The sequence below is a fragment of the Ananas comosus genome, linkage group 6 (genome assembly GCF_001540865.1).
Source record: "Ananas comosus cultivar F153 linkage group 6, ASM154086v1, whole genome shotgun sequence".
Classification (NCBI taxonomy): Eukaryota; Viridiplantae; Streptophyta; class Magnoliopsida; order Poales; family Bromeliaceae; genus Ananas; species Ananas comosus.
In genome coordinates, this window is record NC_033626.1 from 5,862,539 (window position 1) to 5,934,627 (window position 72,089).

Here is a 72,089-nt window from a genome sequence, read left to right on the forward strand (position 1 = left end):
TTCGCCATTTCATCTCCACCACGAGTGTCATTTCTGGCCCAAGAACCACTACTAGCAATTTGCTAGTGCCGTCTAACTCTCTTCCTGCTCAAGCAGACGCTACCTTCTAATTGCATGAGCATGCCGAGGCATCTACACTTACCCGTCACCGTGTCCCTACTATACTGATGCATAATGTCACGCCCCGGGGACGGCAGAGGCCCTCCCGGTAGCGCGCTCAAACCCGCCATATGTCTACACATATAAGGCGTCTACAACAACAGCGAAAAATAAAATAAGAGATAATCTACAACTAGAGATATCAGAACAAGAGTAACAACTAAAATACTAACAACGAGAGGAGAAAAGTAAAGTAATCCAGTAAAAGTAAGCATGAAGTAGTACAATAATCATCTTCAAAAAGGTACAAAAAGAGGTGGTCTCTATACATGGGTGCAACTCTCAACCTCTCCAAAAAGAAAACAACGAGAGGTAGACCACCTACCGACGCTTCCCTCTAAGCAGCTAGCTCGAGGCAATCCCTTTCCGCGGTCCCTAGCCTCTCTCGGCGTGGAAGGCTCTGAAATAAAACATAAGACAGAGGGCGTGAGAACTATAATTTATAGTTCCCAGTGGGCAATTACTGACCTCAGCTCAATGCACCACTAGGCCCCAAAAGAAAAAGGTAAGTACGGTAAGCAACAATAATAATAATGATAACTGCGGTATGAAAGCATATATGTTTACTAAGCTTACTATACCATAAGCACTACGATGTCAATGTGTTGTACTTTTACTCTTTCATAATGAAGAATGTCCAATGCATAAGTAATATGTCCCAACATGGCGACAAGTAAGTATCATGACCCGTTCTATCAATATATGATGATTATGCTCTATAATGGCAACCAAGTATACTATGATTGTCACGCCTCGGGACCGGCAGAGGCCCTCCCGGTAGCGTGTCCAGACCCGCCATATGTCTACACATATAAGGCGGCTAGAGTAAAAGCGGAAGTAAAAGAAACGAACGAGCAACGACTAGTGATATCAGAGCAGTATGATTCTATAACAATAGGAAAAGAGCATAACTAAACCATAAAAGTGAAACATAAGTAGTACAATATCTGCTTCTAGTACAAAAATGGTGGTCTCTATACATATACGGGTACAACTCTCAACCTCTCACAAAAGAAAACACGAGAGGTAGACCACCTATCGAACGATCCCTCGGTAAGCACGCTAGCCCGAGGCGATACCCTTTCCGCGATCCCTGGCCTCTCCCTGCGTGGAAGGCTCTGAAAAACATCGAGAGAAAGAGGGCGTGAGAACTATAATTTATAATTCCCAGTGGGCAATTACTGACCTCAGCTCATGCTCCACTAGGCCCCAAGAATAAGGGTAAGCAATGCAATAGCAATAAGCGATAAAAAGAAGCATGTAAATATACTGCTGAAAGAGAGAGCATAAGTAAAACGCTATACTACAATGTCTCACATAAGCATGATGTCAAAAATGTTGTACATCTATCCTATCATTACCATTAAGTCCAATTGCACTAGTTTAATGTTGTTAACCTTTGTCAATACACGACGTAGAAGTTCTATCATGGCAACCAAGTATACTATAATCTCAACCCTATGCATATGCATGTAAATGAATTCCAAGCTATAACCTATCTAGTAAGTGATGTTCATTCTCAAACCGTTCGATTTCATTTCAAGTCAGGGACCTACCCAAGGTATACCAGCTGTGCTCCGCCTAAGGGCCTGGATAGCCGACATTCTAACATGAATAGTGTCGTCCCACTCGCCGAGCTTCTCGGTATCCGCACGACGAACCAATCGTCAGAAGGCTAACCCGGAGTGCCGCTTTGTAGGAACGACCCTCAAAAGCATGTGCGATAGAGCACAAATGGCAACAAGCAGAGCCCGTCTCAAGCACCCAATCCTCATTCTATAACAGTATAGAGCTAGCATCCGAAGGTCATCAAAGATTAATGAAGTCCCCAACACCACACTTGCTTATGCCTCTTTATGACACTTGACTCCACCACACTAACCATTCCAATTAAGACGTTAACAATTAATATCATCATGCGCCCGCCCCCAACGCCTCCAGGACATTGGCCCAATCTCACTATCACATAAGTCCTAAGCCTCTCTAGCGTTCCAAAAACCCTTAATCACATCTGTATAGTTTCTAAAGCATGAAGCAAGGTTCTTTATCATAATAGGGATTACATAGATTAAGTCTCAACTGTAATGGCGAGCCCAGATCATACTACTCTACTAATTAGAGGTCCAAAATTTCACTACACATAACTTCAATGTTAAGCATTCTAAAATTCATAATAAATACATTTAACATCGAACTGCAAGCAATTTCAACTACTACGAAAATTTAACACCAAATATGAGCATTTCCTCATATTGTAACTAGCCAACCCACCGAACCGCGCGTAGGGCCTCGTTTCGTAGAACCAAGTGTCCCGTCTCAAATACGCTAAATAATGAGCGACAAATACACGGCATTACGATCATCGCATAAACAAACATTAACTAGCAGCAAAAATGGGCAAAACTCAACCTCAAGTAGAATCCTCTCCAAAGCTCTAAAATGAGCAGAACCCTTCCAATCCAAGCCCTAGAAGGTTCTACGCGATCATTTACGCCAAAAGCCTAGCACCAAAAAATCCAAAACCAAACCAAGTCTCATTTCTAGGTTCACAACAAGCAAAAAAAGCTCAAAAACTAGATCTAGAGGGAGGAACCTTGCCAAATACCTCTAGGATGCTCCAATCCAAGCTCAAAATCTTCTAGGGTGAAATTGATCCCACAAAGCTCCAAAAGCAAGCTCAAGCCTCCAAAGTGGGAAATGAGGAAGAAATGGTGCTCCAAGCAAGCCCTTCTCCTCCTTCTCTCCTTCTTCTTCCTTCTCACCTCTCTTTCTTCCTCTCTAGAATGCAAAGGGTTGAGATGAAAATGAGAGAAGGGGAGAGATGGCTTGCCTAATAGCCTCTAAGTAAAAATCCAGTTTAGGCCCCTCAATAAACCAAAATTAATCAGCCGGACTGGCATTTTTCCGCCCAGAGGAGTCCGTCCCCCAGAGGGACGGTCCTCTTCGCTCGAACCCGAAAACCAGCGTTCAGGAACGTCACACGGGCGTCTCTCACTGCGCGGGACCGGTCTCTCACTGCGAAGACGCGTTCGGGGACCGGTCTCGCCTGCCAGGGACCGGTTGCCTCAGGGCTGACGCAACACTGTTCACTGGGGGACCGGTCTCTCCTTCCAGGGACCGGTCCCCGAGAGTAAAAACTCTCAGCACTTGTCCAGAATTCCAGTTTTCGAACTTTTCAGGTCGGAAAACATTCTACAACCCTCCACCAAGTGTGGAAAAGCTCGAAATACATCCAAACACTCGAACCTCGCAATTTGCAAAGGTCCAGTGTGTTACAATGATGCAATAAGTAAACTATCAAGTATACTACATGTCTCAACACTATGCTATAAGCATGTCAATGTAATCCAACTACTAAGCCTATCTAGTAGTGATTATCATTTCCCGGTTCAATGTCACTGTTTCCATCATGTTCTAGGACCTACATAAATGTAGTGCAGCTTGTGCCGCCTAAGTGTCGGTGGTAGCTCCAGCATTCCCACTTTAGGAATGACTCTATCCTTCCCGACCCTGTAGGTTTCTCGATACCGCACGAGCGAACATAAGTCGCGTAGGCCAACCCCGGAGTGCCGACTTGTAGGGAGCGACCCTCACAAGTATGTGCGAATGAGCACAAATGGCAAGCAAGCATAGTCATCGTCTCAAGTACCGAATCATCATGTCTCTAACATGGCAATAGTCACTAACATCTCAATGATCTAGTTCTATGTCACAATGTGAAGTTCCAACTCTCACTATGCTTAGTGCCTCTTTATGATACTTAAGCATTGCTATAGGTTAAGCACACCACCTATTCAATATTCCATTAATGACCTTAACACTAAGTTCATACATGACCCGAACTCAATGCCGCTTAATGACATTAGCCCAATTATTCTCAAGTAGTACAAGTCCCCAAGCCTTTTTAATGGCCTACTAAGATCCTTTAAGTCTCAAATAGGCATAGCTTTAAATGAATGAAAGTAATGCTTATTTTCATAATAAGAATTATGATTCCAAGTCTTAATAGGATGCCAATCATGTACAAGTTCCACATGCTAGTTCTCTACTACATAGAAGTCTGAAAATTCATCACACATAACATAGGCATGTTAAGCATCCTAAAATTCACAATAATTACATTTATCATGAAAAGACATGAATTTCTACTTTACAAATTATAAAATATAGGATATGAGAATGTCTCATATGCTAGGCTAGGTCAAACCCACCGAACAGTCTCGAAACCCTTCGTAAGCTCAAACGAAGGTGTCCTCTAGCCTCCTAGCACCCTATATATGTAGGAATAAGGGTTAAACGAACCTTACGATCAACCCTAAACTCAAACATTAACCAACTCAAACTAAGGTGGAGAGAACTCACTTCTAGAGTAAAATCTCTTCTCAAGCTTCAAAAGAAAGCTAGAATCCTTCCAATCTAACCTAGAGGAAGGTTCTAATCTAAGAAATTGAGCTTCAAAAGCCCTAAATCCAAAATGTCCAAAATCAACCCTAAAATCTCATTCTAGGGTTTTATCACAAAGAAACCATCAAAACAAGAATCTAAATGAAAGAAACTTGTTACCAACCTCTTGGAAGCTTCAATCCAAGCTCAAAGTCCTCAAACTTCAAAGATCTTCCCTCTACCAAGCTTCAAATCTAAGCTACGAGCTTCAACTATGGTGGAGATGCACAAAAAGGGAAAAGAGAGAGATTAAACCTTAAATCACAAGCTAAAAAGGAGTATAAATCCAAAGAGGAGAAAAAAGGAGGAGCCCTACCTTGCTCTCCACTGGTTTCAGCTCAGGGGAGGCCCTAAGGGGCGTGGGGATACAAATAGAAGCGCTACAATCGCAAAAACACCCCTGCAGTTCACCCAGATCAGATTCTGCCACTGCGTACCGGTACACGGGACCGCGTACCGGTACACATCCTACGAAAATGCCAAACCTGAGCCTCGGGTTGGCTGAGAAGCTGCCTGTGTACCGGTACACGACGCCGTACCGATACAGCAATCAACCCCATACCGGTACAGCCACCAACCCTGTACCGGTACACAGCTTGCTGAAGGCTACCCGAGAGTTGACCAAAAATCTGTCTTTTCGGGTTTTGGTGCAAAGCTTCAAACCTCACTTCTCGGGATTCGAACCATAGGTCGGAACACTGTCTACGCCCCTCCACAAAGTATGGAAAAACTCGAAAAACAAATCAAACACTCGAACCTCATAATTTGCAAAGATCCAGTGTGTTACATTCACCCCTCCTAAAAGGGAGTTTCGTCCGCGAAACTCAAAAGACAAAGTACCTCAAGCCTCCATCTGAAAAAGATGAGATAGCGCTCCCACAACGCGCTCTACAACTCCCAAGTGTCCTCGCGTTCATCATGGTTGCTCCAAAGCACCTTCACATAGGGAATGTCCCGATTCCGCAGCCTCTTCACCTTGCAAGCCAAAATCCTCAAAGGCTGCTCCTCAAAACTCAAATCTTCCCTCAGCTCCAATGGTGTAGCATCCAATACATGAGCCGGATCATGGATATACTTTCGAAGGACCGATACATGAAAGACATTGTGTATGCCCGATAGGTTCGGCGGTAGAGCAAGTCGATATGCTACCGGGCCTACACGCTCCAAAACCTCAAATGGTCCAATGTATCGGGGGCTCAACTTGTCCCGGATTCCAAATCTTCTAATCCCTCTGGTCGGCGAGACTTTCAAGAAGACATGATCTCCAATCTGAAACTTCAAGTCTCGTCGACGCCTATCAGCATAACTCCTCTGCCTACTCTAGGCTGTCAACAGTTGCTCCCGAGCAATGCGAACCTTGTTCTCTGCTTCCTGGAGCACATCTGGGCCTTAAGCTAATCTCTCGCCAACTTCACTCCAATGAAGTGGCGATCTACACTTTCGTCCATAGAGTGTCTCAAAAGGTGCCATCTTGATGCTTGCTTGATAACTGTTGTTATAAGCAAACTCCGCCATCGGTAGATGCTGCGACCATCCTCCCTGGAAGTCAATCACACAGGCTCGAATCATGTCCTCGAGAGTCTGTATAGTACGCTCTGATTGCCCGTCATTCTGAGGGTGGAATGCTGTACTAAAATCCAAGCGCGTGCCCAAAGCATCCTGTAGGCTCTTCCAGAAGTGAGATACAAAACGGGGGTCTCGATCCGATACTACAGAAGTAGGTACCCCGTGTAATCGCACAATCTCATCCAAGTATACCTGTGCGAGTCTCTCACCCGTCCAAGTGGTGTGGATAGGTACGAAATGTGCCGATTTCGTCAACCTATCCACGATCACCCAAATAGCATCATACTCAGCCTGCGAGCGGGGAAAACCCATCACAAAGTCCATGGTGATCTTCTTCCATTTCCACACCGGAATCGGTAAGCTCTGCAATTTTTCCGCCGGAACTCGGTGCTCAGCTTTTACCTGTTGGCAAGTTAAACATTTAACAACAAACTCACCAACGTCCTTTTTCATCCCTGGCCACCAATAAAGCAACTTTAAGTTCTTGTACATCTTGGTGCCTCCCGGATGTATAGCATAGGGTGCACGGTGTGTCTCTTGAAGAATTTCTTCTCTAAGTGCCGATTCCGCCGGTACACAGATCCGTCCACGGAAACGCATCAATTTAACACCGTCCACAGAAAAGTCACCGGTGCAACCATGAATCATCTTAGCTCGAATCCTTTGCAACTCCACATCGGAGACTTGCTTTTCTTTAATTTTTTTCACAAGTGTAGGTTGCACCACCAAAGTCATCAGTCTCAAAGGTGTATCAAGAGCCACCACCTCCAACTCCAACCGCTTCATCTACTCGATCAACGGCGATTGAGTAACCACAAGCATCGCTAAGTTCTCCGTTGATCTCCTACTTAGCGCATCCGCCACCACATTAGCCTTGCCCGGGTGGTAAAGAATAGTCAAGTCATAATCCTTGAGTAGCTCCAATCATCTGCGCTGCCTCAAGTTTAACTCCTTCTGAGTGAATAGATACTTTAAACTCTTGTGATCCGTATATACCTCGCATCGCTCGCCGTACAAGTAATGGCGCCATAGCTTCAATGCAAAGACCACGGCCGCCAACTCCAAATCATGAGTAGGGTAGTTTTTTTCATAATCCTTCAACTAGCGAGATGCATACGCGATCACTTTCCCGTCCTGCATCAAGACACAGCCCAATCCATTAAAGGAAGCATCACTATAAATCACATACCCTGCTCCAGCAATTGGCAAGGTTAGGATTGGGGCGGTTGTCAATCTCTGCTTCAACTCTTGGAAGCTCCTTTCACACGCATCATTCCAAACAAACTTGGTGCCCTTATGCGTGAGTCTCGTGAGGGGAGTGGATAACTTTGCAAACCCCTCAACAAATCGTCGGTAGTAGCCGGCAAAGCGAAGAAAACTACGAATCTCGGTGACACTCGTCGGCCTCGGCCAATCCTTGATGGCTTCAATCTTCCACAGCTATATTCTGAGATCAAATGGCCCAAAAACGCCACCTCTCTAAGCCAAAACTCACACTTCTTCAATTTGGCATAGAGCTCTTTTTTCCGAAACACTTAAAGTACAAGTTTCAAGTGTTCCTCGTGATCCGCACCACTTCGGGAATAAACCAAAATATCGTCGATGAACACCACGACGAACCTGTTTGAATAAGGCTTGAAAACACAGTTCATTAGATCCATAAAAGCTGCCGGGGCATTAGTAAGCCCAAATAGTATAACTGTAAACTCATAATGTTCATACCGTATTCTAAAAGCCGTCTTCGACACATCCTCAGGTTTGATCTTCAACTGGTGGTATCCCGACTGCAAGTCGATCTTGGAATACACACTAGATCCCTGGAGCTGATCAAATAAATCATCAATCCTCGGTAATGGATACTTATTCTTGATCTTGACTTTATTGAGTTCACGATAATCCACGCACAAGCGAAGTGATCCATCCTTCTTCTTGACAAATAGGACCGGTGCTCCCCAAGGTGACACACTCGGTAGCACAAAATCCTTGTCGAGAAGATCTTACAACTGTGCCTTTAGCTCTTTCAGTTCCGCTGGTGCCATCCTATAAGGCGCCTTCGAGATTGGAGTAGTCCCGGGAACGAGATCTACCACAAACTCAACCTCCCTATCGGGTGGCATGCCTTGAAGCTCTGCTGGAAATACATCTCCAAACTCCCGCACTACGGGGATATCCTTAATCCTAGGGGCGTCTGCATCGTCCCCAACACAACAGTATCCAAATAGGCTACGCAGTCTCTGCTGATCAACTGTCTAGCTCGAAAGGAGCTAATCGTCATTGCAAACAGCGAACTCTGGCATCCTCGGTACACAACCTCGGCCTGCCCCGGTTCTCTAAGCGTCACAGTTCGATTTTTGCAATCGATAGTGGCGTAGTACTTGGTCAACCAATCCATGCCCAAAACTACATCAAACTGTCCGAGTTTGCGCAACGCGAACAAATCCGCGGGCATGATCCAATCTCCAATCCGAATAGGGCAATTGGGACAAAACTCTTGAATATCCAAAGAGTGATCGGGTACTACAACTCGTCCCGGATGCAACAAAGATGTCAGTGGGATGCCATGCAACTCGGCAAACAGCCGGTCTATGAATGAATGCGATGCACCGGTATCAAATAATGCTCGTACTCGAATACCATAAAGTAAAATGATACCTGCGATCACATTCTCGGCTGCTGCCGCCTCTTCAGTCTGGGCCGCATACATGCACCCACTCGGGGCCTGTCGTGACCCCTCCGCCTGCCGCTGAACTGGCGGTCGCCCAGCCTGGTGATGCGCAGAAAGTGTCCCCTAGCTGGGACCCGGTAAAGCTGGTGTAGATGCTGAAGATGGCGCTGGTGTTGGACCCCTCGGGCAGTCCGATGGAAATGGCCCTCCTGGCCACACAAGTAGCACCTGCCCCGACTGCGTGAACACTACCGTGAAAAATGGGGACCACCGCAGATCACGCAGCGCGGAGCCTGGCGTCGATCAGGTCCTCCTCGTTGAGTGGACTGGCCACGTCCTCGCGACTGGCTCCGGTGTCTCGGATGTCTCGGCGGCCTCCCCAAGTGCGCCTGGCTCGTACCCTCAGCCGCGGGCCTCTTGCCCTTGCCTTTGTCCAAGGCCTCTCGCCGCTCCTGCAGATCTGCTGCTCCACTCTCCACTATGAGCGCGCGGTTCACAACCTTCCGGTAGGTTTGGAGGTTGGAAGACTGAACAAACCGAAAGACTGAAGGCCGCAGTCCCCGCTCGAAGATGCGTGCCTTGTCCTCGTCATCCCGGACAACAAAGGGCACACAATGAAGAAGCCGGGAGAACTCTCTCTCATACTCGGCTACCGTCCTGTCCCCCAGGCACTTACTATGCAGATCCTGCTCCATCTTCCTCTTGACACTGTCGGGGAAGTAATGCTCTAGTAGGAGTTTCTTGAACCTCCTCCATGAAATCGCCGTCAGATCCGTGCTGGGGTTATCCTGGATGTCCAACCACCATCTGTAGGCCTCGCCGTCCAAATGATGTGTGGCGAGCCACACTCGATCCCTCTCCTTGACAAAGGTGTCCCGAAACAGCTTCTCCATTTGCATCAGCCATTTCTCTACTATCCAATGGTCCACGTTCTCCCCGTCGAAGGTCCGTGGACTGCATCGCCTGAACTCACTAAGGTGCTCCATGAGCCGATCCCGCTCTGCTCCCTCAACCATCACGGGAAAAACTGCCCCCGCCACAGGTGTTCGCGCTGGTGGTGCCGCGATGTCTTCCTCCCGAGGTGCCGCCGCTGGTCTCGTCCTAGAAGCGTCGAGCGCAAGGGACGACACCCTGGGCGCAACCACCTCCACTGGTAGGGGTGGTGTAGGGATCTGAGTCTCCCTGGCAGCTGCCTGCTGCAGCAAAAGGTCCTCCAGGCGCTTCATCCGCACCTCTTGCCAGCGCGCCACGTCCGCCTGCTGGGTCACTAAGTCAGTGAGGGCCGCAAGCTGGCTCCTCAACTCACGGACCTCGCCGGATCCGGAGGTAGCGGAGGTCTCGGCCTCCTCAAGATGTGCCGCATTATCCGCTCCTGCAGATTGAGAGCGTGTGATCGGCATCGTCACTACAATATCATGAAAGCGTAAGTTAGTAAACCCACGCTGTCGAATCCCCGTTCAAATAACAATACCCAAATCATGCGAAAGTAAGGAAGGGTTATCCGCAACTAACTCCCGATGTTATGTTGTCGGCCGCCAACGTAACCCTCCGCGAAGTTAGAAGCCATACACTCCGATCCAACTCCAACTTTTTAGAGTTATCATAAAACCGAATTGAAATACTTTCGCTTGCAAGTCGAATAAACCTCGTCTCTCACGAGCCTATATCCTATAGTCCAACCGGCCTAAGGTTTGCTAGGTCCACTAAGACTCAACCCTAGGCTCTGATACCAAATTAATCTGTCACGTCCCGGTGACGGCAGAGGCCCTCTCGGTAGCGCGCCCAGACCCGCCATATGTCTACACATATAAGGCGTCTACAACAATAGCGAAAAATAAAGCAAGAGATGATCTACAACTAGAGATATCAGAGCAAGAGTAACAACTAAAATACTAGCAACGAGAGGAGAAAAGTAAAGTAATCCACTAAAAGTAAGCATAAAGTAGTACAATAATCATCTCCAAAAAGGTACAAAAAGGGGTGGTCTCTATACATGGGTGCAACTCTCAACCTCTCCAAAAAGAAAACAACGAGAGGTAGACCACCTATTGATGCGTCCCTCTAAGAAGCTAGCTCGAAAGCAATTCCCTTTCTGTGGTCCCTATCCTCTCCCGGCGAGGAAGGCTCTGAAATAAAACATAAGGTAGAGGGCGTGAGAACTATAATTTATAGTTCCCAGTGGGCAATTACTGACCTCAGCTCAATGCACCACTAGGCCCCAAAAGAAAAGGGTAAGTACGGTAAGCAACAATAATAATAATGATAACTGCGGTATGAAAGCATATATATTTACTAAGCTTACTATACCATAAGCACTACGATGTAAATGTGTTGTACTTTTACTGTTTCATAATGAAGAATGTCCAATGCATAAGTAATATGTCCCAACATAGCAACAAGTAAGTATCATGACCCGTTCTATCAATATATGATGATTATGCTCTATCATGGCAACCAAGTATATTATGATGCAATAAGTAAACTATCAAGTATACTATATGTCTCAACACTATGCTATAAGCATGTCAAAGTAATCCAACTACTAAGTCTATCTAGTAGTGATTATCATTTTCTGATTCAATGTCAATGTTTCGATCATATTCTAGGACCTACATAAATGTAGTCCAGCTTGTGCCACCTAAGTGTCGGTGGTAGCTCGAGTATTCCCACTCTAGGAATGAGTCTATCCCTCTCGACCCCGTAGGTTTCTCGATACCGCACGTGCGAACATAAGTCGTGTAGGCCAACTCCGGAGTGCCGACTTGGAGGGACAGACCCTCAAAAGCATGTGCGAATGAGTACAAATGGCAAGCAAGCGTAGTCATCGTCTCAAGTACCTAATCATCATGTCTCTAACATGGCAATAGTCACTAGCATCTCAATGATCTAGTTCTATGTCACAATGTGAAATTCTAACTCTCACTATGCTTAGTGCCTTTTTATGACACTTAAGCATTGCTATAGGTTAAGCACACCACCTATTCAATATTCCATTAATGACCTTAACACTAGGTTCATACATGACCCGAGCTCTATGCCGCTTAATGACATTAGCCCAATTATTCTTAAGTAGTACAAGTCCCCAAGCCTCTTAATGGCCTACAAAGATCCTTTAAGTCTCAAATAGGCATAGCTTTAAATGCATGAAAATAATGCTCATTTTCACAATAGGAATTATGATTCCAAGTCTCAATAGGATGCCAATCATGTACAAGTTCCACATGCTAGTTCTCTACTACATAGAGGTTCGAAAATTCATCACACATAACATAGGCATATTAAGCATCCTAAAATTCACAATAATTACATTTATCATGGAAATGCATGAATTTCCACATTACGAAGCATAAAATATAGGATATGAGAATTTCTCATATGCTAGGCTAGGTCAAACCCACCGAACCGTCTCGAAACCCTTCGTAAGCTCAAACGAAGGTGTGTCCTCTAGACTCCTAGCATCCTATAGATGTAGGAATAAGAGTTAAACGAACCTTACGATCAATCCTAAACTCAAACATTAACCAACTCAAACTAAGGTGGAGAGAACTCACCTTTAGAGTAAAATCTCTTCTCAAGCTTCAAAAGAAAGCTAGAATCCATCCAATCTAACCTAGAGAAAGGTTCTAATCCAAGAGATTGAGCTCCAAAAGCCCTAAATCCAAAGTGCCCAAAATCAACCCTAAAATCTCATTTTAGGGTTTCATCACAAAGAAACCATCAAAACAAGAATCTAAATGAAAGAAACTTGTTACCAACCTCTTGGAAGCTTCAATCCAAGCTCAAAGTCCTCAAACTTCAAAGATCTTCCCTCTACCGAGCTTCAAATCCAAGCTTCGAGCTTCAACCATGGTGGAGATGCACAAAGAGGGAAAAGAGAGAGATCAAACCTTAAATCCCAAGCTAAAAAGGAGTATAAATCCAAAGAGGAGAAAAAGGGGGAGCCCTACCTTGTTCTCCACTGGTTTTAGCTCAGGGGAGGCCCTAAGGGGCGTGGGGATACAAATAGAAGGGCTACAATCGCAAAAACACCCCTGCAGTTCACCCAGATCAGATTCTGCCACTGCGTACTGGTACGCGGGCCGGCGTATCGATACATATCACACGAAAATGCCAAACCCGAGCCTCGGGTTGGCTGAGAAGCTGCCTGTGTACCGGTACACGACGCCGTACCGGTACAGCAATCAACCCCGTACCGGTACAACCACCAACCCTGTATCGGTACACAGCCTGCTGAAGGCTACCCGAGAGATGACCAAAAATCCGTCTTTTCGGGTTTTGGTGCAAAGCTTCAAACCTCACTTCTCGGGATTCGAACCATAGGTCGGAACACTGTCTACAACCCTCCACAAAGTGTGAAAAAACTCGGAACACAAATCAAACACTCGAACCTCGCAATTTGCAAAGGTCCAGTGTGTTACACATAAATAGTAGCAACTGACCCCACGACAAACGCATGCAATGCATCAACCTCACATTGTGCAGAAGCACAAGTCTACTCTAATGAAATCATACCTGCCATGACGTTGTCAGTAGCAGTAGGTTCCACAACCTCGGTCGCGTATCCACGGTCACTTGGCGCCCGCCACGAACCCTCTGGTCAACATACTCTCTTCGCTCGCTCTCCAGACCATGCCGCAGGTGGCACACGCACAGGCTGTCCAGGAGTGGAGAAGGCCGCCGCTAACGCCAAGGTCTAGCCATCCCCCAGCGGCGCTCTTATCGCACACGGCCAGGCCATCCACAACGAATGCACATCTCATGACGCAGCGTACATTGCCCGCCTAATGAGAACTTCTACAGTCTCACATCCCGAAGAAGTTTAACAGAAGACACTTCTGGGGTTCGTGATTACGTCTGCGACCCAAGAAGGTGCACTGCCCAAACTGGGCAATTTCATGTGCGGGGACCGGTCCCTCTAGGGACAGACCGATCCCCGAGAGCAGCCTCTCAGGCAGAGCCCTCTGCTCTGCCCCTCTGCGCGCACAGGGTCCGGTCCCTTGCCGAGGGACCGGTCCTGGAGAGCACAGATCTGCGCAGAGCCCTTAGCTCAGCCCTACTCGCATACGGGGACCGGTCTCTCCCGCCAGGGACTGGTCCCCGAGAGCAATACTTGTGCGCAGAGATTTCTCTGGGCACCCCAGGCCTACGAAAACCGGTCTCTCACACCAGGGACCGGTCCCCGAGAGCAAACCTGCGCAAGTGCAGATTTTGCACAACTTGCTCTCGCGGGTCCGTTGCAATGCAGTTTTTGGGTTTCTGACTTCTTCGGCTTTTTCGAAGCATACCCCCTCGACGATTAGTCAATTCTTAATGAAGTTCAACTCTCGGATCTCGAGAATTCACTTCCTTACATGCACAACCTTGAAAATGTCCGGCCGAAGTCTCCGCACAAACGAATCGGCCATATCCTGGTCATCCTGCATCACATTCGGGACGCAACTCACGATACGGGAGGATTCCCGTTCGTATTCCCTCACGGTGTTGTCTACCTACTGCAGCTTCGGGAACCTTTCCTGAAGCTTCCTCCTTTCACTGTCGGGAAAATAAACGGAGAATATTGATCCTCGAAATCCTTCCCAAGTCATAGGAGAGAGACTAGGCGATCAATTTTGCTTGACGCTATTCCACCACACCTTCGCCGATTGTTATGGACAATGCATGGCTAGGTGTACCTCGTCCCACTCCGCGACAAACAGATTCTCAAAGGAGTTCTATGGAGTCGATCCACAACTCCACTATCTACGAATCTGCATCCTCTCCATCCAAGCTAGGCAGATCAAACTGTTTAAAGGTCATGAGGGTTGCCAAAGCTCGCACCCTCACTGCTTCCGCCTCTGAACTGATACGAGTCGGATTGCCCAACCCCGACGGAAATGCCTCCACCGCGACTCCTGGCCGTACTCGACGAGCCTAAACTGGTGCGGTCACCAATCGACCAACCGTTTCTTGGAGTCCCTTAATCCGCTCCTCCTGGCGCATGACAGTCTCCTACTGTTGTTGCACCACTTCGGCTCGTTGCCTCGTACTCCCACGAGTGGCCAACCGCTCGCAAAGTCCCAAGTCTCCGCTCGCCTTGGATTGCTCAAGGACATCACTTGGCCCATCCCGCGCCGATCTAAATGAAGATCGCCTACGCAGTGCTATCGCTTCCTAAAATGCGACAACTCTATTAATCTTCGACCTTCTTGGTCGAACATGAGACACTTAATACCGACTCAAATCGGGTGAAAGTCACGCAAGGGCGTCTATTCTCATCACTCTGTTTCATGTTGTGCGCGCCCAACACGATCACCCTCGGTTGAGAATAACCCACACCTTGAATCTACCTCTAACATCCTTCTTAGAGGCTTACCAACTTGACTCAATCGATCCATCTTTCGCAACAAGTCATAAGTTCTCATCTCTCACGAGCCTTAATCTCCTATGGTTTACTATCCTAGGGTCTCCTAGGTCCAACTAAACCATTTTCTATTATTCTTTTTATGTTCTTTTTATTCTCTGATACCATCTTATCTGTCACACCTCGAGCCCGCGTCTTCGGTCAGATTCGGGCACGTCAACGGACCGCCGAATGGACAGGGTTTTCCTTATACCGCGAACAAAGTCTCCCCTGTACGTCCAAGGCGTCACAATCCATACAAAGCGCGAGGTTCCAACTAGGAACAGTATTCAAACAAGGATTGCATAAGAAAGTATCAAAAATATAAATACAACTATACTATTACAAGCATTCATCTCAATTTTTTTTACATATTATATGCATCTTACATTTTAGTCTTCCAAATACAATCCAAATTATTACAAATTATTACAATCTTATTCTTTTCGTTTCCTTACATCCCTAAGTAGTCGATTTAGGGTACCGCTATCTCTGGTCTCGGTGGTAGGGCGCTAATTACGGAGCTACGCCCTCGCCTCGCGTCGCCGCGCCGCTCACGTGTGAACCTGTACCCCCAAAAATAACAAGGGGGTGAGAACTATTGTCCATAGTTTCCAGTGGATACGACCACCCAAGGAAAAAGCTCGACCCACCAGGTTCAAAGGAGGCACTGCAAACATGTTAGTCCAACAGATATCTACAGATAATATTTATGCAAATATTAAATATATGTTTATGTCTCAAGACATGCAATATGTAATGTATGCAACAATGCAAGTAGATCATCTGATTCTACTCTCTATCTCGCTATTCTTTATAATATTAGTAATTCTTTATCACTTACCATTCTTTACCCCTTTATTCTTAGCCACAAATTACTTATTTGTCATTCTTTCCTAAGGTTATATTTACCTTAGCCAACTATGCCACTCGACTCGGTCTCGAGTCAATCCTCTGCGAGATACCGCACACAACCAGGCTCGAGGTGATGGACGTCCCACATACACCTCAGCCCTAAATCCACTTAGCTGGGATACCAAATCTATAGCTCATGATGCCTGCTTGATGTACATTCACTTGGCTTTTACCCAATTGTACCGGTTAACCTTGTTAACCCCAATAACTCACAACCTGAAATCCCTTAATAACGGGAGACTAGAACCGCCCTAGGGACCGTCCTCTGGGGGGACTTTACCTCGCCGAGTGGTGACCAACTCCGGAGCGCTCCGCTCGAGGGGGAGCTATCACCCTCAAGCTAAGACATATCGTGAGTATCGATCCAATTTCCAATTTGGGAATGTAAAGCCACTATCCACAATGCCACAATGTCATAACAAGTTTCTACCTTGTCATATATGCCACTCTCTAGGCTAAATGCCACAATATCTCTAAGTTCACATTGTTATGTCAAATGCCATAAGTGTTTCCAGTACACTAATCATATGCCACTCGATCTATTTGACATCCTAATTGTCCACATCGAGTATCATAGTACATATGTCCTTGTTTTTCAATGTCGAGTTCTCTAATTCACCTAGAGTTTATCGACCCAAGTTCAACATGCATGTAAGGACTGAGATTTTTTACAGTGCAACTAAACTCTCTGTTGATAATGTTTATGTGTGTAATTTAATTACATAAGCACTCGTCAAGTTTCAGGAGAAAATGAGCTAAAATGGAGAAGTTACGCGATTATTAGTTTTCACTTAAGTGAATAGTAACTCCGGTTTTCCGGAGAAGCCACGGAGTAGAGTTGGCTTTCGGCGCGTATCNGTGGATTTTCATGAATGTAATAAAAGGATTTCTGGATTTGGTAAAATAAAAGGTTTTCTACCCCTCGTGGTAGCGTTTTTAAAAGAATAAAGGTTTCTGTGTAGGAAACAGTTTTCAAAAGATTTTTGTGGATTTCTGTTTAAACCTTGAATGTAAACTGTGATGTGAATGGTGAATATATGAATGTATAGTTATCTTTATATTCATCTGGTTGTGGTTGTATCCTGATTGTACTGTGTATTTGATCGACGCCGTGCAAATACAGGGGAGACTCTGTCCGTGTGAACAGTGGATTCCCTGTATTTGTGGCGGATCTGGCATACTCTGGGGTCAGGTTTTCAAAAAAAAAAAATTCAGACGCTTTTCCGTTTTGTTTTAAACTGAAAAGGGACCCCGGGGAGTGACAATGCAAATGTCAATTAACATAATCCACAATATGTTAATTCACAATCTGTCATCATGCACATATACCAACTAGCATCTCATGATATGTCAACACACATATATACATCATCTAGCATAATCCAAACTATGCCAACATGCCTTTCTTATAGTATCATTTTCATGCATTCACTTAGCATATTTCTTATGCATTTACCATTTTTCAACTAGCTACCATTATATGCATCAATAATGAACAACGCAACACTTCAACATGGAAGTGAGCTAATATCTTCGGTGAGCACAACCCACCTCAAATCGCTTTCCGATTGCTTGTAGTCACTTGCAATCGGCCTCCCATGGCACCCGTGACCCGGTTCGGCCCGAACTGCGCGCGACCATCCAAACGGCCACCAATCCACGATCCGGAAATTGAAGGTCTATAACTTGATACCACGATGCTCCGGATCCGTTTTCGTAATTTTTGGACGTCGCCTCGGCCCTCCAGGCCGAAACGAAGCCGAAACGTCCGTTTCCTCAATATCTTCGCATAGGCTCGACGAATCGCCGAACCGACTTCGCCAACGCGTTCGTATACCTAGAAATTAGGTTTTCGTAGGGTTAATTTAGATCAAACCCAAATATTTTACAAAAATTCTATTTTGAACCCTAACATGCTACTATTGCAATAAACCTCTAAATTGATTCATGATTCAAGCAAATAGCATGTTGTTATCACCTAGGGAGTCCTCTAAACCCATTCCTAGAGCATATGAATAAAGCTCTAAAGATCTACCATGAGAGGGGCTCAAGAAGCTCACCTTAAAGCTTGCTCCAAACCAAGGAGAAGATGAAGAAGATGAAGATAATTCACTTCCAAGCTTCAATCTCCACCAAATCCTTCAATATTGGAAGAGATATAGAGAGAGAAAGGGAGGTTTCTCTCTCCCTCCATGTATGTGTGTATGTGTGTGTGTGTGTGAGTGTTGTGGCTGCAGGGTTGAGGGAGGAGAAGAAGGCTAGTGCTGATTTACACAAAGCCCCCTTAACAATACACTATTCACATCAGTTTAGCAGATACAAACTAACATTTTTCGCCGGAGCCTTTCTGAATGTTCGTTTGTGCTCAAATTTGACAGTCGGGCTTGGTTTTAGTTAATAAGTATAAAAAATTTTTAACCTTTCAGTTTCGACCATATTTGGTTACCGAAAACTCTACCGAACTATAATCTCTGGCAGATAGCAGTAAGATTTTATTTTCCACCTTCCGGGTGTCGGATTGACATGAAACTTTAAATCTAGCCTCATAAAAATAATTCCGACATATTCTCCAGTTTTCATAATTTTCTGACACTGTGCATTTTCTACTAAAATATCAGTCTCGTTTCGCACAGAAAATTTTAAATCTTCTGCTTTCGTTCCGATTTCAACACAAGTCATTTCTGACTTATATTTTATCTCTCTAAATCTAATAAAAATAGAATCTCACACTATTTTTATTTATTTTTTTACTTTTATACCAAAATCTAGTATGTTACAAGACCGGTCCCCACAGGGACTCCGCATTGCTTATGTGGACCGGTCTCTCCCGCTAGGGACCGGTCCCCGAGAGCATTACTTGTGCGCGTAGAGTTTTCTGCTGCACACCAGCTTACGGGAACCGGTCCCTCTTACCAGGGACCGGTCCTCGAGAGCTCAATCTATAGAAGTGCAGGTTTGCACTATTTGCTCTCGTGGACTCCCACTCTAATGCACTTTTTGGGTTTTAGACATCTTCGACTTTTCCGAAAGCATACCCACTCGACAATTAGTCGATTCTGGACGAAGTACAACTCTCAGATTTCGAGAATTCACTTCCTTACAGGCTTAGTAAGTGGTATATATGATAAGATAGAAACCTATCATTGGCATTGCGGCATCGTGGATTGTGGCAAAGATAGCAAGTGTGGCTATACGTCCTCAAATCGAGGATTGGATCGTACTCACATTGGTCTTGGCTTGAGGGAGGTAGCTCCTCCTCAAGTGGTGTACTCTGGAGTGTAGACACCACGGGGAAAGTGCCCCGTCGACGATCCCTCGTGTGGTAGCGCTTGGAGCCTCCCCCGGTAGATGGGAATGTGGATTGTGAGTTTGGGGTTAACAAGTGTTAACCGGTATGATTGGGTAAAAGCCAAGGAAAGTAAATGTGAAAGAGCATGCATGCATCATCATCTTTATGATTGTCTTACTTGTTGGATTATTATTTGTACAGGCATTGTAATAGCTTTGCATTAGTTGGTTTGCAATCTATCTATCTGTTCTTGAATTACATATGCCTGAATAGACGTAGTGGGCGAGTCGGCGAGGTCGGCGGCCGAACCCACTGGGAACTTTTTTTAGTTCTCACACCACCACTAACCCTGCAGATCCATGCGCGAGCGGGGCGGCGGAGGATCGAGGCAAGGGTTTAGCGCCGTAGTTAGCGGCCACCGGAGTATAGTCATTACCATGTTTATAGTTCAACTTTTGTATGTTGAAAAGAGATGATGTATAAGATGTAAAGCATATGTTTTGTGGATGACTATGTGATGTAAACATGAATGGACAAGAATGAATGTAATATGTTGGTTTACTTGTATTTGGTTAAAATATAATCAAATGACATGTATGTGGAATGGTTTAGTTTAGTACATAGTACTTTCACTTGTGATTTGGTTGTTGTTTGCCTTCGAGCAAACCTTGTATAATTGCAATCTCTATGTTGATTTGCTTGTATTATACATGTGTTTGGAGCCTTGGGCTGACAGGGGAGGTGCTGTCCGTTCAGCGTTTGTTGACGTGCCCGAACCGACCAAATTGGCGGTCCCGGGGCGTGACAGATATAGTAGTATCAGAGCGTGGTGAAAGTAAAAGTCTAGGATAGATTTAGGGACCTTAGGACTTGAGACCTTAGGGACTTAGGAAATGTTTAACGTGAACTTGGGTAATGCGGAAGCTAATTGATTGGGTTGACGTTAGTACTTCTCTAAAAGGAGTTAGAGATGGATTCAAGTGCTTATTTGTTTTCTCCTTGAAGTATTATGTGGGGCGTCCGACTACATAATGCCGAGAGTTGAAAATGACTACACTTGATTGCTTTCGCTTAATTGGGTAGTGAATTGGAACGTGTAATGGACACGTGTGTCGAGTACTAATGTGTGTGCTAGGTTTCAGGACGTGATGGCACCACCTCGACGTTCTACGAGATCTATTCCGGCATCGCCTAGTGGGGTGCTCGAGCAATCTGGATCGGATGAAGTGCGCGAGTTGCGAGACCAAGTAGCGGCTTTGGTCGGGGCTATGCGACAGCAGGGGGAGCAAATTGGACAGCTCCACGAGTTAGTGGCTCGACAGGCGGCGGCGGCTACACCTGTACCTCAGGACCCGCTCGCACCTGTAGCACCTACTCCAGCAGTGGCGGCGGCACCGGTGACGGCTATTCCTCCGACGGCTTCGGGTTCTTCAGCTCTTGATCCCGATGTGCTTGAGGCCGAGCAGAAGCGGTCATTGGCGGTATTGATGGCCTTTAAGCGGTTTAACCCTCCGACCTTCAACGGTGATGATAAAGATCCGTGGGTGATGGAGGCTTGGTTGACCGCGATGGAAGTATTATTCGAGGATATCTATACCCTCGAGCGAGATAAAGTTCACCTAGCGGCTCATTGTTTCGAGGGGTCGGCTCGGTTGTGGTGGACGCGAGTGAAGAAAAGCCCGTCATTGGAGCTTTCATCCATGACTTGGGAGGCGTTTCGAGAGCTACTACTAATGGAGTATTTTCCCCAAAGTGATAAGCGAAAGATCAAAGAGGACTTTCGCAAACTGAGGCAAGGAAACCGATCTGTGCGGGAGTACGAAAATGAGTTCTCGCACATGGTGAATTATGTGCCTGGCTTGGTTCATGGCTACCGGGACCTAGCGGAGGTTTTCGAGCGCAGGTTGCCCGATATTTTCAAGGTTATTCATGCATTTCGCTTGAAGAGCTATGAGGAGGTACTCGATCGCGTGTTATGGGTGGAGCGCGGTAATGCCATTGCGCGAGAGGAGCGCGATGCCTTTGAGAAGGACAAGGACAAGGAGAAGTCCAAGAAGCGAGCGGCTAGTGGATCCGCGGGGCAGTCGAGTTCCAAGCGACCCCCTCGGTATCCAAAGTCACAGTGAAGGGGAGGCAGGAACCAGTCAAGGAGCCAAACGACTTCCTTCCCATGTGTGATCTGTGGCGGGAATCGTAAGCCCAATGACTGTCTTCAGCATGAGGGGAGGTGTTTCCAATGCGGCCAAGCGGGACACATGAGTTCGGATTGCCCGGGCGGCGCGTCATCTGCCCTGTCAGTTGCTTCAGTTCAGCATGCTCCTGCAGGATTGCCACCTGCTATGTCAGTTGGGCGCGAGTCAGCACCGCGTCAGCCGGAGGGATCTCGAGCACCAAGTGGACGGGTTTTCGCCACTCAGGTGGAGGAGCAGCCTGCCGTACCAGGTGTTATGTTGGTGGATCGAGAGAGGATGGGTTTTGTTGCGAATTGATGACCAAATCTGGTGAAACAAAATAGTAATGTCGATGCCACCGATGTGCTGAACATGCTGGCATAGTTCTTTCGCAAATCTGACGGACGAATCTCCTGATATCGCACGAGGATCGAGGAGGGGTCATAAATGGCAAAATAGAAATTTTGTGAAAAGTCCTATATTTTATGTACCGTTTTGCGTGAAATCGAATGTGGGGGTACGTACACGCGTTTTACTCGCACTGTGAGGGACTTAGTTGAAAATACTGAGCATTAGAGGACTTAACGGCAAAATGGCACCTTGTATATATAATGGCATTTAGGGTTTCATGGATGAAACCAAAACCCTAGTTGCCTTTCTACCTCAACTGACCTCCCTGCCACCATTAACACCTCCCCCTGCCCTAGCTTCGCGCACCTCGTCTACCTGCACACGTCATCGGCCGCCAGAAAGGGACCCTCTTCCTCTCATTCTCTCTTTCTTCATCTCCTTTATCCCCCACCTCTGTCCGAGAATAACCAGGAAGGCCCCTCACCCTCGGGCTCCTCCTCTGTCTGTGCCCCCAACCCCCGACGACCTCCTCTGCCGGCCACCGCTGTCCCCGCATGTCGCCATTGCCACCCCTGGCAGCTTGCAACCATCATGGGCAGACTTGGCCGAGGGTGACTTAACCCCCTCTCGTCGCATTGCCGCTACCTAGGGCCGACCGTGCCGTCTCCCTCCGACCTCCAAGGACCCATCGTCGTCGCCCTGAAGCTCCCCGGCCGCCGTCGAGGCTGCTGTGGCCAATTGAACCCTAGCTGAGCCCGGGCGAGTTCGGGTTGCTCCAGCGCAGCTGCCGCCGCCTTCGCCTCCTGCCGCCGGCCAATGCGAGCGACAACCTCCCCACACCGGCCGCACCCACCTGCTATCGACGCACCCACCGCCGAGCCGTCGACGGCCGTGTCCTAGCTCCCCCCTGCTCGGTAAGCCAATTTAGTGTTGTTTGTGCACTATTTTGGGGTTGTTTGCATTGTTTCGGCAATTCGAGGCCACCTTGATGCCTCCAGAAATAAGCACGATGATCCTTGATCAGTGCTGATCATCGTACTCATCTCCCTTAGGGTTAGCGAGCCCCTGGTTTGTGGAATAAGCACGACTTAAGTTCAGTGCGCGTAGTTCGCTGAACTTTAGGTCGCTCCCGCGCTCTCTACAGTGAGCCGCTGTGCTCTAGACCATGAGCACAGCCTCTGGCATGTCGAGACCTGTCAGCACGTGTCATGGCTGACCTCAAAATCCCTCGGTTTACAATATCGAGTGGTAAACCCCGAAAATCATATAAAATAATGTGATTTTAAGCATTAGCAGGGGCTTTTATGCAATTGTACACTTTGTGGCTACTGTGGGCAGTATGTGTGGGTGGCCGGTGATCTATGGTTTGATTGTCCAAAGTCCGAGGCCTTTGCGGAAATCGAATATCGATTTCTGGTGTATTTTTCAGCAAAATTCGTCGACAGAACGCGGTTTCGGTTCGGATTCCTCCCGACGATGTTCGAGTATACTATACTTAGTCATTGAGCCTTGTTGGCTGGTCACTAATGTCGTTTCGGGGGTTCGAAGATAACGGGTGAGCGACGGTGGGTTCTAGTGTCAAAAACGACACTTTCGGGAACCCGGATCGGAACGGTTATTTGACGATGATTGTTTCGATGTGATTCTTCGTGTTTGCTGCCAGGACACCTTTATTACGGTGTTTTTTGGCAGCGGGTGACTCATGGCACGAGTCGGTGAGCCCCGGGACACTTCGTAGGTCTCGGCGGAGTCTCGGTGCGATTTTTGGGACTTCCGGCGAGTTACGGTAATCGATTTTGGGAAACCGATTTTTGTGGGATCATGTGTGGGGTTGTGAGTTTAGTGGTTCTTATTTGCGGGTTAGATACTAATCTGATGGACCCTCCGTAGGTTCGTTTGACGATCTTCCACAGTCGGGAGACAGGTGCGATATTCATATAGATGGGTACTTCGATCCGAAGTCGGTAAAGTAGTGCATGCTTGGTGATGTTCTCTCAACCCTCTCTTTATTGCCTTTCATATCATGTTATTCTAGCACCCTTTGACTTCTTACTTATTGCTCTACTTGGTTACGGTTACTTTCTGTATTTATCATCATGATCTATAAGTAGAGCGGATTATCTGTGGTGACCTATTCGGTCGGTTCTGTGACTTTTGTAATTGATGATCTATACGGTCGGCATACCTTGAGGGGTAGGATTGTCGACTAGTTGCCGACGGTTGGCTATTGAGCATATCAGCATCGATCGCCACTGCTCATAAGCATTTCACGTACACCAGCGGTTTGGCCACCGCAGCAGTATACTTTTTCGAAAAAGTGGTTGGGAGTGCCAGCACGTAAGCCCAGGAGCTTATGCTAGGGTTATATGTAGGTTAGAGCGATGGTGGCACAGGCTTGAGGTCTTTGGACCGACATGGCGATTACTGGATTGGATATTTTGGGACTGATCATCCAGTTGATGCATTCATATACAGTAGCGGTAGTTGCATTCTATATCCTGCTTTCCTATTGACATTGCTACTGTATTATTGTTCATAGATATCTTTGGTGATCAGTGAGTACGCTCGCCTTCGTCGGTTTGTGGGTACCCACTGGGAGACCTTCGTTGGTTTCTCACCCCCCCCCCCTCCAACCCCCAAATTTTAGGTGATGTTGCTAGTCCGAGTCGGGACAAGGCGTGAGGCGCGTACCTAGCGGTCGATAGAGTTTCCGGCCCGGTGACATTCGGTTTAGACTCTACCATCTTTTCATGAATAAATGAATTAGACTTTTATGGTTCAGTTTACTTTACTTTATTTGAATATATCGGCTTTATGATGTTAAATAAAATATTTGTGGTTTTCATGTGAATTTATGGAAATGGTTTTCTACTCTTCGTGGTAGCGTATATTTTTTAAAGGAAAACATTTTCGTATGGAAAACGGTTTTAAAAAAGATTTTTCGCTTTTCATAATTCTATTATTTTAAAATGAGTTTCCGGGTGGAAAACGTTTTAAATTAATAGATGTGGATTTAGGAATGAAACATTATAATCTTATGAGTGATGGAATATGGATCGTGATATTATGATGTGGTGAATTATATGGTTTGTATTCGTCTGCGGTTGTATCTTGTACTTGTGCGATACTGTGCAAATATATGGGAGACTCTGTCCGTGTGAATAACGGGTTTTCTGTATTTGTGGCGGGTATGGCATCCCATGGGGTCAAGGATTTAAAAAAAAAAAAAAAAATTGCGCACTTTCGCTTTTATTCTTAATCTTCAAGGGGGGTGGTGACAACTCAATTCTGTTTTAAAGGCATAAATATTGTAGAAATCCTTTGCTTTCTCCGCATTAGGAAAAATTGATAGACTTTATAGGTATGTAAAAAACAAAACCGAAAATAAATACATACCAAAATTCAGGATCAAAACAAAAAATATAAGATAACTCACAGAGAGCCATAGGGAAAAAATTCCTGATCAATCTTGCGGAAGCGTGAAGTCCGGCTATGGTCTGAAAGTCACGAACCGAACTTGGGTGATTTGGTTTCTCCCCGTCTCAGGCACTCTACCGTATGGTGTGGAACCGATGGTAATTCTTCACCAGAATGCGTATGAGAAGGTGGCAGGACCAATACCCCTTTATATAGAGTCCAGATCGACTTTCCATCAAAGTCTGATTAGGATTCTATTTAAATCTGAAATAGATAGGATAGGGATAAAATATACCATATCAGGTAGTTCTAAATCTGTTAGGATTGACCTTTATCTATAGCAAATCCTAAATTAAATATGATTAATTGGGCCACAATATATGGAAATCCTAACAAAAATTTGACCCAAAAATGGCTCATCGATTGCAGATTCTTCTTAGCTCATTTCTTCTAAATATCCCTGTTGATTTCTCAAATTTTATTAAGAATCATTTTCTCTTTCCCCCCTAATGTTGACTCCTAGTAAAGTATCATCACCAAGTATATCTACCTCATCATTAGTAGCCTCTAAATTAGAAGAACCAATTATAGATGCACCTTCCCCTTTATGAGAGGTCGGCCTTGAAATTTTCATTGATATAATGATCTACAAATATATATATATAGAGAGAGAGAGAGAGCGCTAGGCTTCTATACTTTCGAAAGTATGGAGGCCTCCGTACTTGTAAGTTATTTTCGATGATGAGACATCCGATTCGACGATCGGTTCCGTTAGACATGATGTACGCTATTGGAACTATCTAGAAACCAAATTTCATAATTTTTTGGCTTTGTTTATCTAGTGAATGAGTAGCCTCAAAATGAACGGCTAAAAATAAAAATCTCATAAAAAATAATAATAAAGAACTCAAATTTCAAATCGAAAGTATTGATTGTGCTATTGATGTTAACTATAATTTTTTATTAAATTTTTATGTAATTTGGATATTTCTATACCGTTGAACTAAAAAACATGCCACGTTGGCTATTAAAATAGTCATTTGTGGGACCTTTTGATTGCTTGGTAAATGATGTCAAAAAATTCTAAAATTTGATTTTTAGATAGTTCCAAAAGAATAGATTATATGAAACGTAGCCGATTGTCGAATTGGATGTCCTATCATCAAAAATAATTTATAAGTACGGAGGTTTCCGTACTTTCGAAAGTATAGGAGACGTGCTATATATATTTATATGTGTGTGTGCGCGCGCGCACAAAGAATTACCATACAACTTTGTAGATGTTAATAAATCTAGTTTTCTCATTTGAAATAACAAAGACTTGAAGTGAAAAAAAAAAGGCTGATTTTTAATAGATTTTTTACTCTATTTCCAATGTAAAGAATCGGTGAAAATACGAAGAGAAGAAAATAGGAAATCAAATTTCGATATTCAAAAAATGAAATGATCATCTAAGAATTCACAAGAAACAAATAGAAATTAATATATTGGTAATATCAAGAACGAAAGTTGAAGAATATAAGACATGTTTCAAATAATATCTTGATTTTCTCAGCAAAAGGAGAGGAAAGAAGGACTAAAGTACTCTGCTTCTTAATTGAAAGATGAAAAAAAATTAATTTACATAAAATTTGGCAAAAAAGCCAAAAAAAAAATCAAGCTGACTAGATTTGTCATAAAAGAAGTTCCATGGAAATTGAAAAACAAAGAAAAGTCACCAAGTAAATTTGAATGTTTGATTCGAGCAAAGAAGAAAGAGGCTTCAGAGCACGTCCGAAGAAAGAGGCTTCAGAGCACGTCCGAGTACTCAATCTGAGTGACGATGTTGGTTGCGATGGAAGAGGAAGATTAGAAGAGGAAGAAGAGGGAAATGAGGTAGGAAGATGAAGATGGGTTTTTGCTCTGAGCAAAAAATAGGGGATGGGCTTTAGAAGGTGTTGGTCCCGGAGAAGAAGGTTTCAGAGAAAAGAACTTAGGGTTTTTCCTCTGAGCAAAAATGGGTGATGGAAATATATATTTTTTCCTTAGCTTCACGCTTACCCCTCTCCATTAACGGACGTGCTGCATGCAACTTTAGTTTGTTTCTAAATTGCACTGAAGTAAGATCCTTTGTATTTTGTTGTAACCTTCTTACACTTAGTTACTAAAACACCATTTGGAATTACGAGGATTATACTATGTGAGGTGATAAAGTATGATAAAAAACTTACATTTATCACAAATTAGTCGAAAATAAAAATGCATATCTTCATATGATTTAGTCTCAATTCTATTTTACACGTTAAATAAATCTCAGTATCAAACGGGCCTTCTATTAATTACGTTGGACAGCAAAGCCCACCAAATCAGTGTATTACTATGAGAGGTCCATAAGTCGGTTTAATACTAATCCATAACATTTAATTATGATAATAATATAAAGGTTAAGTAACAAACAGAATGGTGGGATAAGGTTGGGGCCCTGCTACAGTGAGTGTCTTTTATGCAAAATGTTTGAAGTAAAAAAAAAAAAATAAATTCTCATTCTGAAAACTCAGTTTGGGAGCAGAGCCAAACATTCATTTAATTTTACGAAATCAAACTTCAAAATCAAATTATGCAAACGCATACTTTAAATAGCGAAGGTTTTAATAGTACACAAAAAAGGGGTACAGCCCTCGGATTATTCCGCCAGAGTTTAACGCGCGCCCTAAGTAAGAAAATAAAAGGAAAAAAAGGTCCACCGGTCGAATCTACAACGGACGGTCAGGATCCGATCCTTCCAGTCCACCCTCCAATCCAGCGCCGTTGCTATGGTGCGCCTCCTCCTTCCCCTCCTCGACCTTCACCTTGGCGCCGCAGCAGCAGCTCCTCTTATCCTGCGCCGCCGCCGCCGCCGCCGCCGCCGACGTCGTCGTCGTCGTCGTGCTCATCCGAGCGTGTATGAATTCGGCGTTCTCCTTCCACACCTCGCCGTCTTCGTAGACCTCCTTCTTCCACACGGGCACGGACGCCTTCACCTCGTCGATCAGGAACCTGCAGGCCTCGAGCGCGTCGGCGCGGTGCGCAGCGGAGGCAGCGACGAGGACGCTCGCCTCGCCCACCGGCACCACTCCGAGGCGGTGCGCCACGGCCACGCGGCGGAGGCTCCACGCGGCGCGCGCGTCGGCGCATGCGGCGCGGAGGCGGCGGAGCGCCATGGGAACGTAGGCCTCGTACCGGAGCTCCACCACGCGCCGCCCCTCGAACGTGTCGCGCGTCGTCCCCTCGAACGTCGCGATCGCCCCCGCCGCCGGGTCGCGCACGTGGTCCACGTACCGCCGGACCTCGATCGGCGCCTCCACGATCTCGATCAGATCCTCCTCCGCCGCCGCCGCCATGGTGAGGGAGAGAGGAGACGGCGGAGATAAAGAAAGTGGTTGAGAAAGAAACAGAGGTTAGAATTTAGAAAGGGTCGAGATTGCTCTTGTGTTGCGGACGCAGTGACACAATCAAATATGATTCATCCCTTCCATCTGTGTTGGGCCGGTCCGGCTTCTTTATTTACTAGTGGAGGCTCGTGCTTTCGCGGCGAGAAATTTATATTCCTAAAATTTAAAATTTATAATTTAAAAATATTAATTTTAAAAAAATATTTTATCTTAATTTAGTTAGTATACTTTGAATATATAATTTTATACAGAGTTTTGTTGAATACTAATTTTTTTATATTCTAAACTTTTATATGCANCACAATTCTTAAGTCTGTGATAAAATTCCTAAGCCAAATAGCCTGTAATGTGGTCTCATAACATGCAATATGATCCAAAGTTCCCTTCAAATACCTCATAACCTTCTTAGTAGCCTTCCAATGCTTCATATCTGGATTACTTTGATATCTGCCAAGTAATCCAACGGCAAAATCAATATTCGGATGTGTGCACAGTTGTGCATACACAAGACTATCAACTGTAGAGGTATAGGCTATGTTTTTCATCTGTTCAATTTCTAATTGGTTCCAAGGACACTGAAAAGTATTAAGCTTATCCCCTTTCTGGACAGGAGCAACACTGGGCTCATATGCAATAGCCCAAAATCATTACTGGCAAGTAAAATATCATCAATATAAAGGACTAAGAAAATTATTTTACTCCCACTAACCTTTAGATAAATACATTGATCAACAATATTTTCCTTAAAACCAAAAGTCAAAAAAGTTTGTTTAAATTTTAAATACCATTGTCGGGAGGCCTGCTTTAGTCCATATATTGATTTCTTTAATTTGCATACCAAATGCTCCTTTCCCTTTTGCGAGAATCCTTCAGGTTGATTCATATACACATCTTCTTAGAGATCCCCATTTAAAAAAAAACAGTTTTGACATCCATCTGGTATAGCTCGAAATCAAAATGAGCAACCAGAGCCATAATAATACGGAAAAATTCCTTTCTAGATACTGAAGAGAAAGTCTCTTTATAGTCAATACCTTCTTTCTAAGTGAACCATTTCGCCACAAGTCGGGCCTTATATCTCTCTATGTTACCTTTGGAGTCCCATTTAATTTTATAAACCCACTTGCATCCTACGGGTTTAACTCCTATAGGTAACTCAACAAGATCCCATACCTTATTGTGGTTCGTGGATTCAATCTCATCATTCATGGCATTGTACCATTCCGTAGAATTACTGCTATTTATGGCTTCGGAAAAATTAAGAGGATCATCTAAACTCTGACCATTCTCATAGAGATAGACAATATAATCACTGGATATAGCCGGTCTTTTTTGTCTTGAGGATCTTCTTAAATCTATCTGATTATCCACATGCACATCTTGATGTGAATTATTCACTTGTACATTTGATGTGAATTATCAATGATAGGTTCACAATGATTTTGTGGTTCCAAAACGACTTGTTGTTCTACTGGAATAGGAACCCTCAAATCGTGAAAAATAATAGTGGGTCTGTCATGTACAGAATTCGAATGCTCTTGAATTTCCTCAAATTCAATGAATCGAGGTTCAGAGCTCCCACTAATTGCACTATCCTCAATAAACCGAGCTGTTTTAGTTTCTGCAATCTTTATAGGAAGTGATAGACAGTAAAACTTATACCCCTTGGATCTTTCTGAATAACCAATAAAATATCCTTATATGGTTCTAGAATCCAATTTGTTTATTTGTGGATCATACAATTTGGCCTCAGCTTGATAACCCCATGTATGAAAATATCTTAAGCTGGGTTTCCTACCTGTCCAAAGCTCAAAAAGAGTCTTAGTGACAGCCTTAGTAGGGACCCGATTAAGAATATACAGGGCAATTTTGAGTGCCTCACTCCACAATGATATCGGAAGGGTAGAATTACTAATCATACTCCTGAGCATATCAATTAATGTGCGGTTCCTTCTTTCAGCAACACCATTCTGATCAGGTGTTCCTGGCATGGTGTACTGTGGAACAATTCCGCACTACTCCAGAAACTTAGCAAAAAGCCCAGGAATTTGACCTTTATCTGTTTGTCTACCAAAATATTCACCACCCCTATCTGATCTGATTACTTTTATCCTTTTCTCGAGTTGATACTCTACTTCAGCCTTATATGCCTTAAAGGCATCTAATGCTTTCGATTTTTTTTTTTTTTAATTAAGCAAGTAGAGATAGCCATATCGAGAGTAGTCATCAGTAAATGTGATAAAATATTTATGGCCAGTAATTGATAGAGGAAGAGGTCCGCATATACCGGTATGAATCAACTCTAATGTTCCATCACATCTTTTAGCAGCTTTAGAAGAGGTTTTGGTCTGCTTTCCCTTATGCAGTTGTTGAAGCATAAAAAAAAAAAAATAAATAAAAATAAAAGAGAAAAAAAAAGAGAAGGAGAGATGGTGTATGAGATGATCCATGCACTAGGTGCATGGATAAAATTTGAGTTCAAATTTTGAACCTGGTGCATAGGTTAATCCATACACCAGGTGCAGAGATATCAAAAGTGGGATGTTCTCGTAGGCATGAATGGATGTTACAAAAAGCAAGTTAGTCCTTTCCCTTTCATGTATTTGCAAGATNATATTTTATCTTAATTTAGTTAGTATACTTTGAATATATAATTTTATACAGAGTTTTGTTGAATACTAATTTTTTTATATTCTAAACTTTTATATGCATCTAATAACTTGCTATACTTTTGATTTTTTATTATAAATTCAGCTAGGTAATTCAAAATTCCATGATATTCTGAACATTATTGATTCGGCAGTAAAGTCAACTCGGATTGCAACGGTAAAATTTGAATCTTTTTGTATGTATCAAATATTTTAATATAAAACGTTTGTGTATGATGGGGAAAAGATATTATTTTATATGCTTTTATATGCATCGAATAACTCGCTGTAATTTTATTTTATTATTATGAATTTGTAATAAACTGATCCTATAGCAACCACTATATCAGTTTGGATGGCTATGGGAGATGATGTAAATTGGATACCTGATCCAATTGCTCTCCTGTGAAGCTGGATGATGCTGAGGATGAGTAGAATTGGAGATGATGGGAAGTGGCTCCACCTTCCAATTCAATTGGTCATCAGCTTGACGGGAATGAGATGAGTAGGATCCGGGGATAGAGAGGAGCTTGAGAGAAGAAGAGAGAGGAGTTCGAGTGGAGGAGAAGAAGGGGGATCGAGAGGAGAAGAAGAGAAGAGAGATAATTGGGGAAAAGGGATTTTATTCAATTCTCTGCTTGATTCATTACATTGTTAGCTTGCTATTTATACTCCACTCATTACAAGGACCAGATTGTAAGAGTTACAATGGACAGGGATATGAATGTAATTGTATTTAAACTACATGAGCCATAGTGGGTTCAATTCTGTCTCACGCTGGATCCCTCACTTGGGCCGGCCCACACATAGTTCAACCCGCATCCGAAGCTAAATGCGGGTTCGAGTCCTGTCGTCACAGTGAGGAGGTGCGAACCCGGCACCCGAACCGACCCTTCCCCATTGATCGCACCGCTGCGGCTTCGGAGGCGGATTGAGTGAGGCTACAGTGAGGAAGCACGAGCCCAAAACCCGAATAGCCTTCTTCTTTACCAAGCGTGTCGCCGCCATTGCTTCTCTTGCCATAGATCCTCTATTGTCTCCTCTGGTACCTCCATTTTCTCCTACTCCTACGCTTCTCCCCTCGCGGTCATGGTAGCACCATGACAATCCCTTCCCCTCAAAAACTTCCTTGTCCTCAAGGATCAACTCCGGGGAACTGGGACTTGAGGAATTGATAATCCTCCTAAGTCGCCGATTCCTCCGGCAAGTTGCTCCATTTGACGAGCACTTGAGTAGCAGCCTTGTTGCCCCGTCGAACCATCCGTCGGTCCAGAATGCTCTCTGGTTCCGCCAGTAGCTGTCCCTCTTCGCCGACCAATGGTACGGTAGGCGAAACAGGTCTCCCCGCTGTTGGACTCCTCTTGAGAAGGGACACGTGAAATACAGGATGAATTTTTGACCCTTCTGGGAGTCGTAAGCGGTAGGCGACCATTCCGGTTTTCTCTAAAACTTCGAATGGCCCGTAATATCTTGAGGTGAGTTTCACATTCTTTCTTATGGCGACTGTGAGCTGACAGTAGGGTTGCAATTTGAGATATACAAAGTCGCCAACTTGGAACTCGCGGTCGACCCTGCGTCGGTGAGCGAACTGCTTCATGCGGTTTTGAGCCAGTTGTAGATGCTCCTTGAACTCGCGGGTCAACCTTTCTCTTTCCTTTCCCCAATCCTGAAGTACTCCCACTGAGCTTCTAGATAGGTTGTCTGTCGTGTAGTTGGGTGGCGGTTTTTCGTAAAGAGCATGATAAGGAGTTGTTCCCAGGGAAGTATGATGGTTGGTATTATACCACCATTTTGCATGTGCCAGCCACTGATGCCATTTCCTCGGATGTTGGAAACATAGGCACCTGAGGTAGGTCTCCAAACACCTATTTAGTCGCTCAGTCTGCCCGTCTGTTTGGGGATGGTAAGCGGTGCTCATGTGCAGTTTGGTACCCAATAATCGGAATAGCTCTTGCCATAACTGACTTGTGAAAACCCGATCTCGATCTGAAACTATTATCTCTGGTAGCCCATGCAGACGGTAGATTGTATCAAAGAAAGCTCGGGCCACTTCTATGGTAGTATAAGAGTGAGTCAACGCAATGAAGTGTCCATATTTAGTCAATCTATCTACTACCACCAAAATCGAGTCTTTTCCGTCCGACTTGGGTAACCCTTCTATAAAGTCCATGCTGATCTCACTCCAGGTCCGTGTCGGAATGGGTAAAGGTTGAAGTAATCCAGCGTACTTAGAGTTGTCCGATTTGTTTTTAATGCAGACTTCGCACTCTTCTACCAACTTCTTCACATCCTCTCTTAACTTCGGCCAATAGAATACCTGCTTAATTCTCTTATAAGTATAGTGCCTTCCTGAATGACCTCCTAGAGGGGAATCATGCATTTCTTTTAAAATCTTTTTCTTCAACTTCTCATCACCTCCAATGTACAGTCGACCCTTGTATCTAATAAGTCCTTGCTGATAAGTGAAAGGTTGTTGATCTGTGGGTTGTATAATGAGACTGGCAGTTAACTTCTTGCAGTGGTCATCCTTTTCGTAGCTCTTGATCACTTCTGATACCCAATCGGGTAGAACTCTTGTGATTGCTTGTACTTCTCCTTCCTCAAACCCTCTCCTGGATAGCGCGTCGGCTGCTCGATTTTCTTTCCCCTTCCTGTATTGTATGACATAATCCAAGCCCATAAGCTTGAGCATCCCTTTTTGCTGGATCGCGGTGTTAATCTTTTGTTCCAGTAGAAATTTCAGGCTTTCATGGTCCGTCTTTATAATAAAGGGTTTTAAGCTGAGGTAATGGCGCCATTTCGTCATCGCCATTAAAATAGTAAGGAACTCCTTCTCATAAGTTGAGAGTCCCAGATTCTTCTTACTGATTGTTTTGCTCATATAGGCGATAGGTCTTCCCCCTTGTGCCAAAACTGCCCCGATTCCTTGGCCGCTAGCGTCAGCTTCCACTTCGAAGGGCTTTGAATAGTCGGGCATGGCTAGAACAGGGGCTTCCGTCATTGCTTTCTTTAACCCTTTGAATGCAAGGGTGGCTTCCTCGCTCCATTTAAAGCTACCCTTCTTCAAGAGCTCCGTGAGAGGCTTACTGATTACTCCATATCCTTTAACGAACTTCCTGTAATAGCCCGTAAGCCCTAAGAACCCTCTCAACTCCTTAATAGATCTGGGCAGTGGCCATTGGAGCATTGCTTCTATTTTGCTGGGATCAGTCGATACTCCTTTTCCGGTGAGGACATAGCCTAGATAATCAACCTGTCTTTGTCCAAAGAAACATTTGGATCGTTTGGCACATAATTGGTTAGTCCTGAGCACTCCCAACACTCGTTTTAAGTGTTCCGCGTGCTCCTCCAAAGTCTGACTATATATCAAAATATCATCAAAGAAAACTAAAATAAACCTCCTCAAAAACTGGTCAAAGATCTCATTCATTATGGCTTGGAACGTGGCCGACGCGTTAGTAAGTCCGAAGGGCATGACTCTGAACTCATAATGGCCGACATGTGTGCGGAAGGCTGTTTTCGATATGTCGTTTGGGTGCATTCGGATTTGATGATACCCTGACCTCAAATCAATCTTAGAGAAATATTTAGCCCCTCCCAGTTCGTCTAATAAGTCTTCGATAATTGGAATTGGGTATTTGTCCTTCACCGTGAGTTTATTCAATTGCCGATAGTCGACGCAAAACCTCCAGGTCCCGTCCTTCTTCCTGACCAAGAGAACAGGTGAGGCGTAGGGGCTATGGCTGGGTTGAATAATTCCTGTGTTCAGCATCTCTCGAATCTGCCTCTCCATCTCATTCTTTTGTTCAAAAGTGTATCTATAAGGTCTGATATTAACTGGTTGAGAATCAGGCAGCAGCGTTATTTTGTGATCCTGGTTTGTAGTCAGAGGCAACCCTTGAGGCTCTTGGAATATATCCCAATACTCTTGCAAAACCATTTGAATAGTCTCAGGTATGTGTTCCTCCTTCCCTTCCTCTGGAGGTATCCACTGTGCCACTGCATAGCAACTGCCCTCTTGAAGTTCATGCTGTAACTGTTTGGCTGTAATGTTTCGCAATCCTGCCTTGTAAGGCATCCCTTTTAAGTGGATTTTCTTGTCACCCTTTGTAATGATAACCGTGTTAATTTCATAATCGAAGGTGACTGGACCATGCACTCTCAACCAGTCAATCCCTAAGATCATGCTAGACCCTTCAAGCCGTATCACTCGCAGGTCTGCCGAATACTTTTCACTTTGCATTTCCCAGACATAATTGGTGCATTTGAGCTTACTCAACACCTTTTGACCATTAGCTACTGTTACCAAGAGTGGTGTAGTAGTTGCAATGTCAGCCTTGGTCTCTTTAGCTACCCCAATGTCAATAAAACTATGAGTGCTCCCAGTGTCCACAAGGATGGATAAAGTCTTACCCTTGTTCTCTCCTTGTATTTTTATGGTATCTTGGCTATCCTCAGCACTCAAGGCGTGAACTGATAACCCCAATTCTTCTTCTTCTTCAACTTCAATCCTCTTTTCTCCTTCTATCTCCTGCAAACTGATCTCATCATATACTTCTGTCACCCCTGGGTTTGCTTGTATGGCATTCATTGCTTGCGGCTTACAGGTATGGCCAAGACTGTACTTATCCCCACATTTGAAACAGAGACCAGCGGCTCTTCTCTGCTCGATTAATTGCCGGTTAGGGAATGCTTTCTCTGTAGTGAACTTGGGTTGGTTCCTGGCGGTGTCGGAGTACCTTCCAGATGTTGCCGAACCCATTCCCTTGTAGTTGCTTGGAGAATTGGTGATCCCTTGTAATCGAAGCATTTGTTTACTCTTTTTCATCATTGCTGCTATGGTCTGTTCTTGTAGTTTGGCTTGTTCGAATGCCTGAGTCAAGGTTCGTGGATATAACATCTTGACAGCAGATCTGATCTCATCTTTTAGTCCACTCAGGAAGCTCGAGAGGAAATAGTCCACGGAGAATTGAGAATCAGTAGTAAGCAGTCGTGCCTTTAAATCCTCAAATTGCTCTTGATACTCCTCCACTGTCCCTGTTTGCACCAGTTTGTTAAATTCCTCCACGACGTCCACCGATCCTCTCGTATCAAACCGCCTGCAGATTTCTTCGAAAAAATCTGCCCAATGGACCATCCGCTTTTCTGCTAAATACCCTTGAAACCAGGTATCAGCCTTATCATCCAAGTGCATGGCTACTAACTCCATTTTCTGATGTTCCTTAATACTATAGAATTCAAAATATCTCTCACACTTTCTCACCCAACTTCTCGGATTGTCATTCATGAATATAGGAAATTCTAACTTGGGAAATGGAAATTGGAACCCTGATCGATTTATGGTAGGTTGTATATGATTATCTTCCTTTGTGTGAGAAATAGGTGGGGTTGGCAATATACCTCGTTCATCTATACTAATTGAAGATGTAGCTCCTCTGATGGATGTAGTCTGTGGTATGTTCACCAATAGATCCATAATCTGTTCAAGCTTCTTTGAGGTGTTTGCAGAGTCCTTCTTCCAATCATCATAATGAGATTGTCCTTCCATACGTATCGCCTCCATACGACTTGTAAGTGATTCAAATTTCCTCTCAGTCCCTGCCGCTAACTCTTGCATTTGTTGCTCCAGTGCATGAACGTGTTCATCAAGCAACTTCAAACGGGTTCCTTCGGCCATTGTTTTGCTAATAAATTTGAACCGGTTACCTTTTGCAGACCCAATTTTGCTCAATCTCTGGCGGGATCCACCTGCAAGAAGGTTGCAGGCACCAGGTGGGAACTTCGAACCGATGGCGGGCGTTTAATTTCCCTGCCAATTCTGGGAGTTCAAGAACCGGAAAGGTTCTTACGGCGGCCCCCTTTGTCCAGGATCACCCAGAGGCGACCCTAGCAGCACGGGTAGCTGCGTCGACGTCGGATTCAACAGTTTGCAAAGCCGGAGTCCTTGCGACTGCGCCGTACCGATCCCTGGGATTGAAACCGCTCTGATACCAGATTGTAATAAACTGATCCTATAGCAACCACTATATCAGTTTGGATGGCTATGGGAGATGATGTAAATTGGATACCTGATCCAATTGCTCTCCTGTGAAGCTGGATGATGCTGAGGATGAGTAGAATTGGAGATGATGGGAAGTGGCTCCACCTTCCAATTCAATTGGTCATCAGCTTGACGGGAATGAGATGAGTAGGATCCGGGGATAGAGAGGAGCTTGAGAGAAGAAGAGAGAGGAGTTTGAGTGGAGGAGAAGAAGGGGGATCGAGAGGAGAAGAAGAGAAGAGAGATAATTGGGGAAAAGGGATTTTATTCAATTCTCTGCTTGATTCATTACATTGTTAGCTTGCTATTTATACTCCACTAATTACGAGGACCAGATTGTAAGAGCTACAATGGACAGGGATATGAATGTAATTGTATTTAAACTACATGAGCCATAGTGGGTTCAATTCTATCTCACGCTGGATCCCTCACTTGGGCCGGCCCACACATAGTTCAACCCGCATCCGAAGCTAAATGCGGGTTCGGGTCCCGTCGTCACAGTGAGGAGGTGCGAACCCGGCACCCGAACCGACCCTTCCCCATTGATCGCACCGCTGCGGCTTCGGAGGCGGATTGAGTGAGGCTACAGTGAGGAAGCGCGAGCCCAAAACCCGAATAGCCTTCTTCTTTACCAAGCGCGTCGCCGCCATTGCTTCTCTTGCCATTGATCCTCTATTGTCTCCTCTGGTACCTCCATTTTCTCCTACTCCTACGCTTCTCCCCTCGCGGTCATGGTAGCACCATGACAGAATTCAGGTAGGTAATTTGAAATTTCATAGTATTCTGAACATTATTGATTTGGTACTGAAGGTTCTTGCATGAGAACCCACGTATATATCAAATATTTTGAGATAGTTAAGCTGCGTTGTTGAGAGTAAGGAATTACACAGGAAGGTCTTTGTTGGCAAAGAATTTGTATATGATGGGAAAAAGATGTTATTAATATTAGGGTTTTTTAAAAGAATAATTTTTAGAATTTAGAATTTATAATAAGAAATTAGATTTTAGAATTTTGAATTCATAATGTTAATTAATATAAAAGATTGGTCATGACAATAGTATTAAAACAAATAAAAGCATTTGGCGGCAAAGAATTTGTGTATGATGAATAAAACATGCTATTAATATTAGAGCGTCTATGACAGAACAATTTTGAGAATTTAGAGTTCGTTATAGGTAGAATTCATAATTCAAATTTCAATTGCATGCTTTTTTCTGCTGTATATAAAAAGTTCAAATTAAGTGTCCAGAATTGTATGAATCAAAGATGTTCATAGATGTTTAAATTTGTTTTTTACTGTTTAATTAGTTTATACTGTGCCTAAGTTAATTGGCAAATGATAATTTACAAAAGTTCAACGTGATGTTCAAAACTAAGTTATATCAGTAGTCTGGTAAATTAGTGAGAAAAACTTGGTGCTCAACAAAAGTTAAACATAGTGAACCTATAATATTATGATATATATTATTAGGAGAGTAAAATCATTAACTTCATATATACATGTACTGAATGAAATTTTAAATTCTTTTTTTTCAAAACAAATTGTACGTAAATTACAACATAGAACAGAAATATAATTGTGGAATCGCCAAATTTTTTTAAAAAATAGTGAAATGTAAGACTTACAGGTTCAAATTCCCAACATGTGAACTGAGTAGCTGTTTTTCAACACTAAATAATTTTACCACTGCTATCAAATTTTTCAGAACTAAATAATTTTACTACCTTCATTTTGACGGCAAGTCTGTGCAACAACAATTCAAAGCGCGAGCCTTCATTGTGTAATCATCATGAACGTATACATAAAACAATTATAAAGAATGTTTGCGTCTACTTGGAGCATGGCCTCCTGTCACGCTCGGGTACCAGCGGAAGCATATCTGGTACGTGCACAGACCCGCCATACACCTGCAGTATATAAGGCGTCTACAAAGCAAAACGACAGGAAGTAGAACATAGGAAATCCTATCCTGATATCAGAGCAAAGTACAAGTCGATATACTATAAGCAAAAGAACAAAAGAAAATACAATTCAAAATCTCGTTAAAAGAGAAGTATCACAACTGTAGTTCTCGGTCCAAATAGTACATATACATCCTGGGTATACAAAAATAGATACAATAGTAGTCTCTCTATACATAGGGACATCAAAACCCGAAATCAATACTCAAATCGACAAATAGAACGTCGATAACGAAAAAGTCGAGTCGATTACCTTCTCAAGCTTCCAACCAGCACCTCATTGGCTCAGGGCTGCGAAAAGCCCTCCAAAATACTCCCTCACACGTCCACGTAGGTTCAGCGACGCTCGCAACCAGCGGAAAACCAACGTTGCGACGAAAACAAGCAAAATCGGCGATTTCGTTGTAGAGGGAGAAAAACCCTAGAGAGAGAGAGAGAAAATGGTGCAAGGGCCTTTCTCTGAGCTCTAGCATCATCTATGGAGCTCCAGAGGTCGTGCTGGATTCAAATAGATAGGATCAAGATGTGAAATTACCAATATAACCTTGCTGCCACGTTTTACCAGTGTGTACCGGTACACCATGATGGCTGTACCGGTACACAAAGCAGAAAACTGCTGATTTCGCCAGATCAGCGCACTTTCTTGCTTTTAACCTTCCAATCACTCTCTAACTTGTTCAAAAACTTGTCCAAGTCATTTAAAATATGTAGGATAGTTCCACATATCATTCCACACACTCGAACTCCGTAATTTGCAAAAGTTCAGTGTATTACACCTCCACAGTAAGACTATGGGGAAGGAAAAAATGTGATCTCAATCTCCACCAAAGCCTGCTCGATTTGTTACATGATTGTCATGAATGCATACAGAGAACACTTGTAAAGAATGTTTGTATGTACTTAGAAGTGGACTAATAAAAACAACATTTTTTTTAACAGTTTTGGAATTTACTTTCTTCGAACAACCTTAAAATTGTGATATTTGGAATTTAATTTGACGCAGTGATTTGCCACATAATTGGCATGAATGCATACAGAAAACGCTTACAAAAAATATTTGTATACAGTTAGAGATCTGCTAATAAAATATTGTTTTCCTTAACAACCCTGTGCTTTTATTTTTTTTTTTTAACAACTTAAGATTGTGATTTCTAAAAATTAGTGCTACGCGGTACTAAGAAGGCTTTAAGAAATAGTACCCATTAAATATTTTTAGGAACAAAGGGAAATTTTAAAAATTATAGATTCAAATTTTCAACACGAAAACGAAGCAGCTGCTTTTCAATACTAAATAATTCTTGCAATCTACTAAGTATTAGATGTGATAGCAATCTTTTTTTTCTTTTAAACAACTTAAGATTGTGATTTCTGAAAATTAGTGTTACGCAGTGCTAAAAAGGCTTTAAGACATAAAATATTTTTAGAAACAAAGGGGAGTTTAAAAATTATAGATTCAAATTTTCAACACAAAAACTAAGTAGCTGCTTTTCAATAGATTGTGATTTCTGAAAATTAGTGCTACGCAGTGCTAAGAAGGCTTTAAGAAATAGTACCCATAAAATATTTTTAGGAAAAAAGGGAAATTTTAAAATTATAGATTAAAATTTTCAGCACAAAAACTAAGTAACTATTTTTCAATACTAAATAATTCTTGCAATCTACTAAGTATTAGATGGGATAGCAACAGAGCACAACTTATATATCAAAATTAGGAATGAATTTTTTTCGGGAAAGGAAATAGGCAAGAATAGTAGGAAAAGAAAAAGAAAGGAATAAAGGAAAAAAAAAAAAACTAAACAGGCTTGCCGAAAACCCCAAAAAGGTAAGGCTCAGTTAAGTCGGCAAAAATGATCATAAGCACAGGATAGCAATAGGACCAATACATTACCGTAGGAAGAAGATGTATGCAACGACGAAGTATCAGAACAGTAGGAACCGGTTGCCTATGAATAGGACGTCCAAACTTCCGCTTGTTTAAAACCATCATTTTCCACGTTTTTCTCTACTTATCATCGTTGCCTCAAAGAAAAGATACAAAAAGCAAGAAACAGATAGAAATAAACAAAACCAAGTAGAATTAATAAAACAACAATGTATCGAAGTAGTCAACTCCATCTAAAGTTGCCACATTTAATCACAAACAAAGATAGGAATAGCATATTTGAGTACAATCAATTATCTGTAAAGCTGAGTCCATCCAAAGCTACTGCATTTAGTGCCAAACAAAGATACGAAAACCAGATTTGAGTACAAAGGAACATATGTAAAACTGCTTCCCCACAATAATGCCAAACAAAGATATGAAAACCAGATTTGAGTACAAAGGAATATCTGTAAAACAGCTTCCCCACAAATTATCCAACAACCAATCAGAAATAAAATATCAGAGGATCATATTTGGGCTACCAACTAAATTATAGAGTAGTAGAACAGCGAGTTGATAATGATAGTTACCTGTGGAGTCATCTATTATGCATGATTTAAGTGATGCATGGTAAGATTGATCTAATGGCTAAGAAGGTTATAACACATGAACAGTTTCATACTTTTAAAAACATTCTACTTCTCATGCAATAAGATCAGCCAACATCCTGTAATCAGCAATCCTAATTGAACAACTATAACACATTCATATTGATTAAGGATCACATATCGGCAACTGGCTGCCCACAGACGGACCATCCGAACTTTCCTTATCATTAGGGTTAGTCTAGTACAGTCCAGGATATCAGTATTGAACCATCTTTTATCAACATAGAAAGCAGAGCTATTGACTTGAAAAAATCCAACTCTAGAGAATTATTTAGAAAAGGCAGCATATTCACATCATCTGAAATAAAAAAATATATATCAATGCGAGCAACTGGTTGCCCACAGACGGACCATCCGAAGTTTCCTCGTCATTAGGGTCAATAATAAGATCAAAAAATTAACCGAAGTTAGTATAAGGTGGAGTTACTCTGAAGAAGTCATAGAAGAAATCCTTGGAAAAGCAATAGGGGCATGGAAAGTTTCAGTTTTGATCAAGAAAAGTAAACCAAAATTAGTATAAGGTGGAGTTACTTTGAAGAACTCATAGAAGAAATCCTTGATAAAAGCAATTGGGCATGGAAAGCTTCAGTTTTTCAGTAGCCACAGCCCACATCTCTGCCTTAGAATTTAGTAAAACCTGAATATTTATATTGTTATCCCTATCTATAGATGCAGAGAGCTTCAATTGATTATATAATGTCAAGTTTGTCTCTGGGGAAGAGCTTCAATTGATTTTGGAGCTTCAATTTAACAGGATAATCTACATAAGTAACCTTCCTTTTGTGTCAAATAATTTAAGGCACATTCTATGTAAATAATACCATCCACACAAAAAAAACAGTATCTAAGGCATATATAAAATAAACTTCGTAAGAATTTTCAGACATCTTTCAATTTTCAGACATCTTTCCAGTCAAGTAATTTTCTAATACCTTCACATTTGTCATGTTAGTCCCAGTTACACTTGCAGAGAGAGTCAAATAATTATAGACTGAGAAATGGAAATTTGGCGAATACTTCGATGTTATGTTGGAAAACAGCTAATATGATAGGAGCTTACAAATTTGTGGCTCATGGACTAAAAGCCTACAATCAACCTTAAGATATAGGTCGAGGAAGGGACAATGGAAACCAAGGGTTGGTTGCCGAGAAATTAGTCCACCCAAAACTCCTTTTTTCCATTTTTTCCCATCCTTACCACCTCAAAAGCCAGCAGGAGCAAAATCTTAAAGCCACTCTTGTGATCGGTGTATATCTCACAATGTTCACCATATAAGTAATGCCTCCAAAACTTTAGCGCGTAGATCACCGCGGCTAACTCGAGATCATGAATTGGGTAGTTTTTCTCATAACTCTTCAATTGGCACGATGCATATGCAATGACTCGCCCATTTTGCATTAGTACACACCCGAGACCGACATACGAGGCATCACTGTACACTACAAAGGTCTCCCCCGGAGTCGGCAAGGCAAGCACCGGGGTTGACGTCAATCTGTTCTTCAACTCCTCAAAGCTTTGATCGCAATCATCACTCCATACGTACTATACTCCTTTGTGAGTAAGGCGTGTTAGCGGAGTGGTTATTTTAGCGAACCCCTCCACGAACCGCCGATAGTAGTCCGCAAGTCCGAGAAAACTACGGACCTTCGCTACGCTTGTCGGACGAGGCCAATCCTTGATCGCCTCCACTTTCTTCGGGTCTACTGACACTCCGTCGCCCGATACCACATGACCCAAGAATGTGACCTCCTTTAGCCAAAAGTCAGACTTCTTCAACTTAGCATAAAGCTTTTCTTGTCAGAGTATTTGCAGCACAGCTTTCAAGTGCTCTTCATGCTCCTCCTCACTCTTCGAGTAGACCAATACGTCGTCTATGAACACCACGACGCACCGGTCCAACAACGGCTTGAAGACTCGGTTCATCAAGTCCATAAATGCTGCCGGGGCATTAGTAAGCCCAAACGGCATTACCGTGAACTCGGAATGGCCATACCGCGTACGGTACGTCGTTTTGTGCACATCCTTTGGTCTAATCTTTAGTTGATGATACCCCGACTGGAGATCAATCTTCGAATACACCTTTGACCCTAGCAACTGATCGAATAAATCATCAATCCTATGCAACGGGTACTTGTTCTTTATCGTCACTTTGTTTAACTCGCGATAATCTGCGCAGAGTCGAAGTGTGCCATCCTTTTTCTTCACAAATAGCACCGGAGCTCTCCACGGTGACACACTCGGCCTCACGAAGCCTTTATCGAGCAAGTCTTGCAATTGGGCCTTAAGCTCCACTAACTCCATCGTTGCCATTCTATACGGAGCCTTCAAAACTGGCGCTGCCCCGGGAATCAAGTCAATGACAAACTCAACTTCCCGGTCCGGTGGCAATCGCGATAACTCCGCCGGAAATACATCCGGAAATTCACATGCTACCCTGATACCCTCAAGTTCGGGGTGCTCCCTTCGACCATCAACCGTGGTTGCCAAATAGGCCTTACACCCTCCTTTAATCATTCTTTTGGCCCTCACTGACGATATGGTCGCCGCAAAACACGCGCCTTTGCACGCCCGATACACTAACTCCTCTTGGTTAGGCTCACGAAAGATGATAACCTTGCTTTCACAATCTATGACCGCGTAGTATTTGGAGAGCCAATTGGTCCCCAAGATAACGTCGAATCCCCACATCCAGTCTAGCACTAGCAGATCTATCGGCATGATCCAGTCGCCAATCTGCATCGGAACCTCCAAGCACTCATCATAAACACGGAACGAGTGCTCGAGACCATTTATCCGCCAATAGTCCTCATTATGTGTCATTTCTATGCCATGCGTCTTTGCAAATGATGCGCCTACAAATGAACGTGATGCACGAGTATCGAACAGTGTTCTAGCTCTAGTGCTTTAATCATAATTATACCTGCCACAATGTCGTTGGTTGCTGCAGGCTGCTCCTCCACCTGAGCGGCAAAAACCCATTCGCTAGGTGCTCTCGATCCCTCCGGCTGACGCGGTGATGATGCGCGTCCAGCTGACATTGCTGGTGGTAACCCCATAAGCTGTCTCGGGGTCGACGGTGTTGATGCCGCAGTCGGCGCAGACGACGTCCAGCTCGGGCACTCCCCGATAAGATGTCCCGGTTGGCCACACTTGAAACATTTACTGTCTCGCTGTGGGTAAGTCGACACTCGGTGTTCTTCGCCACAAATGACGCACCGAGGTGGTCTCCAGTTCCTCGACTGCTGTCGGGGATACCGAGGGGGTTTCTTAGCATTCGGCCGGCCCCCGGCACCGCCCACCGTTCACTTCTTGCCTTTGTCCTTCGTCTCGGCCATAGCCTCCCGTTTCTCTGGAACGTGGGCGCTACTGTGCTCCGCCCATAAGGCTCTATCGAAGACCTCTGCAAAGGTCGTAAGCTTCAGAATTTGCACCTTCTCATAAATCCTTGGCTAGAGTCCTCGCAAGAACCAATCAGCCCGATCTCGATCATCTCGAACAACATCGGGAACGCAGTCGATATCGGGAATGCAGTCGATAATGTGAGAGAACTCTTGCTCATATTCCCCCACCGATCGATCACCCTGTCTCAACTTGCGGAACTTCTCTTGTAGTCTCCGCTTCGCCATGTCGGGAAAGTAGTTCGCGAATACCGCTCTCTTGAACTCCTCCCACAATATAAGCGGAAGATCGGCAGGTCGATCCCGCTTAACTTGTTTCTACCACACCTTCACCGCCTTCTCGAGGCAATGGGTGGCGAGGTACACTTTGTCCTTCTCCGAGGTGTTTAGATCCTCAAGAGCGTTTCCATTGAGTCGATCCACGACTCCACTACCGCTGGCTCCACTTTGCCACCCTCGAAGCTAGGTGGGTTGAACTTCTGGAACTGAATGAGAGCCGCTAACGCATGCTCTCGCTCCGCCTCAACTGCCGCACTGTCGGGATTTGATGTCCCCGATCCGGCCGGCACCATCGTGACAGGCACAGCCGCTGCTGCCGTCGCTCTCTCGTCTACCGTCGGCACTACCGCAGGGGGTGCGACAATGTCACGCCCGGGTACCAGCGGAAGCATATCCGGCACGTGCACAGACCCGCCATACACCTGCAGTATATAAGGCGTCTACAAGAAGCAAGTCGATAGGAAGTAAAACAAGAGAGTCCTATCCTGATATCAGAGCAAAGTACAAGTCGATATACAACGAGTATCCAATCCGAGTCAAAATCCAAAGTGTATACAAACCATGATCACAGCAAAAAGGAGAAGTAACACTACTATAATCTCAACCCCGAAAGTAAATATACATCACGGGTGTACAAAAAGAATGTGGTCTCTCTATATATATATGGACATCACCCTCGGCCGTAGCCCGAGTAGCCCCGAGTAGCAAGGTGATCGACTAGCACGCTCCTAGTAGTCCCTAGCTAGGTNATTCCAATCACTCTCAAACTTGTCCCAACACTTGTTCTAACCTTTTAGAACATGTAGGAGTGACCCACACACCATTCCACATACTCGAACTTCGCAATTTGCAAAAGTTCAGTGTATTACAGACAAGCTCGACACCTGCCTGGGCCGCCGCTGCTTGCTGATGCTCCAAGGCTTCCTGGAGCCGCTGAATCTGCTCCCCTTAGCATTGAACAAACTCCGCTTGTTGCCGCATTACGCCGACAAGTGGGGCCATCTGCTCCCTAAGCTCTCCGTCGCCACTCGCTCCGGATCGCTCGGGCGCCGCATTCAACTCCTCAGGCATCGACCTTGTTTGCGGTCGACGACGGGGTGCCATTGCTTCCTGAAAAGAAGCAACTTACATTAGCTACATGACCAACATTACTGAACCATACCCAATCTAGCGAAAGCAAACATACGCGCTCATTATCACCCCAAGTATTATGTCGTCGGCCGCCCGACACAACACGAGGAATAGAGAACGAACGTTAATTTAAACCTAGCCTCTAATCACATTAGAGACATCCCGACTCGACCCAATCATATGCTTTCGTTAACTTTGATTCCACGTCACTCACGTTTCCAAGATCCTTAAGGTCTTCCAATCCTAACTCTAGGTCCATTCCTATTCTTTCACTTTGGCTCTGATACCACTATATCTGTCATGCCCCGCCCGGGCACGTCAAACGGACGCCGAACGAACAGAGTTTTCCCTATCCACCCAAGGCTCATCACCTGTATATTTTCAAGTAGAGAAAAGCACTAGCGGAAATATACACAAACGGCTTACACGAGGGTAAGCAATAGTCATGAGTGAAAGAAAGGAAGCTAACTACTACATAAGTACTGTGATTCATTTTTTTTTATCATATACATTGCATTCAACTATAACATTTCCTTGCATCATCTCTTTTTACATCACACTTGCTCAAAATGAAACATTACATTCTTTTCTCTCATTCGCTTTATATATAAACATCTTCAAATACAAAAGAAGATACATGGTAGGCTACTAACAAAATGTAAACCCGACTCGGGAAGTCACTGTCTATAGCGCGATACCTTTACCGCGGTCGCTCGCCGGCTCCCTCGGTCCCGGCTCTGTGGAAATAGTGGGGTGAGAACTACAACGAAGTTCCCAGTGGGTTCGGTTCCAATCTCACCGACTTTCCCACTAGGTCTAACTCAGGCATAATAGAAAGAATAAGCAGATAAGTAACCAACTATACAATGCAACTAATATGCCTGCACAATGCGATAAAAAATGATGCTCAATATAACTCATGAAGAATGCATGGTCTTTGTTCTTTATTCTTTATTCTTTGTTCAATCTCAAGGCTAACCCGGGGGTATCGCATCATTAACTCACCAACTCAAAATCCATGATCGCGGGCCTTCAGCTTCCTCCCGCTAAGACCGTCCTCTGAGTAACTCAACCCAATGATGACAAACTCCGGAGCGCATCGCCCGAGGGGGAGCGACCACTCTCAAGCAAGGACTTATAGCGAGTATGATCAATCCTTTACTCTAAGGATATTCAGTTCAATCTGTTCCTTAACTCTAAGGAATTATGCATAATTGACCCTTAGCTCTAAGGTTGTATGTCATCGTGTCTCAAACACATGTTCTTTGCATTCTTTACTTTGAATATGTCATTACACTAACTCTAGTGTTCTTGGATGCCACACATTTGCTAACTTTACTTTGAATATGTCATTACACTAACTCTAGTGTTCTTGGATGCCACACATTTGCTAACTCTAGCTTTTATCATTCTTTATACCACATTTGTTCCCTTTAATGCCACACACTAGCTCTAGTGTTCTTTACGTCATACATCATGCTAACTTTAGCTTTCATTCTCAACATCACATTGTCCTCATGTCATATGTCACTTGTTCTTTAACTTCACTAAGCTCTTATTTCTTTTTACATGCACATATAGGGTTATTACATTCTAATTGGTTCTCAACCATCTTATGATGCACTTGAACTCACAAAATGCAAACATTCACATATTTATAATCTCATTACCCTACAATGCATGCAACAATTATATATGTATACTCAAAAAGTGACACATTAGACATAAAGTGAATTCCAACAAGTTTGGAGAGCACCACCCACCTCGTAGGCTTTCTTAGGTGCTACAGTGATTTTCTTAGGATTTGTAGACTCCTAGTTCGTCACCTGCGGCAAAACGAAGCCAAATGATTACCTTCACTTGATTTGTGAAACTTCTTCTAATGTTTTTTATACTTTTTGTTGGCTTTGTTGGGAATCCAGTACTCGCCCTGGTACCGGATCTTGTGAATCCGCAACCCGCTTTGATACCGACTGCTGTGGATCCGGTACCGATTGTTTGGATTCCGCAACGGAAGCGTCAAATCAAGTTTTTACCATATACCCGTCTCCTCAGCAGAAGCTGATACAATAATAAAAAAGAAAAATAAGCGGGTAAAATAAAATTCATTAAATAAGAGAAGATTATATCTGACTCCTCTTCTCCACAGAGTAGCTACAACCCGAACCCTCTTTTTGAATCTCTCCTACCCTTCTCTCGTTTTCTATACTCCCAGAAGACATCTCTCTCATCCTGTGCATTCGTGCACAAGATATACCAATTACCCACAGCTACGAAAACCGCACACGTCCTCTTGCACCAATGCACTAGGTGCAACGAAAATCATGACCATCTTGGCCATGCCATATGGGTGTGGCTAATCCATACCACCACCAAAATAATAGCACCTATACTATATTTATAGCTTACATCAAAAGCTACTCAAATCCTAATATAATTAGGATTCCTACTCCGATAAATATTTAAATCTATATTTAGTTTATCTCCAATAAATTTAAATATTTATCCTAATCTAGTTAGATTTATACTCTAATTAATATTTAAATCTTAATTTATTTTCAATAGATTTAAATATTAATTCTTATCTAACTAGGATTCAACTACAAATCTAACCAAATCCTAACAGGATTTTGTCTAGTTTCATGTTTCATGCTATTGCATGTCTAACCCTGTAATACTTGTATTAAACCAATTCCTCTATTTTTGTTATTTAATTTCTCTCTCTTCTTCATTTTTTTATTCCCTTGTTCAAAAAATTCTCTTTTTCTTTGTTTTATTGTTAGTTAATAATGGGTTTCGCACTGCTGGTGTTTTTTTGCTTTTCAATCTTAGCTACTTTTCTTTTATTTTTAACTTGTTCGTACTATCATCTTTCAACTTGCTATTGTCTTTTTTTCTTTTTTTTGTCTGCTATTGTCTTTTTTACTTTTTTTTGTCTGCTATTGTCTTTTTTACTTTTTTTTGTCTTTTGGATTATCGTATTCTAACCTTTTTCTTTTGTATCCTATACATTTTGCATAGTTTTCTATTTGTTACATACCCTTTGTCTTATTGCTTAATCAATTTTATAGTGCAAATACTTATTTGATTGTTGTTAGAGGTGGCATCCTACCAAGATCGAAGGAACGCCTGTAATCCTTGATGAAACCTATTATTTTCTCGTCAAAGTCAAACCAGACCAGCGATCTTGTGTTACTACTTAATGAGAGTGATAAGTTAATTATAGATACATTGCTGACTTATCTTTTAAATTTGATCAAGAGGTGACGAGTAATATATCTGTTGATTGATATTAGCTTGAATCTATTGATTGTAATTATTAGGATTATTGATAATATATCTATTGATTTTAATTATTATGATTTTGTGTCACTACTTAATGAGAGTGTTACGTTAATTATAGATTCATTGCACATTTTGCAATTATTGTAAGATTTTATAGAGTTTCTACTGTAGAAGTCNACACGAGCCGAAGGGATGAATCATATTTGATTGCGTCACAACACAAGGGCAATCTCGTCACTCTCTAACCTCTGTTTCTTTCTCAACCACTTTATCCCCCCACCGTCTCCTCTCTCCCTCAACCCACCTCGAAAAGCTAGAGCGTACCGAACCATGGCAGCGGCGGAGGCTCTGATCGAGTTGACTCATGGGCTAATTTTCTCCAACTAGTTTTGCAGAGAGAGGAAATGCTCTATTTTAAAACAAAATCATGGGAAAAGAGAAGATAGAAGTGAAGAGATGAAGAGAGAGCATTGTTTCCTCAACAACTTTTTGAGATCATTACACCTTACTGACAAGATATAGAGTAATATAATGGGCTAATATAAAAGATTAGCCTGTTATGTCGACTTCTACAGTAGAAACTCTATAAAATCTTACAATAATTGCAAAATGTGCAATGAATCTATTGATTGTAATTATTAGGATTATTGATAATATATCTATTGATTTTAATTATTATGATTTTGTGTCACTACTTAATGAGAGTGTTACGTTAATTATAGATTCATTGCACATTTTGCAATTATTGTAAGATTTTATAGAGTTTCTACTGTAGAAGTCGACATAACAGGCTAATCTTTTATATTAGCCCATTATATTACTCTATATCTTGTCAGTAAGGTGTAATGATCTCAAAAAGTTGTTGAGGAAACAATGCTCTCTCTTCATCTCTTCACTTCTATCTTCTCTTTTCCCATGATTTTGTTTTAAAATAGAGCATTTCCTCTCTCTGCAAAACTAGTTGGAGAAAATTAGCCCATGAGTCAACTCGTTCAGACCCTCCGCCGCTGCCATGGTTCGGTACGCTCTAGCTTTTCGAGGTGGGTTGAGGGAGAGAGGAGACGGTGGGGGGGATAAAGTGGTTGAGAAAGAAACAGAGGTTAGAGAGTGACGAGATTGCCCTTGTGTTGTGACGCAATCAAATATGATTCATCCCTTCGGCTCGTGTTGGGCCGGTCCAACTTATTTATTTATTTATTTATTTTTACGCCTTTTTTTTGTGTCTGAAGTCTGAACCGGTGGAACGACCAGTTGTAATTCTAAGGCACCCCCAGCTTGTTAACTTATTACTAGGGTGTGCATGCCCAAACGGGAAGGCGAAGGAGGAGGAAAAGAGGGGATGGGCCTCGTCTCGGAATACGATATCTGGAAGCAAATCGACGATGCCGAGCGGTAATTATGGACCATATCTACTAATTTTTCACTCAGAAAACTTCTGTTTTGCTTTTAATTTTGCTCTTCCCCATTGTTTTTAATTGTGAAATATTGTTTATCTGGGCGGTAGAGATTTTCTGGATGATCCCCATGCTTAATAATTTGTCAGTTATCATATCAGTTTTCTTGGATAATTGTAGTTTTCTATTCAATTTCTGTGCGCCGTTCACCCTCTGTCCAGATATAACATGCTGCATGATTTTATAGTTCTTATATTTGATCTTTCCAAGCTATTATTTCAAGTTGCTTAAACTGTAAATTGAAATTCTAAGACTGAAAATGTGTCCTTATTGTTATGCTATTTTATGTTCCAGCTGTCTAGTTGGCAACATGTTTGAGGATGCAGCAGCCTTGGCTTCTTCCATTGTTCGGAATATTCAGACTGCTCAATTAGAACATGTTGTGGATGATATTCAATTGGTTGAAATGACCGAAGCTGCTGGTATGGTACTTATACAGTCACTGAAGGAACTGGGGAGGTATCTTATTCTTTTCCTTTCACTTAATTAAGGGGGGAAAAAGAATATTTGCTGGATCTACTGAGTATATCTACATCTCATTTGTCAAGTTAAAAGCAAACAGGAGAGGAGGAGAGAGCAGTTGAGAAATAGACAAAAGTCGGATTGCGGGTAGGGTGGAGGTGTGAGGTGAGGAGAGGGGGTTATGTAATACGGGCAGTATTTTGTACATTGAACGAATAACACACTAAAGGTTGGTTGATTTCTGATTATGGTTGGTTGGTATTGATGTTCCACGAGTGCTATGTAGATGCTTATTAGGAAACTACAAAACAGTTAACCAGAAAAAGGGATTCAAGCATTCATAGGATAGTTCCAATGAGAATTTCTGTCGATGGCAGAGAAGAAGAAAAGCCTGCAGTAGTGAAGGTTATGATGTCACACAAAGCACATTGAATAAAGGGGTTTTGAAGCATACTAGGATATAGAAGCTAGTCTGGTTCCAAATGCTATTGTTGGTTATTCGGCCAATTTCTGAACAACTTTATAAATATGAATTAGGTGCAAATAAACAGCTCGTGTTATTGTCCTTCTCTTTTCTTCACAATTATTATGGTTTACATGTATACTACTCCAATAGCTTCCAAATCTCTATTTTAGGTGAATGTTTCATTATTGAATGCTCACGACATAGAGGAAAATGTTGCAGGATATCACAACTATTTGTGGAGCTTAAAGAGGTTTATGGTTCAGTGGCTGCTATACCTGTTCAAATTTTCCTAACAGGGTACTGTAAGACGTACAATTTTAAGGCATGCCTTTGTGGTTCTAGCTACAGAAATGATTTGCCAATCTATTGTCCGTAGGCTTTTGTTTCTTGATAACCTTGTATTCAGAAAATAGTAATATTACAAAGTTTTAATAGGGCTAGCATGCAAATAACAGAAGGGTTTACATCCAATCTTGGCGCAATCTTTGAGGATTACCTTGCTAAGTGGAAATGTACAAATGGTGGCATTTATATTTTAACAGAAGAAGGAGAAGAAGACTGTCGGTGCATACGGCAGTGTGTACTGTCTACTGAAGATTATTTGGATGTGGCAGAGCTTTACACCATAACACTCCTTGGGATGGTCTTAAATGAGACTGAACTTGCTATATCTTGGACAGAGGGAGCAGAATTGCGTGAAGAAGATCGGCAGGTTTAACTTTGTTTCCTTTATCGTGTGTTCTAATTGCTATTGTCTTTACATATCTTTTGGAAGGTTGCATGACCTCTGGCCCTTTATATTGTTCTTTCCATATTCAACTAGCATACATTTTCAATCAGAACGGAAAAAGAAAACTAATGAGTACACTTGTGTTGTTTATTAGTGAATGATCGACCATCATAAAGCCCATCCATATTCTCCTAGTATCTCTCTATCTTCAATTGTCAGAAACACTGTCAACTATGAAAGAACCTCCAAGTTGATGCTCCTAATATCTTAATATGCTCAACGTCCTTCCCGATTTGCAATTCAGCGATTATTCATTACTCAACCTATATGGTTTTTATCTGTGAATGTAAATACATTTTATGAGAATGGTGAGTAATGCCACTATTTATTGTCAAATTGTTTTATGTATAATACCTCTCTGCTGTCTTGAGCAAATTGGTGTTCAGTTAATGTCGAGAATACGTTGAGGCCGTTATTGTCAATTTTTTCATCTAGTCGACTTTGTATGATTCTTAGTAAGTACATCTGATGAAAATATATGAATATTAAACATCGTTGGAACTTTTGGAATGATAATGGGTAAACTTTATTATGTTAGCTCCTTAGTGCTGATGAATTAGCTGTCTCAGCCCAGATCATGGGGACTGATGATTACGCTTTTTGCAATGCTCTGCAAAGGTAGCTGCAGCATTTTAGTAGCTAGGTTAAAAAGTAGGGCAGGTCCACAAAGAGTAAATTGACAAGCACGTGCAAATTTAGAGCTTTTAAGCTCAATTCAGGGCAAAAAGCATAGGTTGTTAGGTCTCTGGAAAATTTAATTACGTGTTCATGTTATTTCAGATAGAAGGGGAAAGGTAGTGTGTTGGCTTAGAAGAAGATTACTCTATTCAGAAGACTTTATGTAATGATCTTCATGCCCTGTTTGGGCAACTTGTTTCAGGCAGGTTTCAACTGTGGAGAGGACCTTCTTCTAGGCCATATTTTTCTGTAATACTTGCCCAAACTCAAGTGGCTAGTTAGGTCGGGCATTTAATTAAGAGTGTAATCATACAAGCCACTTATTCATTTGAAGCACTTCAGAAAACTGGGTGTTTTGAAGATGAGGTGCCTTATATGATAAGACCTACTAGCATGTTGCATAAGTTGAGCTCCTTTTAAGTTTTAGCAGATTGGAAAGTTATTATTCTGTAATTGTATTCATAATGGCTTGCTTAATTTTGGTTCTGTAGGACTTACTGAGGAGATTGTACTCATTGCAATCTACTGCAAACCATAGATCTTCTGCAGGTTTGGCGGAAAAACAAGCAACAAAGGAGAGCCATCCTTCTTCAGCCATAAATGCCTCAAAGGTTGAAGAATATCCCAAGACCATCCAACCACACTTTTTGTCAAGTGGGGATAAGTTAAAAGCAGGCCCTATAAAATCCCTTCATCCATCCATCCGACGGATTGACCCTTGCTTTTGGTGGTTTCGGACAGTCCGGATTAAATTTGGCAGAGTGCAGCTAGTGCTTCCGGGTGCAAAGTTGCTGCTTATTGTCTCATTGATCTTTTCGGCTTACTATATTCTTCGAAAGCGAGGAATTATATTGAAGAGGTGAGCTTCCCTTCCTCTACCATTTCTCTCGTGTGCTGCGCCAAATAAACACATCGCAGTTGTGAAGAAAGGGTTAACTATAAATTTGATCTGAGCGAGGATGCCATATCAGACATGTTAGTATTTAGATCTCGATTGCGATTATGATGCTGACACGACATTGATCCTTTAGATGGTAGGCCTGCAAAAAGACTTAATCGATACATGTGGGCAAACTATTGAAACAAAATTGTTAAATTTGAGACTATGGATGTCTGGCTACAATCATGGTCGAGTTTCAAGTGAGTACAGTTGTAGTCAACCCGAAAATAAGGAGGCCTGCTCCTATAAATTTCCTCCATCTGCAGTAAAGTTTAGCACCTAGATTCACGCTAATCACATCTTAATTGCATGCTTTCTTTGTGATTCTTGTAGCAGTACCGTCATTATTTCTTGCATTCAACTTTCTATTTAATGGCATATATAGCTTCTAACAGAGAGAAATTTCTCCTGGTATGTATCACAGGTTAGTGTCGAGACAACTATTATCTTTGAGAAAAGCGTTGGTTGATGCTTGGGGGCTTGCTTTCTCAATCCAGATGAACCCACTGGCTGCTGTTCAACAGCTACCCTCCGCTCCCCAAAGAAGCTGGTGATGATCATTGTACTGTGTCTGTGGTTATTTTCCTTGTGCCAAAGTTAATAAGAAAAAAAATCTTTTTGTTTAATATCTCTAGTTCTTGCACACGTCATAGTTTTTTTTTTTTTTGTGTGTGTGTTTTTTATGGAGCTGTTGAAAAGGTGACAGACGGAGATACCCATTGTTTAAAATAGCGGCCGCAATGGTTTCTCAAGTGGATGATCAGAATACCTCTAGTGAAAGAGAAAAAGAATGTCTTTCTGATGAATAAGATTTTAATCATTTATCTAAGATTGTCTTTTTTGACATCCATTTATAAATTGTTTAGATTATTTATGGATTATAGATTTTTGAGTTTTATGTTTTTTTGGTTTGCTAAGTCGTAATATTTTAAAGTTAATCTTAATAGATAATCACATTAAATATTTATAGACTTGCAATACTAAAAAAAAAGAAAGATATGATTAGTTGTCTTCTCTTCAAAATTTTATCTTTTCTTCAAAATTATATGTATTTCTTATAAGAAATATAAACATATTAAGTTTGTTTTCATGAAATCCTTATGGGTCCATAGCGCCCGCTATGACGGCCGCTATCTGCTTTTCGCTATGAGACTCTCCAAATACTATCGCTATCCGCTATTGACAACTTGGAGATACCACAAAATGTGGTTGTAGTAGATGGCAATGGAAATTTTCTAGTATATATAGATCTCCACATCACTTGAAATGAATCAATTACTGAAGTTATTCGCCGTTGGGGTACAGAATCCTCTACGTCTGCTGGGGCAGAAAAAGAAGCTGGTCACATCGCTCTTAAACGATTGGTGGGCGAATTGGACCTACATGTTAAGGATGTCAACTATGATGACAACATATTTCATAAGTTAGCACAGGAGTATAGCTTTTTAAAAGACTTTCGTTTTTGCTATCACACAAAAAAATGAGCTAGTAACTGAATGCATCAGGATACGCCAGGGCATCGAGGATTGTCAAGCAGTGATAAATCGACTTGGTCCAGTTCCCCCTCTTACGGAAACTCTACTGTCAAAAGCTATGTCTGCCCCGCTGGGTTTACTCTGATGATTTCTGAAGTGCGGACATTTCATAGACATTTTGTACCCCCGGGTTGACTATCTGACTACTGAAGTCAGGACATTTTGTGTGCCTCTTTATGTTTTTAAGCTCTTCTTTTCTGCTTTTCTCTTACCTCTTAGGTTGCTGCCCACACTATATCACCTTGCATCCTGTTTATGTACTTCTCTTTTTTCAATGCATGCTCCCCTTTTTCTTTCACTTTTTTTTGGGCTATCTTTGTTCCTGCTTGCGCATGGTCCTTATTTATACTTCATAACTAAACTCTCTTTATGCATCATACTGGGATTCCTAAAGTAGAGTACTGTTGTGGACAATTTTAAATCCGATATTTTGTTTGTAAGTTTTAGTTACATTTGAACTTGAATTTTTTCTTAAATAATTTTTGGCTGCATTTGGATATGCAAATCTTGAGTTGAGTTTTCCATTCTACATTTAAATTTTGTGATTCAGATTTTGAGTAGGTGTATTTTCTTTAGATTTACATATTTAGTTCTAAAATTCTGCATGTGTGTGTTCGTATGAAGTTTACATTTTTTTTATTTTTTTGTCCTTTCATGTTCTTTGAGGTGACGATGCTGAACTCAAATACAAGCAATTTTGGATGGCCCGGTTGTAGGCAACCGATTGCTGCTGTTTACTAAGCCTATGCCCCTCATTATTAAGCATGTGCTGAAAATGTTTAGACCACCCTGCATCTACATCTACTGTTTATTTTAATTTCCCTGCACTCATGTTGGGTTGGTTGGAGATGTTGACTAGGCCTCCCAATTTCTGCTCTCTCTTCAGACTGAATAGGAAAATTAGCTGAGCCTCCCCATTTGTTTCATTTATGTGCTTATAATTTATAGGTGAAAGTACCTAGAACTTCAATTTATTTTGTTTTTGTGCTCGCGGATCTTTTTCATGCTTGAGATTTTAAACTATTTCCAGCATTTGTTCTACTTTTGCACTACTTTTCCATACTCTCGACTTTGAACCTTCTTTATTTATATATTTACAGTTATGTTCTGCTTAAGCAAATGCTCAGGTTTAAGATGAAGTTTTCATTTCTTTTCCTTTTTTTATGTTCTTTCAGGCAATAATGCTGAATGTAAAATACAAGCAATTTTGGACGGCCTGATTACAGGCAACTAACTGATTGCTGCTGTTTACGCGGCATACGCCTACATCGTTCAAACCACCCTACGTCTGCATCTTGCGTTTATTTCTATTTTGATTCCCTGAGCTCACCTTGGGTTGGTTGGAGATGTTGACTATGCTTCAATTCTCTACGCTTTTTTCAGATTGAACAAAGAAATTAGCTGATCGTCCCTTAATTTTTTTCATTTATGAATTCATAATTTATAGGCGAACATGTCTTGAGCATAAATTTACTTGTCCCCTGTGCTCCCGAATCCTTTTCCTGCGTAAGATTTTAAGTTGTTTGTAGCATTTCTTCTACTGCTTGAGTACTTTTCCATAATCTTCAACCTTTTTAATATTTACATTTATATTCTACTTTAGCATTTGCTCATGTTTTGGTTTCACTTGCGCTTTCACTTTCCATACTCTGAAAGTTTGATATCATCATGGAAAGAAAAAACTTTTGTTTAAGTATTAGATTGTTATTCCTGTTGGGAGAAGAAAGTGATCTAAATTCTCCCACTATGCAAGATCAAATGGAAATAATCTAAAATAGATTAATTCCAATCATATTACACCATAAAAAAAGCAATAATAAAGCACATATAACCAACCAAGAAATCAAACACCAAATTTATGTGGAAACCCAATAAAGGCAAAAACCACAGGGCCACTTTCAAACAACTCCACTATATGAGATGGGATGAGTACAATTCCTCTCTAGTTACTACTAAAGACATGGATTACAAGAATCAAAGCTATTGATCCAAATAAAGAGAAATATTGGAGAGATCTCACCACCAATGTTGCTTGTGAAACATCTCCCAAGAAAACCTCCCGGCAAGGTAATCGGGCTCCTTTAGCTTCCCCACGAACCCGGCTTCAAAAGCTTCTCTAACAAGCCTAACAATGGTGACCTCCAATAGCTTCTTGTTCTCTACCCCTTTTTCTCCTTTTTCTTTTGCAAGAGAAAACTAGAGAACTCCACTTCTCTCTCTATCTCTCGTCCCAAGCCCTAATCTCTTAAGTCACATGAATAAGTGGAGATAAATCTTGGCCCAACTATTTAGCCCATGAGCCCAAATGGCTCCAACATAACCCAACAAAATGGGTCCAACAAAATATGTGCAATTTTGCACATGACTCCCTCATGAGGAGGGACACCACAACAAACTTCCCCTCCCGACTTATGAAGAGAGTTTTCTATCCAAGCAAATTGTCATCCCGGCCATACTTATACATAATTCATGCTTCTCCTTAGATAAAGCCTTTGTCATCATATCTGATGCATTTTTATCGGTGTGGACCTTTTCAAGTGCTAACAATTTCTTCTCAAGAACATCGCGTATCCAATGATACCTTACATCAACGTGTTTACTTCTATAATGAAAACTTGAATTCTTGGACAAGTGAATGGCACTTTGACTATCACAATAGATAACATACTTTACTTTAGCCCAAGTTCACCGTTGAACCGCTTCATCCATAACACTTCCTTGCAAACTTCGGTGATAGCAATGAATTCCGCTTCCGTAGTAGACAAGACCACACATTTTTGTAATTTTAATTGCCATGATATATGTAAGGTACCGAACTTCTAAAATTATGAACTTGCGGGATATGTTGGTTTGGAAAGCCATTAGAATGATTTCCGTGAAGTTCGAAAGCATTCGGGCCTTTTCGGAGCGCGTAGGCGCGAAAACGGGATCCGAAAGACTATGTTGGACCATGGACTAAATCCGGCATTAGCGCGGATGAAAAGATGATGAAAATACGCTCGAAAACATGTTTGGAGAGTCTCGGTTCGATTTGAAATGAATCGGAGGCCAAACGAGCAAAAACGAGCGAAAACGGAGAAGAAACGGTAAAAGGCTGAAAATTTGGCTAAATCCTTGAGGCTGATTTTCTGGACCTACGGGGATGGGTCCCTCAGCCAAGGACCGGTCCTTGAGGGACCGGTCCTTCAAACAAGGACCGATTCCCGTAGCCCGAAAATGCCCTGCGCGGGCAGTGCACTGTTTGAAGAGTTGAGGGGGTTTCTTGCAATCTATCAAGTAGGGGTTATATGAGAGGTATTGTAGGCTATTCCCCTCTCATTTCTCTCATTTGCAACCACCCAAAACACCCTCTCTCTCTCTAGAAGCTCTTCCTCTCTCTCTAGAAGTGGGACAAGAAGGAGGATTGGTGGAGATTTGGAGCTAGAAGAAGGAGCTTCATTATCTTCTTCATATTCTTTTTCCTTTTGCTTGGGGAAAAGCTTAGTAAAGGTAAGATTTTGAACCCCTCTCATGGTAGAATGCTAAGGATGGGTTTGTATACCCTAGAAATGGTATTTATTGATGCTCTAGAAGTAGTTGATCTCTTTTATTGCTTGAATTAATGATTGCAAGAGGCATTTAGCAATGGTGAGATTCTAGGGCATCCAAAAGAGGGCTTTTGCTCATGAGTAGTTTTGATTTAAATTGATCACTCTCTAACCTAATTGCTAGGCATACGAACACGTTGGTGCGCTCGGTTCGACGAAACGACGAGGGTACATGAAGATATTGAAGAAAAGGCCAATTTCGGTACAGATTGCCGCAGCACGCGGCGTAAGCTTCCAAAAATCACGAAACCGGAATCGTAGCATCGTGACATCACCAAAAGGTGGGGGGTGTCCATCCCGAAGCAACCGGGCTTCCTTTTATGTCTAAGTTCTATTTTGATCATAATCATATATTGATATTGTGCATTATAGGATTAGTAGANATGAAAATGTAAATCTATATGTAAAATGAGGTTGAATGAATGTAATAGCTAGATCTCTCTTTATTTCACTTCTATGTTACTTGTAATTCTTGCTCTTAATTATTTAGCACTTGTGGTGCTTCTCGTTGGTCATGTATGTTGAATGAATTTTCCTGGGTAATTCTTGTACATGATCTTGGGCGGACAGGGGAGGTGCTGTCCGTTCGGCGTCTAATCGACATGCCCGGATCCGACCAAATTGGCGGGTAGCAGGGCGTGACAGATAGTTGTGGTATCAGAGCACGCTAAGAGCAAGTAAAGAGAGAGAGTCTAGGATGGACCTAGGAGACCCTAGGACGGTAAACCGTAAGGTTATAAGTGCATGAGTGGAACGTGAACCTATAACGGTGGCGGAAGTTGAATCGATTGGGTCAAGTTAGTAAACCTCTAAGACGGATGTTAGAGGTGGATTCAAGGTTCAGTTTATTCTCACCTGAGGGTGTTCATGTTGGATGCATACAACATGAAACCGAGAGATGAGAATAGCCACCCTTGTATGACTTTCGCCTGATTTGAGTCGNCAAATTAGTATAGTAGAGATACTATAATGTGAACGAGTGGCATGTCAATTTAGTGTATTGAGACACATACAACCTCATGACATATTGAGTGGCATTTGGACTAGTGTAATAGAGACACTATAATATGGACGAGTGGCATGTCGATTTAGTGTATTGAGACACATACAACATCATGACATAAATGAGTGGCATCAAATCTAGTGTAGTGGAACACTATGGCATTTGAACCTAGGGATAGTAGATTTTTTCCGATTGTCATGTTGTGGACATTATGCATTTGGCATTAGTGCAGTTGAGGCATTGTGGCCCTAGTAGATAGGGTATCCTCCAGCGTGGGGATTGGATCATACTCACATAGTCTGTTTAACCTTGGTGTGGTCGCTCGACCCAAGTAGTGAGCTCCGGAGTAGTAGTCGCGTTGGGACAGACATAGTTGTCCCGCAGGTGGGTCTTGGGTGGGTGTAGTGCAGATTCTCCCCACTAGCGAGATTTGAGATGTGAGTTGGGGTAGCAACCTTCGGGTTGGCCATGAGATTGAATACTATCGAGGCATAGTTGCACGACGCACTATGTAGTAGCTCGTTCATTCTGATTATCGAGGCATAGTTTCACGATGCACTATGTAGTAGCTCGTTCATTCATATGATTGTTGAGGCATAGTATCATGTGTAGTTTGCATATTATGTAGTAGCTCATTTCTTTTATTGTTGAGGCATAGTAGCATGTGTAGATTGCATACTATGTAGTTGCTCATACATTGGATCATTGAGGCATAGATCATATACTATGTTGTAGCTCATATCCTTGATTATTGAAGGCATAGTAGATTGTTGCAGATTACTTTACTATGTTGCACTTCAATTTCATATTTATCTATCTATATATCTGCTTGTGCCTGCTTGGACCTAGTGGGAAGATCGGCGGAGTTGACGCCGAACCCACTGGGAACTATATTTATATAGTTCTCACCCCACTTTGTTACAGGGCCTAGTGAGAGAGCACCGGCAGAGGACCGTGGTAAGGGCATAGCGCCCTAGCTAGCTAGTTACCTCCTATATGCATTAGAGTCGGGCACCATTTTGAGAGGTTATGTATTATGGTTCGAGCGACTTATGTACTTTGATGGTGAGGTTGCTAGTGATGTATTTGGGAGTTACTTATGTTGGAGAGCCATTTTGTATTATGAGAAGAATATGTATTCATTTTGGAAGATGAAAATGTAAATCAATATGTAAAAGTTGAATGTGATGTAATAGCTAGATCTATCTCTCTTTATTTCACTTGTATGTTATTTTTTATTCTTGCTCTTAGTTAGTTAGCACTTGTGGTGCTTCTCGTTGGTCATGTATGTTGAATGAATTTTCCTGGGTAATTCTTGTACATGATCTTGGGCGGATAGGGGAGGTGCTGTCCGTTCGGCGTCTGATCGACGTGCCCGGATCCGACCAAATTGGCGGGTAGCAGGGCGTGACAGATAGTTGTGGTATCAGAGCAAGTGTCACGCCCCGAGACCGATGCCAATTTGGCCCGTCCCGAGCACGTCAAACAGACGCCGAACGGACAGAGTTTCCCCTATCCGCCCAAGGCTCATCACATGCACATTTTCATCAATAGAGAAAAGCACTAGCGGAAACATACACAAACGGCTTACACGAGGGTAAGCAATAGCCATTAGTGAAAGAAAAAGGAAACTAAACATTCACAAGTAATATGATTCATTTTNTGTTCATGTTGGATGCATACAACATGAAACCGAGAGATGAGAATAGGCACCCTTGTATGACTTTCGCCTGATTTGAGTCGCGTTGTCTAGTAGTTCCGACGAGATTAACGGGTTAAGGTGATTAACCGAGTTGTTGTGTTTCAGGAGCTAATGTCTCCGAGACGCTACACGCGTAGATCCGTTCCGGCATCGCCTCCTGAGATGCCCGAGCAAGCTGGATCTAGCGAGGTGCAGGTGTAACGTACCACATCCCTCGTAAATCGTGCCGAGTTCCGTCAAAACGAGCACATTAGAGTTCATAAGTGAAGCAAAAAGGGACCCGAGAGAGCAAATCAGAAAATCTGGCTAAGTCCCAGATTTTGAGCTTTTAGGGACCGGTCCCTGAAGGAGAGACCGGTCCCCGTACGCGTAGCCTGCCAAGAAATTCTGAGGCATCCGGTCCCTGGTGGTGAGACCGGTCCTCGGGAGACCGGTCCCTGAAGGGTAGACCGGTCCCTCGCTGCGCAGCAGCTGAGAAACCCCGAAAATTTGGCTAAGTCCTGGGAAACCCACGTTCGGGAACCGGTCCCTGGTCGGGGAGACCGGTCCCCGAAGGCGAAAAATGCCCAGTCTGGGCAGATTAATGGGAAACAAGTGGAGGGGCTTAAGTGCAATTGTTACAACACTTCATATAGCTATCCCCTTCTCCCCCACAGCCATTTTCACCCCTCTCTCTCATTTCCTCTCTTTCTCTCTCTAGAACTCTTGCTCTAGGGCTTGGAGAAGAAGAAGAAGAAGAAGCAAGGAGGAGGTAGATTTGGTGGCTTTGGTGGGTTCTACAAGCTCTCCTACAAGAAGGACTTGGAGGAGCTTGGGCTAAGGTGAGTTTTTGGTATAAATAAGTCTAGGGCTTTGTTTTGATCCCTAGGATTTAGAGTTTTTGGTTGTTTTTAGCCTTGGGAGCCTTCTATAGGCCTTGAACTCCATGGAACTTATGAGAGCTCAAGTGCTCTCATGGTGGTTGGTTAGGGTTCACCATAGAAGCCCTAGGGTTGGTACCAAAGGTCTAGAAACCTCACTAGGATGCTTCTTAGATGGTCCTAAGCTATTGTTTGCTTAGGGTTGGGATCGATTCATAGGGAAACCCTAGATGGCATTGTTAGGGCTTGAAAATTGGGGCTTTTGCCCTAGGATTTTTGGGGGACAAATTGACCTCGTAGAAACCTAATTGGGGGTGTCCTAAACACGTTGGACAACTCCGTTTAACGTTCTGAAAATGTTAGAGTATAGTTCATGTACAAAAGGCCTAATATGGAACCGTTTTGATTATAGGGCGCGGAATTGGCTTTCGTAAAGTGCGGAAGCCTTCATATTCTACACCTACACGACCAATAGAGGTGGGGGGTGCATGCCGGAATCGTTGGATTCCCTTCTATGTCTATTTCTCTATTCTTGAGCATATGGTTGTTATTCTTTCATGCATATTAGAGTTAATTCACATGTGAACTTTGGTTGTTTTCATTACGTTTATTCCAAGTGTATTTGAAAATAGAGAGAAATGGAACCACGATGGACATGTGTTATTGAACCCTAGGAATTGCATGATAGTGAGACTTGGACTTAGCACAAGTAAATAAATGGTGACAATGACAATAGAGAGATAGATTGGCTTGAATAAATGGATGTTAAACATAGACTTAATTATAGTGGCATTGTGACGAGATCGACTAGAAAGTGACATGAGAACATAGATAGAAAACCTATCACAAAAGTGGCATCGTGACAAGTGGCTTAATATCCTCAATGCGGGGATTTGATCAACACTCATAATAAGTCTTGGGTTGAGGGAGGTCGCTCCTCCCCAAGGGGTGTGTTTCCGGAAATCGACACCACAGGGAGCGAGGTCCCTGAAGACGGTCCCTCGGGTCGGTAGTGCTTGGAGCCTCCCCGGTAAAGAAAGGGATTTTGGGTTATGAGTTTTTGGGGTTAACAAGGTTAACCGGTAAAATTGGGTAAGAGCCAAAGCTTATTTACGAATTGAGCATGCATGCACATTTCCTTATCGCATTGAGTATTTGTATCCACTGACTTTCTTCTGCAGGCATAGTATTAGATGCATTAGTACTGGTTACTTTTCTTTCTTTGAAATACTTATGCCTGGATAGACCTAGTGGGTAAGTCGGCGAGGTCGGATGCCGAGCCCACTGGGAACTTCGTTGTAGTTCTCACACCACTAACCCTACAGGTCCTAGTACGAGCGGGGCGGCGGAGGACCGAGGCAAGGGTTTAGCGCCGTAGATAGCGGCCACCGGGGTTTTATACATTTTGTAGTCATTCCCTTTTGGTATACATGTATCAACTTCTTTTGTTGATTTAGAGATATAAAGTTGTAAACAATTGTGTAATTTTGGTGGATGGCTAAATGTACAAAAAGAAATGATGGTTGAATGGAAATGTAATAGTTATTTACTTGTATTTGGTTTAAATCTAATCAAATATCGTGTATGTTGTCTATTTAGCTTAGAGCTTTCGCTTCCGTTGTTGCCTGCCCTCGTGCAAGCCTTGTATCATATATGCAAATCTCTTGTTGATTGCTTATTTATATATGTTGTTAGAGCCTTGGGCAGACAGGGGAGGCTCTGTCCGTTCGGCGTCTGTTGACAGGAAGTGCAGTGTATCTTTGGATGATGACATTGTACACAACTTTATGGAGTTTCTGCCCGTCTTCTCTTAGATTGTCTGTTGGTCTGGTTACCTTAGTCGTTGTTTCAAATTTGCAGCTGGAATGTTAGGAGTCTAAATGACCCTATTAAAAGAAGTCTAGTAAAGTCCGTTGTTTCTAAACTTAAGACGTCTGTCCTCTGTTTCCAAGAATCTAAAGTGGATGATGTTTCCCGGTCATTCTTACGATCCTTCGCGGGCTCCTTTGTCGACAAATGTCACCTTATTAAAGAAGTCGGAGCTTCAGGTGGTATTATTACATGCTGGTGTGCTAAGGACTTCTCCTGCAGTGAGGTCATAGTACGCAATTACTCTCTTACTACCCATCTGAAGCACGTATCCAACGGCACTCATTTCTTTCTTACTAATGTCTATGGACCACCGACCTGGGATGGGAAAGAGGAATTTTTCTCTGAACTTGCAGCTCTCAAGAATGTTTGTTCTGGTCTGTGGGTGATGTGTGGAGATTTCAGCCTAACCAGATATCAGCAGAAAAAAAGGGGTAGGAATTGGAGCAGAAAAATTCGGACTTTATTCTCGAACATGATCAATGATCTGGAATTGATTGACTTGCCGATGGGGAATCAAAATTATACTTGGTCTAACATACAATGCAACCCTACCTTGGCCAAGCTTGACCGTTTCCTAATTTCCACCGATTGGGACCAGACTTTCCCTTTAACTAGGGTACTAGCTTTGCCGAGAATCACTTCTGATCATTCCCCGATCTTATTGTCCACCAATGATAGGAAATTGGGGTGCCTATTCAGATTCGAAGAAGTCTGGCTATCCCGCGATGATTTTTGCATTTTGGCGCCTATTTGGTGGTCGGAAGTATGGCCTAAGAGCACAAGTGTCCTCACTTTTGTGGCCAAGCTTAGACACTGTCGCAAGAGGATTAAAGAATGGTGCTCTACACATTTTTACAACATCACCAAACAAAGAAGGAGCTTTCTGACGAAATACAAAAGCTGGACATTTTGGAAGAGAGTGAAGATTTAACCGCCCTGCAGCGAGACTCCCGTAAGCAACTTAAGTCTAAGCTGTACTTTGTGTTAGCGGATGAGGAGGTTGTGAAAATCCAGAGCTAGGCAGCAATGGCTAAAGGAAGGGGATGGCAACACAAAATTCTTCCACGCAGTAGCTAACGGAGAAAGATGAGTTAATTCCATACCTGTGATAGAAGATGGGGAGAGAACTTTTACTAGAGAGGAGGAGAAAAAGGAATACTTCTATAGTTATTTCAAGGAAATCTTCGCCCCAGATTGCGTTGATCGTTCGTCAATAGGAAACTTGAGCAGTTTTTTTACAATTCGACCTAGTCTTGCCAACGACCGACTCACCGCCCCATTCACCCTAGACGAAATTAAGAAGGCCACCTTCCAGCTTGGGGGGGGGGGGGGGATAAAGCTCCAAGACCCGACAGCTTCAGTTTACGATTTTATTAGCGCTTTTGGGAGGTGATTTAGGAGGACCTTTCTGGAATTTTTAGCGAGATTTATGAAGGGACGTCTAACTCAGGACCTATGGACTACGCCTACATCTGCCTCGTTCCCAAAAAGAGGGTGCTAAGCTAGCCAATGACTTTAGACCTATTAGCCTCATTAATGGTGTACAAAAGATCGTATCCAAGGTGCTTGCTAACAGACTTGAAGGGGTGGTGCATGATATTATTTCCCCATCCCAAGTGGCATTCGTTAAAGGTCGTCTAATCCTGGATTCCTTTGTTACCACTAGTGAGATTGTTAACTGGTGCTCGAGAGTAGGGGTAGAAGGTGTGGGAGTCAAAGCTGATTTTGAGAAGGTGTATGACAAAGTAAGCTGGAACTTCCTTCGAAAAGTTATGCTATGGATGGGGGCGACCACCACTTGGTGTGACTGGATAGACCAATGTATTCGTAATGCTAAGGTTGCGATCCTAGTAAACGGGGCTCCCTCCAAATGGATCCGCATCAGAAGTGGGCTTCGGCAAGGGGACCCTCTATTCCCCTATCTCTTCTTACTGGTTGCTGAAGGTCTGGCGAGATTAACGGATAGAGCTGTTAGTAACAATCTTTTCAAGGGGATTGGACCTACGGCGACTTCCAAGTTTGCCATTATTCAGTATGCCGACGATACAATCTTTTTTTGCGAGGCAAAGAGTAGGCAAGTTAGAAATTTGCTTTTTGTCTGGCAACTGTTCGAATGGGCATCTGGCCTGAAGATCAATAGGCTTAAGTCCGAAGTCCTTTACTTGGGCAGACATGAGGAGCAGGGAGAGCAACTGCGGAAGCCATTGGGTGTAAGCTTGGGGCTTTCCCGATAAGATATCTCGAGCTACCTTTCTCGAACAGACTCCTCCGAAAAGAGGACTGGTGACCTACCATTGAACGTGTTGAGAGACGGGTTGAAGGTTGGCAAGCTAAACTTCTTTCCCAAGGCGGCAGGTTGGTCTTGGTCAACTCAGTGCTTTCGAATTTGCCCATCTAGTTCTTGTCCATTTTCAGAGTGCCTAAATGGGTTCTGCGCCGCATCGACGCTCTGCGATGGGCCTTTTTTTGGAAAGGTGGAACCCATGTCTGTGGAGGTCTTTGCTTGGCGAGCTGGAAATCTGTCTATCGAAGTAAGAAAAACAGAGGACTAGGAGTTTTGGATCTAGATACCCTTAATATGGCCCTACTAGCCAAATGGTGGTGGCGTTATCTCACGAAAGTTAATCACCAACGGGGCTCCCTACTTGATGGCATTTATTACTCCTGCCGTAGACCTCTTGGGGAAAGCGTCTCGTTCAAACCCTAGTCTCAATGGTGGAGGAATGTTCTAGGGATTAGGTCAATTTTCAAATGCAGTATTTCTTACTCAGTAATGGACAGACGTAGAATAAACTTTTGGTCGGACATTTGGGTTGACCATACCACTCTACGGTCTTGTTACCCCTATTTGGCTGATGCGGTTTAGAGCTCTAACTGTAGGGTGAGGGACTGCTACGGATGTAGAGAGTGGAAGTGGCGTAAGATTCTTGCAGGATTCGAACCAAACTCGCTAAATGATAGAGAAGCGGTTCTCAAACTAAAAGAGTCACTGTCGTCTGTGGTGCTATCTGACAGCCCCAATGTAGTTAAATAGAGATGGACTCAATCCGAGATGTTTACGGTGAACTCACTATACAAATTCTTGCAGAATGGAGGGGTCAAAGACATTACCTATTCATAGTTGTGGGAGATTTTGATTCCTCTAAAAGATCAAATTTTTTGTTTGGCTTGTTTTGAAACGCAAGGTGTTGACTATGGATAATCTGCTGAAAAGGGGCTAGCACGGTGACCAATGATGTGTTATGTGCTCGGTCCAGCCGAAGACGACTGACCACCTCTTCGTAGGGTGTGAGGTTTCTAGGCTCCTTCTGAAATATATATTACCTAACAAAAAAGTAGTTGTCAACTCTCCGTCTGTGAGTGCGCTTTGGGAGTCCAGTAGATCCAAAGGTGGTGTTGTTCGGGGTTCGGAGCTTTCAACTATCGCCGCCCTTTGGTGGACTATTTGGTTAGAGCGAAATAAGAGAATTTTTGACCATTTGAAACGCAACTCGAACCAACTTTTGAAGGTGGCCCGTGATCTTCGACTAGAGTGGCGGTTATACTGTGTCTCGTGGTGATTTGTATTTCCTTGTCTACTTTCTTGTCAACTATTTTTTTTTTTTTTTGAGGCTCAACTGGCTCAGTTTGTTGCTTAGTTCACTCTCTTTATGAATGAAACGGTAGCATGCTACCTTTTCTCAAAAAAAAAGTCCGGTACAACAAAAATGCTTGAAGTTCATCATCAAGCACCATCTTCATTGAAGTGAGTTGGTTCACTATGCTTTGAACCTCATTCAAGTGCTCCGATATTGGAGTTCCATCCTTGTACTTTAAATTCACCAATTTTCGAATAAGAAATGCATTATTTCCGGCGGTTTTTCTTTCATATAGCTTATGGAGTTTTTTCCACAAACACTTGGCGGACGTCTCATTTGCCACCAAGTGAAACACAACATCATCAAGCCATTGACGAATAGTGGTCACCGTTACTCGATCTAGTTTCTTCTACTCTTTCTCGGACATATACTCCGTTTTATTACTCTCAAGTGGTGTATACAAATCTTTACAAAAGAGAAGATCCTCCATTCTCGGTTTCCAAATAGCCCAATTATTGTTCCCATTGAGTGACACCATTCTACTAGAGGTACCCGACTCCATCTTGATCTATGCACAAACCCAAATAACTTGGCTCTGATACCACTTGTTGGGAGAAGAAAGTAATCTAAATTCTCCCACTATGCAAGATCAAATGGAAATAACCTAAAGTAAATTAATTCCAATCATACTACACCATAAAGAGAGTAATAATAAAGCAAATATAAACCAACCAAGAAATCAAACACCAAATTTATGTGGAAACCCTAGAAAGGGAAAAACCACGGGGCCACCTCCAAACAACTCCACTATATGAAATGGGATGAGTACAATTCCTCTCTAGTTACTACTAGAGACATGGATTACAAGAATCAAAGCTATTGATCCAAACAAAGAGAAATATTGGAGAGATCTCACCACCAATGTTGCTTGTGAAACACCTCCCAAGAAGACCTCCCGGCAAGGTAATCAGGCTCCTTCGACTTCCCCACAAACCCGGCTTCAAAAGCTTCTCTAACAAGCCTAACAATGGTGTCACGCCCCGGGACCGGCGGAGGCCCTCCCGGTAGCGTGCCCAGACCCACCATATGTCTACACATATAAGGCGTCTACAACAAAAGCGGAAGTAAAGCAAGAGATAGAACAAATAAAATAAGTGAAATAACTAGCAACTAATGATATCAGAGCGAGTAAAGTTCTATCATCTACACCAGAGTAAAGAAATAGAACTAGACAATAAAAGAAACCATAAGTAGTACACTATCAGTCTCAAAAGTACAAAAATGGTGGTCTCTAATACACTGGTACAGCTCTCAACCTCTCCAAAAAGAAATACATCGAGAGGTAGACCACCTAAACTCGTCTCTCGCTGAAGGGCTAACTCGAAGCGACGCCCTTACCACGGTCCCTAGCCTCTCCCGGCGTGGAAGGCTCTGAAAGAAATCATAAAACAGAGGGCGTGAGAACTATAATTTATAGTTCCCAGTGGGCAATTACTGACCTCAGCTCATTACACCACTAGGCCCCAAAAGAAAAGGGTAAGTATAATAATAATAGCAATAATGACTGCGATATAAAAGCATAATTAAAAAGCTAAATTACTAAACTCAAGTATGTACGATGTCATGGTGATGTACATCTACGATATCATAATAGTAGGTCCAATGGCAATAGTTAAATGTCATTAACCTTTATCAATACGTGATGCATAAGTTCTGTCATGGCAACCGGGTATGCTTTAATGCAATAAAAGATTATCAAGTNATTTATTTATTTATTTATTTTGTGAAAATATTCTCTTTCTCTTTGTATCTCTAGGGTGCTCTTCCTTACCTCACAAATTTTTCTACTCTTTTGAAGGGAAGAGCAAGGGCACTCAAGAGTATTAGGGCTATAATCTTTTTAAGTATGAAGCATGCATATTGGAGGATTTTTGCAATCTTCAACTGAAAATACAGCCATTGGCTACTTGCTATAGACTGGGATATCATTCTATAATTGTAGTCCACATTGAAGGTTAGTTTACTATGTGTTTATTTTAACATATCTTTTTGATTCTAGGGTAAGCATATTTCTTTTATTGAGAAAGAAGATTGTGATCATGTCTAAAATGTGGGATCTGATGGGTGTTTTTTGTATCTTTAGGGCTCTTATTGTATTAAATTAATTTTGGATGCAAATTATTATTACAGTTTTTATATATATTTTTGTTTATAATTGGTAATAATTTTAATTGATGATGGGGCTCTGTTATTTCTTCATATTTCTATAAAAAAAGAAAAAAAAAAATTGCTTAGATGCACACTAGATCAATTGCAGGAAAAAAAAAAGCATTCACAATTCATTGCCAAATTGTGAATGCCTATTTGTGTGCTTCTGTTTTACAATTCATTGCCAAATTTTGTCCAGCAATTGCTTATCGTTATAGTTAACTGCTCCTAGTGGATTATGGATTTGTGCACTGCTTTGTCCCGCAATTGCTTATCCTTATAGTTAACTGCTTATAAAGATTTGACTGAAAATGCTTTTGGTGTTGTCCTTGCTTGGAAAATGACGCAGTCAGTATTTTGTTTCCGCCAAACTTTCCAATATCAGTTGATTTTGATGAATGTCGGTCAATTTATCCACATTTGATTTGATTATATGCGAATAAAGAACTGTTTTGCTGCTTGGCATATTTTCTAGATTTCTTCATACCTTTTTTTTATATTTAGTGCATCTATGGTAAGTATGTCGTCTACAAGGTTATCACAATAGCTAACCTTGTAGACCATTGTTTAATTTTCCTTCTCTTATCTTCACTCTATTATTTTTTCAACACTCTGCATGTTGTTGATTTGAAAAAGGATGTGGTTATTTTTATTTTCTTAATTTAAATTTAGAAATTTTCTTCTGTTTGTTTGATAAGGAGTTGTTAGAATTCATTACAAAAATATGGTTCTTTCATGTTGTTTTAATTTTCTTGATCTTTAGCCTCATTGTTCCTTTATTGTTAGTAAGGAACTACAGAAGCAAGATGTCTAATTACAAGTAAATATTTTACACTTTTTATTGATCTTTCTTGTTCAGATTTTACTAAACAAATTACATTTAGTTTGCTGCTATGATAATTTAAAAAAAAA

At 42.6% G+C, this 72,089-nt stretch overlaps 2 protein-coding genes across 5 annotated transcripts; one reads left to right on the forward strand and one right to left on the reverse strand.

Moving 5' to 3' along the window:
* On the reverse strand, positions 27,938–28,953 carry LOC109711317 (molybdopterin synthase catalytic subunit). Its single transcript, XM_020234293.1, has one exon. The coding sequence runs from the start codon at positions 28,712–28,714 to the stop codon at positions 28,088–28,090; it is 627 nt and encodes a 208-aa protein (XP_020089882.1). The 5' UTR covers positions 28,715–28,953; the 3' UTR covers positions 27,938–28,087.
* On the forward strand, positions 51,178–57,886 carry LOC109712006 (protein APEM9-like). 4 transcript variants are annotated; one of them, XM_020235416.1, is made up of 7 exons: positions 51,255–51,434; positions 51,791–51,955; positions 52,644–52,721; positions 52,860–53,136; positions 54,384–54,751; positions 55,257–55,382; positions 57,543–57,886. In XM_020235416.1, exons 1-7 carry the CDS (start codon positions 51,343–51,345, stop codon positions 57,547–57,549), a joined length of 1,113 nt encoding a protein of 370 aa, XP_020091005.1. In that variant the 5' UTR covers positions 51,255–51,342; the 3' UTR covers positions 57,550–57,886. The 4 variants fall into 4 exon arrangements, with proteins under 4 accessions (XP_020091003.1, XP_020091005.1, XP_020091006.1 ...); XM_020235417.1 differs by lacking the exon at positions 57,543–57,886 and adding an exon at positions 57,034–57,052; XM_020235415.1 differs by lacking the exon at positions 57,543–57,886 and adding an exon at positions 56,348–56,792.

What these genes read in the sequence shown, in the direction of transcription:
- LOC109711317 (XM_020234293.1), bottom strand. Translation starts at nt 28,714, where the DNA reads ATGGCGGCGGCGGCGGAGGAGGATCTGATCGAGATCGTGGAGGCGCCG.
- LOC109712006 (XM_020235414.1), top strand. Translation starts at nt 51,343, where the DNA reads ATGCCCAAACGGGAAGGCGAAGGAGGAGGAAAAGAGGGGATGGGCCTC. An exon ending in CGAGGAATTATATTGAAGAG is followed by an intron (nt 54,752 to 55,256) that starts GTGAGCTTCCCT and finishes TATGTATCACAG; the next exon opens with GTTAGTGTCGAGACAACTAT. An exon ending in TCCGCTCCCCAAAGAAGCTG is followed by an intron (nt 55,383 to 56,337) that starts GTGATGATCATT and finishes TGAATGCATCAG; the next exon opens with GATACGCCAGGGCATCGAGG.